Consider the following 72,089-nt stretch of genomic DNA (forward strand, 5'->3'; position numbering starts at 1 on the left):
GTCGGTGTGCTGCTGTACCAAAATTTTGCTGTCGGGACCAGGCCCTGCTTACAACGCTCTGGCTGACGTTTAGTGCATTGGCAACGTCACGTTGTGAATAGCCAGCATCAAGCATTCCAATACATCTGCCCAGTTGTTCTGTCGTCAGGCGACGCCTTACACGTTGAGGGGGCATTGCGTAGATAAACGTAGTGTAAACACTCAATTGAGTTTAAAGTTTCAGAATGAATCAGACACCGTTGCCTGATTGGAAATCGTGCAATGGTAGCAAAAGCATGAACTGTGATGTGAAATGCATTTCCCATGGCATGGAATGCACGTGCAAGTGTGTTGGAGACGTTTTTGATTTCACTTGAACACAATATTGCCAGTTATGCAGTTATTTTGTTTTTTTATTAAGAAAAATATCTACGATCCTTATCAAATTTTGAGTAGTATATATATATATGTATATATTATTTCAAAAATAATATTCAACAAAGGAAAATAGACTGAACATACATGGAAAGTTTGAAAAATAATATTGACGTCCTAGTGTTTATTACTCACTTGTCAATTTTGCCCTTGATTATTGGAATCGTGTCATCACTCAGTTTTGATAGAAACAAATAACTCCATGAATATTGAACAGGAGCCTCAGTGTGATGGAAGATTCAGACACTAATAACATGTTCATAGGGGATACACTTGCAGGGCTAGTTATCAATAAATACCACATTAATAACAATCAGATTAAAGTTAAAATAACCAATATTTGTTGGCCCTCCAAGGTCCTAGTCCAGCCCTCTCATACCCTTATAGTATTTTCTTACAAACATATTTTGAAACTTAATTTTCACAATGCTGTTTGGTAGTTGGATGGCTAAATTGCAAACATTGTCTGGAACACCAATAAAATCATCTTGGAATTTGATTTTGTCTCTAAATTCAAAAGTATCTATTTGTATAATATGTGTAGATTTAATCGATAAACTTCTTAACATACAACTGTTCAAAAGAAGAGAAAGATCGGCGTCTGTCTCATACTTCAAGATGTCATGAACGTTTCTATTGTGACAGAATGCTGCACAGACATTATGTGTAAAATCTGCAACATCAATCAGCTGAGGTCGTCCATTAAAAACCAACATCATGTGTGTTGTACCAAACACGTTTAGTAAACGACTAATGTCTGGAGCTTCAAATATTTGACACTAACAGGTCAGTCAAAAGAAATAAGCCGTACGTTTTACAATAAAACCTTAATCATAGTCACAAAGGAACATAGGCTGCCGTGAGTGTATGAATAAATTAAGATCCCAGGCAGACCATGCTTTAAGGAATGGAATACTTATCTTTAAGTTAATTCTCAAGGAGCCTTTCTTAATGTGGTGCCTTAAAGATAGGTATAGCGAAACTTGCCTTGTGACGATAACAGACTATGTACATGAGTTCATTCGTAATTCTCCCATAAGGTGCAGGACTAGGTGCAGGACAAGATCCTAGCCTCACAAGCTTATTGCATCACCATGTGCTTGATAAGTAAGAGCTGCCAATGCAAATCGTAGCATAGATTCCCGAGCACTGGCCAAGATGTTTGTCCAGCCAGCCATGGCAGTTTGATATGTTTACTCGGCAACCCGACCCCTTAAGTGAGATAGTTTTCTTACATATGACCCTTAACATGGGGAAAAATCGAGACTCACTTCATTCAGAGCGTTTGTGTTACCGAAAGGTCTGGATGGAAGAGAAAATAATAAGGTTCAAGGACTGTGAGACTACAACACTGTGTATCTAATCTGTGGATGGCTCTGAAAGGATTTGGTCAACAACAGTGCCTATTCAATATAGGCAGTGCTATTTAATATATTCTATGATTGTCAATCATTATATTTTTTGGAACAGTTCCAGGGTTGCGGTACACCACCGACTTTGACCAATGGCACGAGAGTGTAAGATGGTGTGTACCAGAGAGCTGTGGCAACGTACACATGTTTGCCTAACTTTATCATGTGTGGCAACCGTAATACTGTTTGCAGACAAAATGGACAGTGGGGAGGTTCCATCGGTCCTTGTGATAGATACAGATGGGACGACCCTGTAAGACAGCTTTGAGTTACAATGTTTGAAAGTATTAATGAAAACAACGCTAGGGAAGAGAATTTAAGGATGTCAACTTCTTTATTATGAGAGAGACAAGTTTCGGAGTATAAGCTTACGCCTTCATTCACCTGATGAAGGAGTAAGCATATACACCTAAACAATGTGTTCCTAGTGGCAAGTAACCAGTGGGGTCTGTGAAGGGCAGACCAGGCGTGCATAACATTTGGCTTGATCTATGCCATCGCCTGGCATTAACATGACAAGAGAGGGCCTTTTGTCAAAGATAATCCTCTCTGGTTTACCGACGGTGTTACTGCAGTGTAAAGCACTATTGAACAAGCGCGATTGCATAGAATAAGCGAGTTTGGACAAGGCAAACAAATGACTCAAATCACAAGTAATATCCTATCCACATCATTGTTAAACTCTGTCATGCTGTCATGATCTGACGCTGACACAGTATTTCAGTTTGACGTGTCATTGAAAGCCAAAAGTGATGCAGGTCTTACACTGAAGATCCACGATCCCAGATTTATGTTATGCATAAGCCGCAAACAGCAAACTCATGAGCCTTACACGACTTGGTCATCAATGTCAGCTCATAAATGAACATTTTGATTGGTATATTATATGAATGATTTTGTTTCATACCTGTAGGATGAGACAAGATTCGATCTGCCATGTGGAGCTGTGAACAGATTCAAATTCACCCTGTACATTACACCAACGACTGCTACAAGGTAATAGTAACACAAAACATGACAGGGACGTTATTGCCATCAACCTATTAAGAAAGGGACCAACTATACTGAACAACAAAAGTTCCTGTGACATTGAATAAGATTTAATGCAAAGTTATGTTTTTCACGAAATCTGGAACAATTTCGGCTTGCAACAGATAAAAAGACTCCTGTTAGTGTTCAAATGGTTTAATTTGCCATAATGATTTCAGAAATTGCGTGATTTCATAAAAAAAATGCCAATTTACAAATCAATAGCGTGTGTGTCCACTTCTCGTTGCGATGCAAGCAACACATCTTCGTCTCATCGAATGGACCAGGCATCGCACAGAGTCCTGTGGGATATCTGTCCATATCTGCTGGAGCATGTTTCGAAGTTCCCGGAGAGTCTGTGGAACACGTAGGTGACGTCGAAGGTGCCGATCCATCTTATCCCACATGTGCTCATTTGGTGAGAGATCAGGGGAGCGAGCCGGCCAGGGGATGACATTCAGGTTGTTTTGTTGAAGAGATACCTGAACAAGTCGAGCAATATGAGGCCGGGCATTGTCATGTTGAAAGGTAATGCCTGGCCCATGACGACGCAAAAACGGTAGAACAACAGGGCCGATGATGTCGTTGCAGCAGCGCTGTCCATTGAGATTTCCTTCTACCACTATCAAACGGGTCCTCTGTCTTGCTGTAATCCCACCCCATACCATAACGCCGCCGCCCCCAAACCGATCTTTTTCCATGACACAATGATTGACGTAACGTTCACCTCGACGTCGGTACACTCGAATCCGTCCATCGCTGTGGCTGAGGTGAAAACGAGACTCGTCAGTGAAAAGAACCCACTGCATAGACGCTTTCTGCACCAATGTAGACTTACTTGTCGGTGGTTTCCTCTCAAACTCGGACGTCTGGTGGATCTTCTGGCGACAATCCCTGCACATCTGAGGCGACGACGTACGGTTTGTGAAGGTATTCGTTGAAGGCCAGGAATGCTTCATGCAGTCACTGTTGCAGGCTGGAATCAATTTCGTAGGTGTGTTGTCTTGTCGATTATTGGTTACGCATGGCCTGCCACTCCGAGGATGGTCTCTGACTGCATTCGTCTGTTGCCAACGTTGCCATAACTGTGGACGTTAAATTTTCTTGCAACATCACGTTGATTCGATTCTACTTCAAGCATACCAATGGCTCACAGACGCTCATTTTCGGACAGGCGTGTTGAATAATTACGTAATGTTTGGTTTTTTTTCTGAGTGGTTGTTGTCAGCACGATACATATGGAATACCGTTAACACACATGTTATTATAACAATGCTTAGGTAGTGAAATGCATGGAGCTTGCATAAAAGTGAACTTTTGCATGGAATGCATGCTTTTCTGTAGCAGTTGCGTTTTTGTGACTTGATTCCATACATGCACTACAATATTCAAAACTTTTCTTTTTGAGTATATATCATATTCAGGTCTGGGAGGATTAAACTAATGTAGGCAAAAATAATGACATGTCCTGAAAATCAAATAGCCAGCTTATTTATGAGGATTTTTTTTCTGGAAGATGCTTTAAAGTTATCATGGTGACAAAGAACAATATTGAGTGAGCATAATTAATGCAATATTGTCTACAGCATCGAACATGTATATAAAACGTCTGCATCAAGTGCAAACGCTGCACTTTGTCATTGTGGTAATATTACCTCATGATAATCTGTGGTGCATATCTTTTACACGCACGCACGCACGAACTAACGCACGCACACACGCGCATGTTTATCGCTGTATAAATGCAATAGGCTTGGACGCGAGGGATCCATGTCAATAATTCACGGGTATGTCTACTATACGTTCCTCCTCCTCGACGGTCTGTGAATAATCGTGTCTGGACCAAACAACCAAGTGACTGGCATCATAAACATCGATCCATGCATTTGGGAAACGATGACATTAATCAACCAAGTAAGTGAGCCTGACCACACGATCCCTTGGTCGCATTTTACGTCAAACTTTTGTTGCTGAAGACCTATTCTACCCCCTATTCTTCACTAGTCTTGATTGTTCCATCTGTGAAATATTCATGACTCTAAATCAAGCGCTCAGCGTGTTCTGTACATTAGCAACAGGGTGATCTATTGGGTGTTTGTTGATCAATGCCACAAGCAGCAGTATCCCAGCTATGTTCGAGGATGCAACAACTGCAGAACCTGTTTGTGAAACGACACTATTTTTTGTGAACTACTACGTGCCATGGACAAACATATATATATATCAGTTAGTTCCTTACTCTGGAATTTACTATATGTTGAGTCTCTGGAAAGAAGGGTTTTGAAATATATAAAGAAGACTTGTTTCACAATTTGCAGCTCAATTCATGATTTCAGAATTTTCCTGTAATTGGCCATTTCAAATACTTCCTAATGCTTCAAAATAGTAACTTTAGTGTTAGACTTCCAAACTTCTGGAGGAATACCACGCTCTCCATGCAATATTGGGGCCGAACTACAAAGTCAGTGCTGAAGTCAGTGTTGAAGTCAGTGAAGAAGTCAGTGATGTTTGAGCAGAGAGAAGAGACTTGGAATCGTAGTATGGGAAAGAACTTCAGTGTCTGTGACTAAATCTCTACATGTAATTCCAAGGATGTACCTCAGGCAGCACGTGCAATACTGAGGAGCCAGTCGGAAACTTTTGTGAGGTCAATGAATGTGGCAGCATTCTGCCCTCAGCATATTTCCTGCAGCTGTTGCATAGAGAAAATCATGTTGGTCATGTATCGTTCTGCACTGAATCTCTTTTGCGATTCAGGATACAGCCAACCACCAAGTTTATGTAGTCTGTTTAGGACCAGCATAGAGCTTTCCTGCAATGTTTGGTAAAGACATCCAGAGATAGTTCTTACAAATGCATATGTCGCCCTTGTTCTTGTACAAGGTGATGATGTTGCAGTCTTACACGTCCACCTCTTACAAACATAGACCAATAAGTTCATACTGGAGCCCCTTTCCGCATTTGATGGCAAAGGAGGGAGGGATTCCATCCGTTTTAGTGCCTCCTCGCACAGACCCGTTAAGATTCCAGGGTAGAATAATCCCCTCATTGGCCTTGCTCAGCTTCTCCACCGAACATGTCTTGTCCAGTTCCTTCGATTGCAGATTCCATTATACTGTTTTCTCTAGTGTATAGCTGAGTAGTTGATGATTGAATGCAGCGTTTAGTCGTTAGAACATGTCATTGATGTTCCGGAATTTGTCTCTGTCCCTTCTGAGAGCTTGCGGGGTATTCTGGATGGGATAACATGTGTATTCTAAGTGACAGGCTTAAGCTTGCAGGAATGGACTTTGTGCCAGGCAGGAACGTTCCAATACTTCTTCCCAAAGAGTATGAAGCGGCGGGTATGTTGTGTCAAATGGCCTCATCTTTGCTCGGCTTCTCCCTGTGAAGGATCTGTAACTAGATAATCATCCAGGGCAATAGTAAAAGACTCCACTCTCTTCAGGCATGAGGGTTGCAGGATATATGGGAAGTCTTACCCTCTAGCTTAGTGTGGTAAATCTTCTTCGGATTAAATCTTATCCCTGCAATAGACCAATAAATGGCCAGTGTCACAGTCAGGCCAATAAATGGCAAGTGAGTGAGTGAGTGAGTGAGTATGGTTTTATGCCACTTTTAGCAATATTCCAGCAATATTACGGCGGGCGACACCTGAAATGGGCTTCAAACATTGTACCCATGTCGGGAATCGAACCTTGGTGTTCGGCGTGACGAGCGAATGCTTTAACCACCAGGCTACCCGACCAATGGCCAGTGTCACAGTCAGGCCAATAAATGGCAACGTGATAAGCGTTCTACAGAGGTGGCACCGTCTTTTGATGATCAGGTCCAGCTGGTCAGGATGCTTGGACTAGGTGTCTTCATGACACTTTGTGCTTAGGCTTTGTCTGGAATAAGGAATCGCTGCTGCATAGGTAGTGGTGTATGCACAGTTTGAGAAGCCGATTCCAATATTACACCAGAACCAGGATTAACGGTCAGTACCCACTTTTATGTTGAAATCGCCAAGCAGTGGCATCTGTTCATGACTTTGATCCTCTTAATGATGGTCTGGAGCTAGTTGTAGAACTGGAACTCGTGGAGGCAGAGGATAGGAATATGCATGCGATTCGCTGTGCAGAGTTGCGTCCCTTGGGCACGCCAGAAACCTATGATTGTGGGTTCGAGTCCCGGTTCGCCCCGATCAGGTTTCTAGGTTTGTCAGCACCATACCCGTGTTCGTGGATTTCACCGCAGTGGTAAACGTCTGAGACCTGCATCACTTCGGGCTTTCCTCCCACAATAAGCTGACACACTGTGATATAACTGGAATGATGTTAAAAGCTCACTCCTTTCAGGAACTCTGTACTAATAGGTTGAAGCCTGATGGGTTCAGGAGTGTTACTGATCCTCTTCAACTGTTTTCTCATATTTTAAATGAAATTGCCGATATAACCATTCCAAAGTCATCTGCAAATCCACACATTCGAAAACCATGGTTTGATAATGAGTGCAAACAGGCTAGGAAGTGCAGGAAACAGGCTGAGAAATATTTTCGCCGACATCCAGCTGTACATAATTTGAATCATATTAAAATTACAAGTACCAAGGCACCCCGTACCTTCAAGCAAAATAAGCATAAGTCTTGGAGGAATTATGTCTCTAAAATTAATTCGCGCACGCCTATATCCAAGGTGTGGAACATGATTGCCAAAAGGCAAAGGTACAAAATTGAGTGTGCAACACCTCAAGGAAGGTGACCATCTGTTTACTGATAAATTAGATATTGCAAATAAATTGGGTGAAACACTTGCCAAACACTCTTCATCATCAAACTATGATCCTAAGTTTCAAATATATCAGAAACAACAAGGATTTTACTTCTCTAAATGGAGAAGATTACAATGAGGCATTTTCACTCTATGAGCTAAATACTGCTTTAGGTCAAGCACACGAAACTGCTATGGGAGCTGATAATATTCACTATCAGCTGATAAAGCATTTACTGATTCATGTTTGGAGACACTACTCACTATATTTTTAACAGATAGACAATTTCAAGTTCGTGTTGGATCAACGCTTATAATCAGGATCAGAGGGTTCCACAGGACAGTATTTTTTCTGTCACATTGTTGAGCATAAAAATAAATAGTTTAGTATTAAATGACTCAATTGATTGGTCATTATTTGTGGATGATTTTAATATATTTCAGGTCGTGGTAAAAATATGCATACCACTGAAAGACAGTCACAGTTGTGTCTTAATAAAATTCATAAATGGTGTCTTGAGAATGGATTTAAGTTTTCACAGCTAAATTGTATACATGTACGTTTCTGTCGGAAATATGAACCCCATAAAGACCCAGAGCTCTCTTTAGATGGCACTCCAAGGAAGTAAAAGAAACCAAATCTTTGGGATTTATTGTCGACCACCATTTGACGTTTTTGCCACATATTATATATTCAATGACTAAATGTCTGAAGCCCCGAGATTTATTGAAAGTTGTCTCAAATTCAAAGTGGGAAGGGGATCAGAAAACCCTTTTTCACTTAAATACATCTCTATCGCTCTAAGCTGGACTATGGCTCCATTTTATATGCTGAGTCTCGAGCTTGCAATAGTAATTAAAAAAAGAACTGGATTCAATCCATCATCAAGGATTAAGACTTTGGCTTGGTGCTTTTCGAACTTCCCCAGTTGACAACCTGTATGTCGAGGCAGATGAACCCTCATTAAAACATTGCTGTATTGAATTGTCTCTCCAGTATACTACTAAATTAAGTTCAAATCCATCCAATCCTGCTTATGACTCCGTTTTGAATCCTCTCTTTGACGAACTGTTTTAGAAGAAACCAAAGCTGGTTCCTCCACTTGGAATTCGGCTCAAACAATTAATGCTGCAAATAAAGATCTGGATATTATCTCTCCTTCCTGACTGAGGAAGGCCTACCTTTGGTTGCTGGTGATCTAAAGCCCATTTTTATATTGTATTGTTGATTGAAAACGTATTTTTTTAAATGTTCTCAACTAGTTTTAAAATCGAAACTGTGATACTCTAGTTATTCCAATGTCCTTCCCCGACAGGTTTTTATTCTCTAGTAATCTGTGTGTGTTATGTCAGTTCTCGTCACGATATGGCATTAAATTTTAACTCACTCACTCACTCTTGCTTCAATGGGGGCGGCCGGAATGCCTAGTGGTTAAAGCGTTCACTCGTCACGCCGAAGAGTTTCATATTGCTGAAATAGTGCCAAACCCATACTCATTCACTCACTACTTCAATGAGATAAACATCTGAAACAGAAGAGACTTTCCACAGCCAGTACAAAGTACTGCCATCAATCTTGACCGTCTTTTTTGACATGTTCCTTTGATGTAACATTGATAAGATGGATAACGAAGAACATTTGATCGTCATGCCGTCGAACACGAGGATAATGTCATACCCTCATAAAAGGAGGAAAAGTTACACAGCAAATACCACAAGTTCTAAAATGGTTGCATCCATTTTGGATTCGATAAATACTCTCTGGAAGTTATTAAAGCAAATGGTTGCAATGGTTACATTGTGTCATAAACATAAGAAACGATGGATCGCATTTTATGCTTTTTGTTTGTTTGTTTGTTGTTTTACGCCGCACTCAGGACTATTCCAGCTATATGATCTGTAAATGATCGAGACTTGACAAGACAATCCAGTGATTGACATCATGAGCATCGATCCACGCGATTGGGATACGATGACATGCATCAACCAAGTCAGCGAGCCTGACCAACCAATATTCTGGCAATATTCCACCAATACGTCTTTGAAATCGCCACTTACCAAGGAAGAGAACAACTCAAGCCGAGAGACCACCATGTTTAATTGCAATTGAAACATATGTCACCCATTGTATCAGGACGTTAAATATCTATGAAAAAACAATGTCTTATACTCCGCTGACTGTGCACAATGATTCAATGTTCCCATAGCTTTGTATGTCCAGAAACAGTTTTTAGCTTTGCTGTGAGATGTTTTCGTGTTGCAGAGTTTGTTACCGAGAGTCATCACATCATATGGTGATGTGCGCCGAGGTGACGTTGGCGTCACCACTGATACGGACGTCTTCTCGGATCTCATTCGGGTATCTGTCTGTGAAGTTGTGTATACTTGATCCATCTACAGCTAGCTGCAACGAATCAAATGGAACATCTTAGATTATCTAGTGTATTACGTTTCCATTGTGTTCTATTGGAACCACAGCTTCTATTGGAGACGCTAACAACTGTCTTAGGACATTTCTCGCATTATCAAAAGACATTCTGTGCAATGTTTCTGATAGGAGGATATGGTGACGACAAGTACGAAACAAGGCTAACATGGCGAAATGGCTCAAGGATGGCTCAAGGATATTCATCATGGGGGATGTAAGATAACAGAATGAAAAAAGTTGCATCTTGATTTTACAATGAAAATTCACATTCTTCTGATTGAGGACAAAGACGAAAAAAAATAAATTTATAAATATTTCATTCCCCAAAATGAAGTATACATTAAAATTCATATGTATTTTTTTAAAGTAAAATACTATTTTTTTTTATTTTGCATTCTGAAATTAGGCAGAAAAATAACAAATATAACATTTAGAATTGTTGTTGCATCAAATGACGGGGGAATAAAAAAATGCCCTGACTGATTTGTATTGCTTTTAACACTATATGCCTGCTGGTTGGTTTCTCCAAAGAGGTAAACGTTTGTGCCTGGGCACAGTGAGGGTGACATGCCCTGACATGACTTAAATACACATTCTTGTGGCCTACACCTACGCTCCTATGGCATACGATCCCAAAGAAAACAAAACTGGTTTATTGCCTTCACTGCTTTAGAAACATATTTTGTCTGTAAATGTTGATCAGACAGATGCCCACCCAGACGTAGTAATTACTGCCAATTTGTGATTTCGACAAAGCTCAAGTAGAGGATGTGCGAAGAAACAACAACATACCATGTACATGCCTTGATCCAGTCTTATCTCCACCAGAGCCTCCGTTCCCACTGCCAATGGGACCGGCGATAGAGCAATTGGTGTTCCCCACACTCCGGAAAAGCGTGTGTTCAATACAAGAGTGTTTTGATCCAGTCGGAAGGCGATATGATACAGAAGATTTCCTCCTCCGTTAACATCCATGTATACTCTAAAAAAACGGGAACAAATTGTTGGTGTAAACTTTGAAATATGTTTCCAGATCGTATTAAAAACAGATACGAATTTTGGAAAACACGATAATGGTCCTACAGTGTCTCTTTCAATCTGGAATCCTCATTCGAAATTTGCTTTCCATGAACAAAAGAATATGTATTTGGAACAAAGTGATTCAGTTCCTGAAGAGATTGGAAGAAAGACTTATTTACTATTATAGCCAATCAAATTGTGAACATTGACAGACTTTCTAACAAATCAATCTGTGTATCCCATCAGTGACAACTGTGAACAACTGCCCTGTTAAAAGATGGACGGATGATGAGATACGATAACAAATGCTAGTGGCCCAATATTAGACGTTTGAAATACTAGTCTAAACGTCTTCATATGCATGAACGACGTCTCCATAAATTAGCTTACAACATGATTAAACATTTATATAACTTGCAAAAGAATACTTTGACATCGCATATAACAAGTATTTTATCTTCTCATGGTTTTGGTTTTAAACGACTGTATAGTGTGTGAGTGAGTGAGTGAATTTAATTTTAAGTCACGTTGGCAATATTTCAGCAATAGCGTGACCTGAATAATTTACCCCATATTTATAAAAATCTGTCAACGGAGAACAGTATAATAACTTGCAATATATCACATTTTGACTTAATGACTTTGACTTTGACTAAAAAAACGATTAATGGGCAATGAGACGATATAAGAATGGGGCTATAGGTCGCAAGCAACAAAGGTAAGGTCATCATACTAGGGACCAAGGAGACTTATGATAGCTCTGCTACCTGCATGGTTCCCCAGCGGGATCCGTTAGTTTCTGGCAATTGATGCAAGTTTATCCGGAGCTAAAAAGTGAATGAATATTCTGCTGTAAAAATGGGGTAGAAAAAGATATTCTGTGAATGAGGTGGTCTTACATACCCTCTCAATGGGACAATAAATTTACGGTACTTTAACCGCCGTAGAGGGCACAGCCACAAACAATCTCAGTTAATAATCTTACACTACCGATTTATGAAATTCATAACTTTTTCAGTCAAAATTTGTGAATCTGTTCAATATCGTTAAAAAGGTTAATGATTAAACGGGAATTTACATTGCCTTCACTATTTTGACACTAAAATATTTATCCCCTGTAATTGAATAATCAATACATTCAAGCAAGTAATTTTCATCACAGGGGATACAAAACGGAGGTTCTACATATTCATGCGTATATTGCTGCTATATCCAATACGACATCGTCGCATTATGACCTCTTCAAATCTTGACTGACAATCCATGTAGTTTTACCGTAATTTATTATTACTTACTTGGGGGTCCCATTTCTTTTGCATAAGGAATACGGATGTAAGATCTAATTACGTGTTTGTAATCAGTGTATGGTATAAGAAGTGCTGTCACAGATTTGTTGAGGGCTGTTTTTGCTGCAGCATCGGCCATTGGGTTACCAATGATACCAACATGGCTTGGTAACCAACAAAAGACGAGGTTATATTGGCCAGTAGTAAGATCATTTATTAATTCAAGAATCTGGATTAAACGTGGATGTTCGGATGACATATTTTAATCGCCTGAAGGCACGAAATAAAATCTGAAAATATAATGAATTGTTTATGTTTTGATTGGTTATTGATATATGTTAGTGCTGTTAAAATGGCGTTTCCTTCTGCTGTGAATATGGAAGTTTCATCTGGTAATCGTGCAGATATTGCTCTGGATCCATTGACAGTGACAGTAGCACCTGCGCAACCAGCATTCGATCCATATGTAAATATAGATTTGTAAGTGTCTTTAGTGTTTCATAAATGATTGTATTCTTGTTGGTAAATGAGTTGGTTACGATCTGATTTCTTTAGTTTTGTTAATAGAAGGTCTACCCCTGGCTTACCATTTGCCAAAGAAGAAATGAAAAAAGTTTAGGAGCCGAAATGGCAAACTTTTTTCTGATTCCGAGTGGCTGAGTGAGTGTTGACTTCCCACTGCAATGATCCTCACAGAGAGGACTGAACACGCACTCAAAAGCCGGATTCGACCGACTAGAATACAATTTAGTGATGCATTGCAAAGACAATCCTAGACGGCGCCTCCCAAGAAAAAGGCCTTCCATCACAGACGACGGAGCCGCAATCAAGCTTTGTACGGATCAGCGACCTGTGCAGGTGTAAGAGGGCCGCCCAATCCCCTCCCCACCTCGAATTAGAAACGACTTTCAATAAATCCAGCGCCTCCAGGGATTCAGCGCAAAGGCACCTAACATGTGGAAGGAAAGCTAAGTGGTTATCAAAAACAAGTCCCAAGAACCTAGCACCCCAACCAACCCCGACAGGGGAGCCACCCCAAAAGAGCCCAGGGCCCAAAATAACATCGAAATCTGTCTATAAATAGGTTCTACCTAGAATGGCATTACACTTTGGAGGAAAGTCCACGTTATGAATATCGCAAAAATTCAAAACTTTGCTTCAGCCAGAAGTATATTTATCAGTACTCATGAATGATAATTTAAGAAAACATTTAATAAAATATATACTTGATTTAGTTGACCTATTTGTAAATGAAGTAAGAACATCGCCCATAATCAACTTGAAAAGCATTTGTTCATCATGTAATCTAGTGAGAGAAAATGAAATTCGTTTTCGTGTCCATTTTACAATGATTTTAGAAAGATATACATGTATTTCAAAGATTATCTAATAGCAATGTCACTGATTGATAAATGCTTTTGAAGTTAATCACATGACATTGCCCAAAATGAGTCATCTCTTGTCTGTCTTGATTCCAATGTGATATCGAAACTCTCATAAGTACAAACACAATATGTAAAGTGTGGCTTTAATGACTCGCCACACGTACGGTCTTGAGAGTCCGTATCTTCTAACATAGATGCCAGATTGTGTCACACCTAGGCTTGAAGTGCAGCAGATGCATGTCCTTCTGTTAGCAGAGAAACCATAAGCTGGGTGCAATTCAGGTGACCTATGTTACATCATAAAGCTTGACGATGTCTGACTGTAGCGTTAAATAACAACATAGAAATAAACAAGTGAGCATAAGTATTTGCTATTAAACTCCGCAGTCTGTCCCTTTTACATTAAGAGTATTTTGTAACATTCAGAGTTGTTACAAGGGTTAACCTGCAATAGTTAAATGTAAAATATGTTTACACAAAGAGTATTTTTACATTGAGGGTTGTATCTAGGGTTAACCTGCAACACTTAAATGTAAAAATCTTTTTACATTAAGAGTAATTATTACAGGAAGGTTTGTACCACCGCAGTCCGTCATATTCAATCAGTATGACTGCCTACCTGTAAATAATCGAGTCCGGGGCAGACCATCCAGTGTTTGATTTTATGAAACCGTCAGGGGGCTAGTCAGGGGACCACTCGAACCGTTGCGTCGCAAGCATATGTTACTGATGAACAACGCTAACCTTGAATTGCCACAGAGCCAAATACACACTCTGAGTAGTCACGCTTATTCTTTTGTTCTTCAAATTATGAATGCGAATATCTATTTTTTACCGTATAACGGTTGGGGTGATGTTCATTGCCACTTTGAAATTCGTTGCATTCCCACAAGGCACGACCATGACGAAGTTCATCACCTATGTAAATGAAGAAAAGGGTATTAAAATGTTTCACAAGCTGCATAATTTCTGAATTCTTTGCAAACATTTACATACATTATGGAAGGCTCTGTCCAGGGGGTTAAAGTATCGTAAACTAATTGTCCAACCACCAGTAGCTAAAGCGATGACTTAAATTCTCCTGGGGTATCATGCAGGAAGCACATGTACTGTAAGTCCCCACGATCCCCATCGAGGTGGCCCAGCTTTGGTTACTGGTGGCCTATAACCCGTGTTTTAGAACTTTATACATGATATTGTTATGCTCAAATATGTTTCACAACTTGTTTTTAAATAGAATATATGCTTTAACAAGTAAATTGTAAATTTATTAACTTGGTCTGGTCGCTATATGGCTGAAATAATGCCGATGCGACGTTGAACTCACTCAGTTACTTTGGCAGGAGTATACCTACTGGCATAAACACCTCAAATGAAGGTGACGTTTTTTATATTTGATTTCATTTTTAATTTGTAACGTCTTTCGGGATGTTTGGAAAACATTCTTGATTTCCTATTGCATCAAAAAAATTATTTGCAGATCCAAAAAATCTAGCATGGACGTTATTAATTGTAGAATAACATGTCTCTGTCTCAGCGGCATCCGTGTGATGTGATGTTCTTATATGCTGTTAATGGAACACGGTAGCAAACATTTGTATTGCCAACTCAAATGTTTTCAGTTTCATATGCATTTTATTGTACGACTGCCTTTGTTGTTTCTGACACATGATTTTGTCCAACTGATATCGAATCGAATTCCCATTACACATGTATTTCCACATACTGTTTGTTCACTCTTTTGCACAGTCATAAAAAATCGTTATATTTTACACAAGGGCAGACCAACCGGATCAAGTTCCAAAGACCAGTTCTACTAGTTCTGACATCGCCGATCTATGTGTGTAATGCCACGTACGCTCTGTGTCATTGCAGTCTTACTTCGGTTTTATTTGGTCTATATTATTGAGTCCATCTCACCTATACATCTTGTCACAATTATTGATGCTACCTTCATACTCAACGTTCATACTGTACCACATATCCATCTTACCGGGTTGTCCCAACTGTACTGTGCGCACGGGCCGACAGAACCGTTCCAATTTCCTGTCAACTGACAGACTTTGCTGTTTCTATCCGTGCACATTATGAAGTTGTCCTTGCAAGTGTATTCTGCAACTGCTCCTTCATACAAACCGTCATAATGAATTTCAGCATTGGTAACAGAAGGTGGTGCGCCACAACCCTGAAACTCTGTACATTAAAACGCAATCATACAACATATTGGTTTATTTTAAGCTTAAAGTGAGTACATGTATGTTTAACCAATCTGTCATTATTGGGATTTTAGAGCTGAACGCCGCCGATTGCAACAGATTAATGGGGCCGCCCAACTACTAATACATTTCAGAGGTCACTGACAGTTAAGAAATCATGCTCGGACGTTGAAACCCTATTTCTTTTCTCAGTTATTGTTCTTGGGTTAGGTCAGGTCGCTATCAACACGATCAATATACATCACATGATTATACTTGCACCAATTGTGTGTCTGTGTGTGTTCGTTCATGTGTGGGTGTGGCTGCGGTTACTAGTCATGACTAATAACTTATTCTTTGTTCGCCGACTGAAATGCCATCGCGCAGTTTAATATGTGTGGCCCACTCTGACAAGTCCTTGTTTTATTCCCTTAATGCCCGGCGCCAGGCAGGGAAACAACAAATACCAGGTTTTGATATACTTTGATGTGACATAGCCGGGGTGGAAACACCCATCACCGGGCAGGCGCTTTGTCCTGGAAAAAGTCATTCGTGACAAACACTTTCTCATATGGCATATCATGTCAGTCCAATCCATATGATTTCAATAAAAGATAACGTAAAATAGAATTACCTATTACCAGTAAAAGATTTACCTGTCTCACAAGATGCACGTCCGAGTCGATCTAATTGGCACCTGGACGTAGGACAAGGTGTCTTCGAACAGGCGCCAGCGAGTGACTATTTAAAAACAAAACATTCATATGGTGTTTAGTGCGCTTCCAATGCACATGATTCAGATATATATTTAGCACAGCCCAATCAGCTTATCTCAAATGTTTCAAAACGAGTTTCTCACAGCTGATGCTGTTAGGGAGTGATTTCCTTTTATCAAGTAAACGTCCCATATATGGCCAAATCCTGAAGAGACTCTGGAAAGTCTTTTCGTTATATAAGACAGCTGTGGGACTGTAAGCAGGCATCTTGTATGAATTCAAAACGCTAATGTCAACGTCAGAGAGTAATCACTCTCGATTATCTGCCGAAATAGATCCCATCAGGCATAAAAGGCAATGGCAGTTATGTGAAAGGATCACTAAAAATCAGTGATGACACCAGGTAAGCGTGTTGTTCTCATTGGTGTTGTTTACACATATTAAACACTTAAAACTAACCCAGATGTCATTAAGCCCAATCACCTTGGCACGAGATGTTCAGAGAGAGAAAGTGAATTAAAATTTAACATCACATCGACAATATTTCAGCCACGATTTTCGCGACGAGATTGGTAGGTTGGTTGGTTGGTTTGGTTGGTTGTTCTTGGCCGCACTCAGGAATCGTCCAGCTTTATGGCGGCGGTCTGTAAATAATCGTGTCTGGACCAGAAAATCCAGTGATCCTTGCAATTGGGATAGATAACATTGGTTCATACAAGTCAGCGAGCCTGACCACCCCATCCCATTACTCGCCTCTTAAGACAAGCATAGTTGCCTTTTACGGTAAGCATGGGTTGCTGAAAACCCATTCTACCCCGGATCATCACACGACTAGAGAAAGTTTTACATTAATAATAAATATACTAAGACTGCATAGATACCCCGATGACAGTAGAACTGTATTATCATAGATTATAAACAAAACTATTCTGAGGACAATTGAAATAATAAATGATTAGAGTGAGTGAGTTGGGTTTAACACCGCTTTTAACATTATTCCAGTTATATCACGGCGTGTCAGCTTAATGTGGGAGGAAAGTGATTCAGGTCTTAGACGTTTACCAATTCGGTGAAACCCACGAGCACGGGTATGGTGCCGACAAACCTAGAAAAATAATCGGGATGAACCCGGATTCGAACCCACAACCATAGGTTTGTCCAGGGGACGCAACTCTGCACAGCGAATCACGGCGCCTTATACGACTGGGCCACCTGTGCCCCCATAAATGATTAGACAAAAATACATTAAAATAATCGGGCTATAGATAACAGAAGTTAGGCCACACACTTGGTTTAATGGTTTAATGTGTCCAGACCACAAGGTGTACGGTTGACCTCAGGGATTTGATGGTGTAAGATCTTTGAGTTATTGTAGACTGATGACAACGGTCATTTTTCGCAAATATAAACATAATCCAGTATGTTTATACAACAAACAAATAAACATAAATATCACAGTTTCTTCTTAACATAAAGTAAATATAAAAAGGTATACCAATGTGTAAAGAATGTAAAGAAAGTTACATGACATGGTTTTGACATTTTGACCTCACAACGAAAAATAGGATTAATAAGTGAATGATAATATAACTACCTCAGGCCAGTGGTTGATGTCACTGTAAAGAAATCCTGGCCGCGGTGTGACGGTCACAAGATCACTTCTGTTGCTGTTGAGTTCACAGATGCGGGTCTTGGTCTCAAAGTTGAAGGACATGCAGACTGAAGACATCAGACATTCCGATGCACAGGAATAGAGAGACGGTGACCTTACTTTCCTAAACACGTAATGTTCCATATGCGCATCTTCCTCCACAACAGAAGATGCGTTGAAGCAAGTGCCACAACTACCTAATCCTCCCCCAATCAGGACAAGGACTACGGTAAAAAGACAAAATTGCATTTTCCTCTTTTGTGAGAAATGAAATAAGTAAGGGAAAGGTATCAGTAATGAATGTTGAATCTCATACTTCACATCTAAAGTTGGACTCCCCTACTACAGTTGCTGACACAGACATTTTTAAACAGATACAAATCCATCCATCTACCAATCCCCAGTGAAGTAAAGCCATGTAAATTTTCTCAGTGGGTTTTCTTTGTTTTCTGACTGTCTTTGCTTTCAACTGAAGCAACGCCCATGTGAGAAACAGGAATGAATGTAACTGCGTCTTTTCTTTGCAATGAGTGGAAAAATACCAGACCAGATTTGAAAATCTTTGATCTCAACCTCGAAAGCAAGTAACTAAGAATTGATTGAGGTCGGAATGCAGTCGGCGAAGCCACATGCTTCATTGTTGAAAGATCAATATAACTCAGACTGCCTTGGATGTTCAATCAAAGACTACGATTGAGCGTTTGAGAGAAAAAAGTCAATTTCGCCAAACAAACAAGTGTGCAAATCGATCGCAACTCTATGGAACTGCTTTTATGTACAGTGATACAGTGCTTAATGTTTTTCCCACAATCATGGGATCCTGACACATCGGGCACAGTAGATGATGCCCCTTTGAATAGTTCAGAAATAACACCGAAGACGTTTTCTTTCACATTGATTTGGCTCCAAGATCGATGAAAATGTGATATTTAGCACATCCCTGCACTACTAAGGGACTCGTAGCTCAAATAAATTTGATGTGCTTTAAGTCCACTGGGTCACAGTTGACGGAGTTTCAGCCAAAACTACTCATGAATGTACTTATATATTTGATTTTGTTGTTTAATGTCGCATTCACCAATATTCAAGCTATTGCGATTTGTACATAATAGGATCTGGCCGAGACAATCCAGTGATTCACATCATGAGCATCGATCTACGCAATTGGGATACGATTACACGCATCAACCAAGTCAGCGAGCCTGACCAACCGATCCCGTCAGTCACCTCTTACGACAAGCAGAGCTGCCTTTAACCGGAAGTTTTGGTTGCTGAAGACCTATTCTGACTTTTTATATTTTAAATTAATAATGACCAAAGAGAGCTGAACAAAATAAAGTACTTGCTCGGGCGGTAGGGTAGCCTAGGAATCAGAGTGTTCGTGCTGAAGACCCAGGTTCGATTCTATTGCTTGAATATTTATAAAAGCGGCGGATAAACTCAATCACTTTCTCTAATAGGACTCATAGCTTTGCGTGAACGCTGTATGCAACAGAGAACACATTATTTTAAAAGAAATAGAAATGTATAATACATTTGGGAAACCAAGCTATTTTATGAATTGGTAGTATATAATTATCAAGATGTGCCATCGATTGAAGTGAAACTATAGAAGCGTTTCCTTGTAGCGGTATTGATCATCCAATCGATTATTGATCAGCATATCAAACACTGATCTACGTCCCTGTGTCGAAACACCCCGCTGTCAACCAAGTTATCCATTGTGACCATCCGATCAATTAAAGCAAAACACTTGTTAGTTGTCAATGGCGCAGGTCAATCCAGTGTTTGAAAACGTGAGCATCGATTCACAAAATTGAGATATGATGAACCAAGTCTTCAACCCTGACAACACAATCCCTTAAGTGGCCTCTTTGGATAGGCTGAGCGCGGCATTATACAAGCCCTCTCATGTTAGGAGATTATGTTTGCTACGTCTTTCGAAGTGAATAAAAAGTATGTTGGAGGTGATATGGTACTTAGTAAACTGTGGAGTAAATATTTGCTGATAAAGGAGATCTTAGAAAAAGAGACGTTAAGGACATGTTAATGACTCTTACAATGTACATATTTACATAAAAAAAGAGTCCCTGGTGATTTCTTTGTTATCTAAAAAGCAACACAGAACTGCCCTGATACCACAATCATCACAAATTCAGGTTGTAACGTCTTTGCGGAGAGACGTCCGCCATATTGTCTTCTTAACTGTATATAAATCTACATCACAATGAAGTGATTTTCTGTTATTCTCGGCATATTGAAGACGCAAACTTAGATATTGTGTGGTCGTGGGGGTGTACTAGTTCATCAAACAAAAGTACCAAATGCGAGGTCTTGTAATTGCCAAGCAAAAAGATCTATGTAGCGAGGAGGGAATTGAAAACCAAATGGACCAGCCGTTTTGTGTTCGTTGAATCCACACAAACTAAACAAACTTGGTTAAGTAAATACAAATATATTACATTGTTACATATAGTCCATGACAGACTACCCTCGACAACAATTACAAAGGACCATGCACTTTTAATCAGATTACATGCTAAGATTATGTATTTGGCACAATTTTGGTGTACATAAATTCAGATATTCAGTTCATGGTCTGGCGTACATGAAACCCTTTTCTGATTCTGCAAGTAAAGGTCTCTCTTACTATATTCACAAAACATGCAGGATGAAGTTTGCTACATTTTTGAGGATACCAACCCCCTCTTTCCCTGAATACCTTATACCATCTCATCTTTCATTTACTCCACCCTGAAACCAGAATACTACTCAACACAAATCACAAAAGCATTGTGAAAAGGGTTTCGATTTCAAGTCAATTACTGAAAACATATGGAAAAAGAATACATATATAAAGGAAACTTTGGTGTACACCATTACAATTTTATATAAATATTGCATCTGCATAACAAATACGATTGTATATGAGTCCTGCGTACCACATCGCTGAGTACTGAATACCCTCTAAATAGACCCCTGAAATCTTGTGTACCAAAAGGGGCCTCGCAGCCTCATTTGTGGTTACATTATTTTGATACGAAAACAGGATAGAAACGAAGATATCTTCGTCTTGAAAAATGAAAAATAAAAAAAAAATATCCAGAGCATGAAATTGCCTGATTTGTGATGATGTCAATGTGAAAGAAGTATTTGTGTGTCAATTTTATTGGATATATTATTTTGACAAAAAACTGTTTTAGGTCCAATTTATTTGTATGAATTTGGTGTACATTTTGCGAGGAATTATAATTAAGTGTACTTTTAGTCTGATATCAGTTTGAGTTCATGTATTTGTTGTTAAACAGATGGAGTTCATTCTTTATTTGTGTTACTCTCTAATAATTGGTAGTCAATGTTGTGATGATTGACGTTTTTTGACAAGACGAGTAGAGTCACTGTGCATGTAGTACATGAATACATAATACACATTGAAGAATGCCTGATACTGTGTGGTTAAAAAAAGGTTTCCTTTTTGCTACTGAACCCTTTTAGAATATATTAAGCCTTTTCACACAATAAAACGTGCATATGAATACGAGACGTTAAGATTCCAGGGTAGAATAGGTCTTAAGCAACCCATACTTGTCATAAAAGGTGACTATGCTTGTAGTAAAAGGCGACTAACGGGATCAGGTGGTCAGGGTCGCTGACTTGGTTTGATACATGTCATCAATCCCAATTATGTGGATCGATGCTTATGATGTCAATCAGTGGATTGTCTGGTCCAGACTAGATTATGATACAGACCGCCGTCATATAGCAACAAACAAACAAACAAACAAATATATGAATACATACCGATTTTTTAGAAAAATGGCTGCCGATCGATCACCCATAGCAATTGTAAAATGTTTCAATATTTTCACTATTACACGCTGGGTCTCCAATACATAAAGGTTCTTTTTCATAATATTGGTAATATTATAATTATATTATTGTTTTTTTTCAAAGAAATAGAATTGATTAAAAAATAGAGATGTAAATAGGTAGTTTTATGAATTTGTAGTAGGATTATTGGCAGAGACTTAGCACGTGAGTTGCTTTACTGCCCTTTTTCTCATCATTTGGTCGAGATTAAGATACAGCTGCCGCTTTATATTGATATGGTGTGTTGCTTATTGACGATAGCATGTTTAAAGAACATTACCAGTCAAACCAAATGTCGTGTACAGAAAGGTCCTGATGAGGTCATTCATGGGTGCCTGAACATCCTTATGGACCTGTGCTCCTTCATACCCCTCAGCGCCAAATGAATACCAACACAATACTTAAAATGAAGATGAACAATTAAAATTAACCCTGGGCGAAAATGTATCGTTCCCACAACACGGAAAAGATAAAAATATATTAAACTTTTCCGCCTTTTCTTTCGTGTCAGCTTTCAGTCTGTCTGAACATCATCTGTCACATTTTGTGCGTTTCACACTTTCATTACAAATATTAATAGACGTTAAGAGGTAATATTTCAGTAAACAAATGTCTAATCAATTACCTGAAAGACAAATATACACAAAGGCAACTAACATGTCAGGTACAAACTTGTGTCCAACAGTTGTCTTGGAAAATAAAAAAAATAGTTATCCACCAATTATACAAAATCTCTGTTACAAGCAGAGTTGACGATTCTGATTTTATGTTGAACATTGTGTATGAATCACTATAAAAAAGTATGATGCCATGCTCGATTTAATCTCAAATGGTCTAACACCACCAAACGCTGGAGCTGCTGGAATATTGCAGGAAATAAAAAGAAAGTTGACTATTGGAAAGTTAAATTCATCCTCTTGTCATGCTGTTCTGGGGCAGTCCGAATGACAGTTATGTAGGACTGATTCTGAATACTAGACATTGCCTTCCCCATCCATCTACAATCGGTTAAACGTTTTAAACACAAGAGACTATGTAAAGCCTATGTCATACAATCTCAGCCATCTGTTAGACATTGCAGAATCTTCTTTTGTTCAGTTTTCAAATTTTGAGCTGAGAACAGTGTCAAATATATTTATCGAATCGTCGTCTGAAATGAAAGTCTGAAATGTTTTGCAACGATCGAGAAATGATTCTTTCTGATTAGCTAATATATATTTCATCGGTCAGTCACAGTTTGACAGAGGCCGTTCCTAACCTGATGTGTTCCCAGGCCGATTATGTCGCGGGAGCGAACACAAAGATCTGATTTTCATGCCATAAACGCGGGTTCGTATCTCAGAATGGCGCCGTTTATGTTTCAAGGTTTTGATTGTATGTTTCAACAACGTGGTAAACGTCCAATATGTGTATCATTTAGACGTTCCCCGCACATTCGTCTGACACGCCTTGTAAGAACTGAAAAACTGTTCGATGTTCTTTCTTTGAAGTTGTGGTCCAGGGGGAGACAGCTCCATGTGTAAGAGGAAATGCAATTGTGCCTCAACATATATACTTATAACAGTATTTATTTCCAGTGCTCATGATAGGATCTTTAGGTTATGATGCATACTTAAAAATACAACAAAAGTCTTGCTGATGCTAACGGAAGATATATTTATTTGAATACACAAATAATACATGTTTCATTGACAAAACAAATTGACAAAGGAAGTTATATTTCTTTGACGGGGAACTGAAAAAAAGTTTTTTATGTTGGCATTTAAGCGCAAAATATATACTGAAATGCAAAAGAAACGTCACCCCAATTAACATTGCATGAAAAGTTGTCAGTTAATGTCTGTAAAAATCCATCCAAAAGGGATAACATTAATTCGTTACTGAATTGCTACCTTATGTCAAGATTGACAAGAAATCAGCGACACCAAGCCCTTGGACGATTGCAAGCTGGAAAAACTGCCTGGCAAGTAGCCAATGCATTTCAAGTCCGTGTAAGGACCATATACAAGCTCCAGCAACGGTACCAGACCACCAACACTACAGATGACCGACCACGTAGTGGAAGACCAAGGGTCACCACCCGACGAGAGGATCGTCAGATTGTGCGACAGGATCTTCAAGATCGCTTTGTTTCTGCTGCGGAAACTGCTTGACAGACCATAGGGACACACCAGCAACACATAAGAGTAGACACCATGCATCGACGATTGACGAGCAGACACCTCTACTGTCACAGGCCACACCGAGGACCCATTCTGACACCATGTCATCGCCGGGACCGTCTTCAGTGGGCAACACAGCACCAGCATTGGCGCCACCAGCAGTGGAGAAGAGTCTTCTTCTCAAACGAGAGCCGTTACCGTATCTCAACAGCAGATGGCAGAGAGTCTGGCGACGCCGTGGGGAACGTTATTCGGATGTTTGTGTTGTTGAGAGAGACTCGTTGGGTGGTCCGAGCATCATGGTGTGAGGAATTTGTCTTGCACCCTCTGTCAGTCCAGAACATCAGTCCAGGGAGAGACAATGGTGTCACTGCAGCTCGGAACATTGATCAAGTTTTGAGACCACACACCATACCTAATTTGGCATGTCGCCGCAACCACAAGTTTCAGCATGATAATGCCTGTGCCCACACTGCAAGTGCAACAAAAGACTTCCTCCAGCAGAATGGCATCAGAACCATGCACTGGCCTGCCCTCAGTCCCGATATAAATCCCATTGAGCACCTGTGGGACGAGATGCAAAGACGGCTGAATGACGTCCGACCAAGGCCGACAACTGCAGCTGAACTGCGTCTGGCGTTCCTCAGAGCGTGTGCTCAATTGCCTATGGCCTTCATCACTCACCTCAGTTATTCCATGTATAGACGTTGCACAGCAGTCATCAACGCACATGGCGGACACACGAGATACTGACTTGTGATGCCATTTTCTCAAAAACTTGTGTTGTGTTTCACTGTAAGAACATTTGACACTTTAATTTCAACCTTTATGATCAGTTGTACCAAGTGTCATCCTTTTAATATGTCTCAAAGTGTTTGGACAAATACGGTTTCTCATATATCTATCCATGGTGGGGTTTATTTTGCAGTTCAGTATATATATTTTCAAAATAATGGCAGTTGTAGTGAATCAAATTGGTTGAAATGTTTGCTAATCAAAGTACATTGTGATTTCTACATGCGTAATGTCACTTTTAATTACCACTGACTGTATTTTTTTCGGTTCATTGAGGCATGAATAAAAAAAAACGATGTGCAAACTGTATTAGATCCTTCGGTCTCAAGGGTTGTATAGACAGGGAATATGCATGAATTTCACTAAATGCCCAGTGCATGGCAATACACGTGAGCAGAAAGGGAATTCCCTCGCATGTAATACTAGGATTCCACGACGTTCTGTAGTAATAAAAGTAGTCGGCTTCAGTGAGCATGGCTTACTTTTTTACATTCAATGGATGCAAAAACACGTGACCAATTCAGTTAATCAGAATGCAGGAATTCAATGAACAGAAGGAAAATTTAATTATTTAGTCTTGTAATTAATTTCCATTCTTGTAAACGAATGTAATAAATATATCCATTGTTCACAACTACAGCTATTGTAGTCCTGATATCAAAACACAATAGTCTGCACAACATGTCGTTGCTTCTGGTATTAAAACTATATTAATGTTTTAATCTTTGCATTCAACCAAATGATATCGATTACATATATTAGTGGTTGAACAACAAAGAGCACTTTCGGTAATCCAATGTATCATACATCCATTCTATTAAATAAATACCCTAGACCATGTTGCCATGATGTCTGGCATCGCATGTCTCTTGCTTCAGTGGGATAAACATTTGAAACGGAAGAGACTTTCCACAGCCAGTAGGAAGTACTGCTATGAATATTGACCGTCCTGTTCCTTTCATGTGGCATTGATAAGGTGGATGAACAAGAACATGAGATCGTCATGACGTCGAACACGAGGATAATGTCATACCCTCATAAAGGAGGAAAGGTTACATAGCAAATACCTCAAGTTTTCAAATGGCTGCATCCCTTTTGGAATCGATAAATACTATCCGGAAGTTATCAAAGCAAATGGTGTTCGCTATGGTTAAATTGTGTCATAAACATAAAAAAACGATGGATAGCATTTTGCGCAATATTCTGGCAATATTCCAGCTATACGTCTTTGAAAACCGCAACTTAACCAGAATGAGTTCTACACAAGCCCAGTGATTGCCATATTCAGTTGTATTTGAAACACGTCACCAATTGTATCACGACTTATACCTGTACAAAAAACAATATCTGATACTCCACTGACTGCGCACAATGTTCCCATAGCTTTGAATGTCCAGAAACAGTATTTAGCTCTGCTGTGGGATGCAGGGGTTGTTAACGAGAGTCAGTTGATACCGACAACAACATCATATGGTGATGTGCGCCGCCGTGAGGATGGCGTCACCACGGATGAAGACGTCTTCTCGGATCTCATTCGGGTATCTGTCTGTGAAGTTGTTTATGCTTGATCCATCTACAGCTAGCTGCAATGAGTCAAATGGAACATCTTAGAATATCCAGGGTATTACATTTCCATTGTGTTCTATTGGAACCACAGCTTCTATTGGACACGATTACAACTGTCTTACCACATTTCTCTCTTTAGCAAAAGACATTCTGTGCAATGTTTTTGATAGGAGACATGGATATGGTGACGACAAGTACGAAACAAGGCTAACATGGCGAAATGGTTACAGGGAATTCATCATAGTTGTAATGGAGGATGTAACGTAAACAGAATGAAAAAAGTTGCATCTTGATTTTACAATGAAAAGTCACATTCTTCTGATTGAGGTGACTCAATTAATAGCCATTCAAAGTTAAGGACAAACGCATTAATTTACTAATAATATTTTTTTTCCTAAGAATGACATATGTATTTATTATTTAAGTAATTCATTTTCGAAAATAGTACGTTTTTTTTTATTTTCAATTCTTAAATAAGGCCGAAAAATCACAAAATATATCATTGAGAATTGTTACATCCAATGACGGGGGGAATCCTAAAATGTCCTGACTGATTTGTATTCTTTCTCTGCAACCCTTGAAAGTTGCAAAAAACCCGGTACAGTAAGGGTGACATGCCCAGACATGACTTAAATGCACATCCAAGAGGCCTAAAACTACTTTACACACTCCTATGGGAAACGATACCAAATAAAAGAAAACTGCCGCTCAACAGGACAATGATTTACTTCACTGATAGGACCGCTACAATTAAGCATGCAATATATATTTTTTCATTTCCACTTATCACAGCCGGTAGCACCTACAAATCTGCTGGACACTTTGGATGTTATAGAGTGGGTAATTGCTTTCACTGCTTCAGAAACATTTATGTCTTATTTAACTGTTGATCAGACAGATGCCAACCCAGATGCAGTAATTAGTACTAGGTTTGTGATCGTGACAAGGCTCAAGTAGAGGACATGCGAAGAAACAACAACGTACCATGTACATGCCTTGGTCCAGTCGTATCTCCACCAGAGACTCGGTAACTATTGCCAAAGGGACCGGCGATAGTATAATCTCTTTTCCCCACACTCCGGAGAAGAGTGAGTTGAATACTAGTTTGTTTTGATCCAGTCGGAAGCCAATTTGATACAGACGATTTCCTCCTCCACGAACATCAATAGATACTCTAAAAAATCGGGAACAAATTGTTGATGTAAACTTTGAAATATGTTTTCAGATCGAATAAAAAACAGGTACGAATTATGGAAATGACGATGGTGGTCCTCTAGTGTCTCTTTTAATCTGGAATGTTCATTCGACGTTTGCTTTCAATGAACAAAAATATATGCATTTGGAACAAAGTGATTCATTTCCTGAAGAGATTGGAAGAAAGACTGTTGTTTTTATTTATAGCCAATCAAATTGTGAACATTGACTGACTTTCTGACAAATCGATCTGTATATTCCATCAGTGGCCACTGTGAAAAAATGCCCTGTTAAACAACACATGCTTTAATACTGGTCTAAACTTCTTCATATGCATGAACGACGACTCCCTACATTAGCTTATAATATGCTTTTATATTCAGATAGCATGTGATAACTTGGAGATCGCATGGGGGATAAAGTCCGGGTGGGGGGAAAAGTCACTGTGCCTGACCACTCGAAAAGTTGCGTCGCAAGCATGTTGCTGGGGAACAACTCTAACCTGGAATTCCCACGGAGCCAATTACGCACTTAATACATGTGACAACATTCTCTAAGTAGTCACGCTTATTCTTTTCTAAACAATAATTATGAATGCGAATGTCTATCCTTTACTGATTAACAGTCGTTGGAGTGATGTTTATTGCCACTTTGAAACTTGTTGAACTCCCACAAGGCACGACCATGAGGAAGTTCATCACCTATGTAAACAAAGAAAGGGTACTAAAAATGTTTCACATGCTCGATAATTTCTGAATCCTTTGCAAACACTTACAAACACTTTTTAGGTGATGTTTCTTTAGCAGGAATACACATACTAGTATCAACTCAAATGGATGTTTTTTATTTTGCTTTTAATTTTGTCTTATGTAATGTTTGAAAAACATTCTTGATTTTTTTTGCCATCAAACATTTTTATTTGCGGATCAAAACAAGAGTCATCCAAAGATGACCTATTCCCGCGACGTGGCATGTCGGTAAACTGTGTACCTTCAAATGTATTAAGATTGGCAAGGAAACCTTTTTCCTTGATGCCAAAACCAGAAATATAATGAAGGTTATTAGATATTGGTTCATGTAGCTCACTTTCTGATGATCTCATGAAATTGTAATAACAATTACTTCGCAGAATCGTATATGAATAGCTCTGTAGTAGCCTCATGACAAAGGCATAAAGAAAATGTACTAGGGATTGAAAAAAAAAAAACCTAAACATCTTGTTTCAACATATGTCAGGGGCTACAAATTTAAAAGATCTAAAATCTATAAATAACAAACTGCACTACCAGTGAACATGATTGATATGTGCATAAGGTTTGGTGAATCTCTGTCACGTGGTTTAGAAGATATGCTCCAGACTAGGACATTACCCTAAGTTCATCAATTTTCAATTTAAATTGAAAAAAATAATAAATAAATAAATCTGTTAATAGCATAACCTGCTTGATACTTGTGTAAACGTTTGAGAAGCTAAGTTGTATGGTTCGGGAGATATGGTCATCATATTTCCATGGAAACGACAAAAAAACAAAAACAATTAAATCTGTAAGTGTACCAAGTTTTGGGAAGCTAGATTGTACGGTTTAGGAAATATGCTCCGGGCAAGAGCACTGCCCTCAAATTTCCTAAGTTGATGATATTTCCATGGAAACGACAAAAATATAAAATTCTAAAAATCTCTAAATAACTAAAGGCACTTCTACTGAGCCTGACTGGTAAGTGTACCAAGTTGTAGGAGGTTAGGTTGTACGGTTTAGGTAATATGCTCCGGACAAGAGCACTACCTTCAAATTTCCTAAGTTTATCATCTTTCCATGGAAATGACAAAAATATAAAATTCTGAAAATCTCTAAATAGCAAAAGGCACTTCTACTGAGCCTGATTGGTAAGTGTACCAAGGTTTGGGACGCTAGGTTGTACGGTTTAGGAAATATGCTCCGGACAAACAATGATTACAGACGGACAGATGGACGGACAGACAGACGGACGGACATACTGATGGCTATATCCCCTCCGTCATTATATGTCGGAGGGATAAAAATCTGGCTAAGACTTTATCAATTGTAGAATAACATGTCTCTGTCTCAGCTGTGTAATGTGATGTTCTTATATGCTGTTTATGGAACACAGTAGCAAACATTTGTATTGCCAACACAAATGCTTTCAGTTTCAAATGCATTTTATTGTATGACTGCCTTTGTTGTTTCTGACACGTTCTTTCGTTGGAAGCATATCGAATTCCCATTACACATACACTACCCACATACTGTTCGTTCCCTCTCTTGCATGGTCACAAGAATCGTGAAATTTTACACAAGGGCAGACTGAACTGGATCAAGTTGCAAAGTTCTGCTAGCTCTGACATTGCCTATCTAAGTGTGTGATCCCATGTACACAACATGTCATTGTGGTCTTTTTTATACTTATAGGAATTTTATTTGGTCGATATGATTGAGGCCATCTCATCTCACCTATACATCTTGTCACAATTATTAATGATACCTTCATACCAAACGTTCATCCTGTACCACATAACCATCTTACCGGGTTGTCCCAACTCTACTGTGTGCACGGACCGACAGAACCGTTCCAATTTCCTGTCAACTGTCAAACTCTGTGGTTTCTATCTGTGCACATCATGAAGTGTCCTTGCAAGTGTATTCTGCAACTGCTCTTTCGTACACACCGTCATAATGAATCTCAGCATTGGCAACAGAAGGTGGTGCGTCACAACCCTGAAACTCTGTACATTAAAACTTAGTCATATAACATATTGGTTGATTTTAATCTCAAAGTAAGAACATGTATGTTTAACCAATCTGTCATTATTGGGATCTTGGAGTTGGATCTTTCCACCGATTGCAACAGATTAATGGGGCCGCTCAACTAATGATATATTTCAGAGATCACTGTCAGTTACGAAATCATACACGTACATTGAAACCCTACTTCTTGTTTCAGTTATTGTTCTTGGGTTAGGTCGGGCGATATCAACACGATCAATATACATCACACGATTATTATTGTACTAATTGAAAGTGTGCGTGTGTGTGCGTGCTTGCGTGCGTCCGGCTGTGGGTGCTTTATCCTCTGAATACCCAGCGCCAGACAGGGAAACAACAAATACCAGGTTTTGACATCTTTTGATGTTACACAGCCGGGATCGAAACACCGACCTCCAGGCAGATGCTTTGTCATGGAAAAAGTCATCTGTGAGAAACACTTTCTCTTGTGGCATATCATGTCAGTCCAAGCCAAATGATTTCAATAAAAGATAACGTTCAATAGAATTAACTTTCTTTTACCAGTAAAGATTTACCTGTCTCACCTGATGCCCGTCCGAGTCGATCTAATTGGCACCTGGACGTAGGACAAGGTGTCTCCGAACAGGCGCCAGCGAGGGATTATTTATAAACAATACATTCATTTGGTGTTTAGTGTGCTTCCAATACTCATGATTCAGATAGATATTTAGCACAGCCCAATCAGCTGATCTCAAATGTTTCAAAACGAGTATTTCTCAGCTGAGGCTGTTCGCTTTTATGCAGACAACATCCCACATAAGGCCAAATCCTGAAGAGACTCTGGAAAGTCTTTTCGTTATATAAGACAGCTGTGGGACTGTAAGCGGGCATCTTGTATGAACTCGAAACGCTAATGTCAACGTCAGAGAATAATCACTCTCGATTATCTGTCGAAATAGATCCCATTAGACATAAAAGGCAATGACAGTTATGTGAACGGATCACTAAAAATCAGTGATGACACCAGGTAAGCGTGTTTTTCTCATTGCTGGTGTTTATACATATTAAACACTTAAAACTAACCCACATGTCATTAAGCCCAATCACTTTGGCCCGAGATGTTCAGAGTGAGTGATTAAAATTTAACATCACATCAGCAATATTTCAGCCATATCGTGACGAAATTGGTAGGTTGGTCCGTTCCTCTGGTGAATAATTCTGCAGTTAGCAATACGAAGGCGGTCTGTAAATAATCAAGTCTGGACCTTAAGGTTTCAGTGACGAAAGTTATTGTCGACCAATGACAACAGTCATTTTTCGCAAATACAAGACCAATGTGGAATGAATTTAAAGAAAATTCCATCTAATGTGGTTTTGACATTTTGAGCTCAAAACGAAAAATAAGATAAAATAATGATTTACAATATAACTACCTTAGGCCAGTTGTTGATGTCACTGTAAAGAAATCCTGGCCGCGTTGTGATGGCCACTAGATCACTTCTGTTGCTGTTGAGTTCACAGATGCGGGTCTTGGTCTCAAAGTTGAAGGACATACAGACTGAAGACATCAGACATTCTGATGCACAGGAATAGAGAGACGGTGACCTTACTTTCCTAAATATGTAAAGTTCCATATGCGCATCTACCTCCACAACAGAAGTTGCGTTAGAGCAAAAGCTGCAACTGCCTAATCCTTCCCCAGTCAGGACTAAGACTACGGTAAAAAGACAAAGTTGCATTTTCCTCTTTTGTGAGAAAAGAAATAAGTAAGGGAAGGGTATTATAAGCGACAGTTGAATCTCATGCTTCACCTGTAAAGTTGGATCCACCTACTACAGTTGCTGACACAGACATTATTAAACAGATACATATCCATCCATCTATCCTTCCTCAGTGAAGTAAAGCCATGTAAACTTCCTCAGTGGATTTGGGGGCACGGGTGGCCCAGTCATCTAAGGCGCCGCGATTCGCTGTGCAGAGTTGCTTCCCTTGGGCTCGCCAGAAACCTATGATTATGGGTTCGAATCCCGGTCCGCCCCGATTATGATTCTAGGTTTGTCAGCACCATACCCGTGCTCGTGGGTTTCACCGAAGTGGTAAACGTCTGAGACCTGCATCACTTCGGGCTTTCCTCCCACATTAAGCTGACACGCCGTGATATGACTGGAATACTGTTAAAAACGGCGTTAAACCCAACTCACTCACTCACTCACTCCTCAGTGGATTTTCTTTATGATCTAACTGTCTTTGCTTTCAACTGATGAAACGCCCATATTAGTAACAGGAATTAATGTAACTGCGTCATTCCTTTGAAATAAATCGAAACATACTTGGCCGCATTTGAAAATCTTTGATCTCAACCTCGAATGTAAGTAACTAAGAGTTGATTGAGGTCGGAATGCAGTCGGGAGAACCACTCACACCCTGTGCCAGCTACATGCTTTATTGATCAATATAACTAAATTTGTTTTGGATGTACAATAAGAGGCTGAACGGTTGAACGTTTGAGAGGAAAAAGCTAATTTCACATAATGAAGAAGAGTGCAAAATCAGTCGTAAGTCTATTATGTGTACAATGATACAGTGCTAAAGGTTTTCAGTTCGAATTGAGAACTTATGGCATATGAAGTTTGCCATCACTAAAATTGACCTGACTTCCTGATTCTGTCAGTCGCGTTTTACGACAAGCATAGTGGCCATTAACGGTAAGCATTTGTTGCAGAAGATCTACTCTAACGATTTATGTTTAAAAAAAATAATGACCAATGAGAGCTCAACAAATTATAATACTTGCTCGGGGGGGTAGGGTGGCCTAGTGGTCAGAGTGTTTGTGCTGAAGACACAGCTTCAATTCCCTTTCTAGAATATTTGTAAAAGCGGCGGATCAACTCTATCACTCTCTATTACTACTAATACAATGTTTCATGAGATAAACGTATAATATTGCGAGAACTCTGTATGTCACAGAGAACACATTAATATTTTAAAGAAATCTCGTCACGCTGAAGACCCGGGTTCAATTCCCGACATGGCTACAATGTGTGAAGCCCATTTATGGTGTCCCCTGCCGTGATATTGCTGGAATATTGCTAAAAGCGGCGTAAAACCATACTCACTCACTCACTTTTACAGAAATAGAAAATATGATACATTTGATAAACAAAGCTATTTTAGAAGTTGGTAGTACATAATTATTAAAACTTTTGAAGTATTTCTTGTTGTACGGGTAGCACCTACCATATTAAAAAAAATAAGTTGTCTGACAACTGCACCAAGCAGTACTCCTGCCATACAACAAAGAGCATGTAAACATTCGAGTATGAACCATCAAATTGATTATTGATCAGTATGTCAAACAGTGTTTTACTTCGTTGTGTCGAAACACCCCGCTGTCAACCAAGTCATCCAGCGCGACCATCCGATCAATTAAAGCAAAACACTTGTTAGTTGCCAATGGCCCAGGTCTCTCCAGTGTTTGACAACATGGGCATTTATTAACACAATTATGATACGCTGAACCATGTCATCAAACCTGACTACAAGATCCCTTGGGTGGTCTCTTAGGACAAGCGGAGCGTGGCATTAAACAACCCCTTTCATGTTAGGAGATTATGTTTGCTACGCCTTTCGAAGTGAATGAAAAGTATGTTGGAGGGGATATGGTACTAAGTCTTAGTAAACTTGGAAATATTGGCTGATATAAAGTTTCACGAATTGCATTAAAGGAGATATTTCAAAAACAGACATTAAACACAAAAAAGTGTCCCAGGTGATATCTTTGTTATCTAAAAAGCAACAAACAACTGCCCTGATCCCGTAATCAGCGCGAATTCAGATTGAAATCCCATCTAGATGCTACAGGCTGTACCTGTAATGTCATAGTGGGGAGACAATCTATAATTCTACCTGACAATGAATTGATTTTCCGTTATTCTCGGCATATTGAAGACGCAAACTTGGGTATTGTGTGGACGTGGGGGTGTACTAGTTCATCAAACAAAAGTTTAAATCAAATAATTGGGAAGATTACCATGAAGCTTTTTCAATACCTGAACTCCATACTGCCCTTTAGCAAGCACATGACAATGCTTCAGGACCTGATAACATCCACTATCAGCTTCTGAAGCACCTACCTGAACCATGTTAAGAAACCCTTCATCTGATTTTTTATGAAATATGGATATCCGATACATTTCCTTAATTTGTGGCGTGATGCCATACAATTATCTTGTGAAGGGTGACGCGATATAACTGGAAAACTGTTAAAAGAGAAGTCTATTTGTTGGCACTGAAGTGTGAAATGTATATATTTCAATTTAATGGTGGTTGTTGTGAATCAAAATAGTTGAGATTGTGCATTGTGAGTACTATGTCAGTAGTCTCTTTTACCTAGTCTTAATATTAATTCCTGCGAAAAAAATGCCATTTGTGTAAACAAATGTAATATATCCATTGTTCACACTAAAAGCTATTGTTGTCCTGATTTCAAACAGTAGCCTGCACAACATGTCTTTGGGTCGGGTATTAAAATTGTATATGTCAATCTTTGGATTTATCCAAACGAAATATATATTAGTGGTTGAACATCAAAGAGCAATTTCGGTAATCGAAATGTAATATACACCCATTCTATAACAAAAAATACCCTAGACCATGTTGCCATGATGTTTGTCTCTTGCTTCAGTGTGATAAACATTTGAAACAGAAGAGACTTTCCATAGCCAGTAGGAAGTACTGCCATAAATATTGGCTGTCTCCTGTGACATGTTCCTTTGATGTGACATTTGATAAGATGGATGAACAAGAACATTTGATCGTCAGGACGTCGAACACGAGGATAATGTCATACCCTCATAAAGGAGGAAAGGTTACACAGCAAATACCTCAAGTTCTAAAATGGTTGCATCCCTTTTGAATTCGATAAATACTCTCCGGAAGTAATTAAAGCAAATGGTGTTCGCTATGGTTAAATTGTGTCATAAACATAAACAAATGATGGATCGCATTTTGCGCAATATTCTGGCAATATTACAGCTATATGTTTGAAACCACCACTTAACCAGAATGAGTACTATATACAAGCCTAGAGACGGCCGGATTCAGTTGTAATTGAAACATGTCACCAATTGTATCACGATGTTATACCTGTATAAAAAAACAAAACAATATCTGATACTCCACTGACTGCGCACAATGTTCCCATTGCTCTGTATGTTTAGAAACAGTATTTAGCTCTGCTGTGGGATGTTTTCGTTTCGCAGTGTTTGTTACCGAGAGTCATCACATCATATGGTGATGTGCGCCGAGGTGACGTTGGCTTCACCACTTATACGGACGTCTTCTCGGATCTCATTCGGGTATCTGTCTGTGAAGTTGTTTATGCTTGATCCATCTACAGCTAGCTGCAACGAATCAAATGGAACATCTTAGATTATCCAGTGTATTACGTTTCCATTGTGTTCTATTGGAACCACAGCTTCTATTGGACACGATTACAACTGTCTTACCACATTTCTCTCTTTAGCAATAGACATTCTGTGCAATGTTTTTGATAGGAGACATGGGCATGGTGACGACAAGTACGAAACAAGGCTAACATGGCGAAATGGTTACAGGGGATTCATCATAGTTGCAACGGAGGATGTAAGATAACAGAATAAAAAAAGCTGCATCATGATTTTACAATGAAAAGTCACATTCTTCTGATTGAGGTGACTAAATCAATATCCATTTATTGTAAAGGACAAACGCATTGATTTACTAATAATATTGTATTCCCCCAGAATGACATATATACTGAGTCAAATTAAAAACTTCACATTTTAAAAAGTAATCCCATATCTGATATACAACGGACAAATGTATCAGAGAAGGTAATTTTTAATCATAAATGTCAAAAGAAGGATTTTAATTACCGGTGGTAACCTTAATTTGTTACACGCACCTACAGTATTCGGTAATAACATCAACAGTTTAAATCATAAGTCCCAAGCACGAGAATCTGATGACACACAAGTTCAGTAGCGTGTATGGCCACCATGTGCGTTGACAATTGCCACACATGGACCTTGTGATGCTTGTGAACACATGATTGGGAAGACGACGCCATTGGTGCTGCAAAATGGTGCCAAGACCTTGCAAATTCTGTGGTTGGTCCTGGAGAGTGCGCAAACTTCTGCAAAGAGTATCCCAGACTTGTTCGATGGGATTGAGGTCGGGAGACCTTGACGGCCAGTCCATGACGTTGACTTCTGCATTCCTTGTCAAAATTGGTGTGTGGGGTCTGGCATTGTCGTGTTGGAAGATCAAACCGTGTCCATTGTGCTGCCATAAAAGGCAGAAGTTCTGGTGCCAGTATCTGGTCGCAGTAAGCAGCAGCGTTGAGGTTGCCACGGATGACAAGAAGCCTGGAACATGCATTGCCACTGGAAGCACCCCACACCATGACACTTCCGCCTCGAAATCTGTCAACTTCTTGTACACAACACTGGGCGTAACGTTCATGACGGCGCCTCCACACCCTCGCCCTACCATTAGCAAATGGAGATTAAATCGGGATTCATCACTGAGGACGACTTGATTCCAATTCCTCTGAGTCCATCGTAAGTGTCGCTGTGCCCACAATTGACGTTGACGTCTGTGTAATCGGCCCAGAATACTGATTTGTATTCATTCTTTGTCAACCCTTGAGAGTTGCATAAACTCGGTACAGTGAGAATGACATGCCCTGACATGACTTATATACACATCCAAGAGGCCTAAACCTACTTTACACACCCCTATGGGAAACGATACCAAATAAATGAAAGCTGCCGCTCAACAGGACAATGATTTACTACATTGATAGGACCGTTACAATTAAGCATGCGATGTACCTTTTTTTATTTCCGCCTATCACGGCCGGTAGCACCTACAAATCTGCTGGACACTTTGGATGTTATAGAGTGGGTAATTGCCTTCACTGCTTCAGAAACATTTATGTCTTATTTAACTGTTGATCAGACAGATGCCAACCCAGATGCAGTAATTACTACTAGGTTTGTGATCGTGACAAGGCTCAAGTAGAGGACGTGCGAAGAAACAACAACGTACCATGTACATGCCCTGGTCCAGTTGTATCTCCACCAGAGACTCGGAACCCACTGCCAATGGGACCGGCGATAGCATAATCTCTGTTTCCCACACTCCGGAGAAGTGTGAGTTGAATACTAGCTTGTTTTGATCCAGTCGGAAGGCGATATGATACAGAAGATTTCCTCCTCCGCGAACATCCATAGTTACTCTAAAAAATTGGCAACAAATTGTTAATATAAATTTTGAAATATGTTTCCAGATCAAATATATACCAGGTACGAATTTTGGAAAAGACTATGGGGGTCCTACACTGTCTCTTTTGATCTGGAATCCTCATACTAAGTTTGCTTTCAATGAACTAAAATATATGTATTTGTATTAGTTCCTGAAGAGATTGGAAGAAAGACTCAGTGTTTTTATTTTTAGCCAATCAAAATGTGAACTTTGACAGACTTTCTGACAAATCGATTTGTATATTCCATCAGTGGCCACTGATGGATGGATGGATGGATGATGAGATTCGATAACAAATGCTAGTGGCCCAATATTAGATGCTTTAAATACTGGTATAAGTTTCTTCATATTCATAAACGACGACTCCCTAAATTAGCTTATAACATCCTTTTACATTCAGATACGTTATGAATATTACAAAAACATTGCTTCAGCCAGAAATATTTTTCAGTACTAACTGATGAAAACATTTAATACAATATCTACTTGATTTACCAGACCTATTTGTAAGTGAATAAGAAAACCATCCGTGAACAACTTGAAAAGCATTTGTCCATCATGTAATCTAGAGAGAGAAAATGAAATTCGTTTCCTGATTGTTTATTTTACTATGATCTTCGAAAGATGTACATGTATTTCAAAAATTTTCTAATAGCAATATTGTGGTCACGGATTGACCAGTCGTCGAAGGCGCGACGATTCGCTATGCAGAGTTGCCAGAAATCCATGATTGTTGGTAAGAATCCCGGTTTGCCTCAAGTATGTTTCTAGGTTTCTCAGCACCATACCCGTGCTCGTGGGTTTCACCAAAGTGATAAACGTCTGAGACCTGCATCACTTCGGGCTTTCATCCCACATTAAGTTGACACAACATGATATAACTGGAATAATGTTAAAAGCGGCTTTAAACTCAACTCATTCACTAATGACTCGCAATATGTATGGTCTTGAGACTCTTTTAACACAGATGCCAGATTATGTCACATCTAGGCCTGAAGTGAAGCAGGTGTGTGTCCTACTGTTAGCAGAGAAACCTTCATTTAGAGAGTGAGTGAGTGAGTGAGTGAGTTAAAATGTTCTCACATCGGCAATATTTCAGCCATATCGTGTCTATCAAGGGGTAAAGATATAAATATATTGGGACTTACATAAAAAAAACTGCCAACGAAGGAAGTAAAATAACTATACTTATCCGAGAAATATATTTAAAACTAGTATGTAATCGTAAAATCAATAGCACTTTACATAACATTACATTATAAAAACGGGCTATAGATCGCCAGCAACTGAAGGTAGATCACCATACTAGGGACTATGTGGTCTTACAGTACTTTAGCTTCCTGCATGGACCCCAGCCGGATTTACATCACCCCTCCATCCCCTATTCAAGTGTTGTCGATTGTTGGCAAATTAAGCCAAATTAAAAGAACACATATTCTACGATTAAAACTGTTGTTGGAATAACATACTTGAATGATATGGACTAAGGATAGCCTCTAAGGGTGACAATTTTACACTACTTTAACCCCCTTTGAGGATACAGTCACGATCAATCACAGATATTGATTTATTCCACTGATGCTAAAAAGTCATTTACTTAATACAAAGCAAATTAACAAAATTTACTAAACAACTCTATTTCTTTAAAAAAACAAAAAGTAAATGAGAACTGATAGTGCTAAAAAGATCTTTCATAGATTTAACCTTGAAATATTTCTCCCTTGTGATGGAAAAATCAACACAGTCAAGCAGGACAAGCGTGTGGGGGGATAAAGTCATCATGTGTAACAGAATATTGTATATATAGTTTTTAGGAATATAGTTTTAGCTCTTTTCATTCCAAGTAGTTGTATACATCTTCATTAGTTGTAGTACAAAATGTATATGCTTGGGTTAAGAGTCCAAGCGGTTGGTCCAATTTTATTGAAGGGTGGACAGGTTAGTCTATTCCTGTCCCTTTGTCACCAACTCTCTAGCTTGTCAATACAATAGCTTTCAGCTTCCTAGCTAATTAACATTATCTAAGTCCCTAACATTTGCACACTTTTTATTCACTCTGCTTATACCTCTGCACAGACAGGACATGGACTCCATATAGTTCAGGTTAGTTATTTACATTATCTTTCCTAAATAGAATTCTAACTTATCATTTAAATATGTTATCAATAATGTAAAATATTGTTAATGCTTACCTATGATATCAAATAATCAAGACATCTTCTATTTTATCAGTATAAAGTGTTTAACATGTAAGTATGTGTGAGAGCATGATTTGATTGGGAGTTTTGAATGTAAGGATTGAATTGGAAGTTGGTTTTCTATAATTTAAGGAAATAGTTGTCATGATGTATCTACGTATGTATGTATGTATATATTCAGGCATGATAGTTATGTTATTTACTTTTTATAGGAATGCCATAATCCTATTTGATGTGGGTTTATAGACACACCCCGGTGTCACCCACAGGGTGTGTATAAATCCTTTATTTCATCACTCACTTATGAATGAATGTATATGTATCAACTATGTGTTATAATTTAACACAACATGGTAGCATTTATTTTATATATATTCCTACTCTTAGAGATAATAAGTATATATTTATGACGCCACACGGCTACTAGTATTCTTCTAACTATATGGTGTGTAACGGATATATTCAGTTATGATAAGAGACATTTAATATATGTATTACTATTTGAAAGTTCGGTAAATTGTTATCTACAACGAACTAGTGGTGTGTAACTGTATGCGTTGCATGTATGGATTAATGTGACTGCTCAAACTAGGAAATAATTAATATGCAGCCGTATCTTTGAATGCTGTTCTATGTACAGTATATAATGTTATATATTTTATTACAGGGTGATTGATCATTTGAAGTGATTGATAATGGAATAAATGCCACCTAAAACAAACACAACCGCAGCTTGTCATTTTTCATAATGAACCACCCCTGCTACACATGCCTGACACTCGAACAGTTGCGTCGCAAGCATGTTGCTGGGGAACAACTCTAACCTGGAATTCCCACGGACCCAATTACGCACTTAATACATGTGACAACATTCTCTAAGTCGTCACGCTTATTGTTTTCTAAACCATAATTATGTATATGAATATCTATCATTTACCGATTAACGGCCGTTGGAGTGATGTTCATTGCCACTTTGAAACTCATTGAATTCCCACAAGGCACGACCATGAGGAAGTTCATCACCTATGTAATCAAAGAAAGGGTACTAAAAATGTCTCACAAGCTCGATAATTTCTGAATCCTTTGCAAACACTTACACCTCTTTTTAGCTGGAGTTTCTTTAGCAGGAGTATACATACTGGTATCAACAACGGAAATGGATGGGTTGTTTTTTTAATGTTTGATTTTGCATTTAATTTTGTAACGTCTTTCGGAATGTTTGGAAAACATTCTTGATTTCTAATGCCATCAAACATTTATATTTGCGGATCACAAAACTCTGGCAAGGACATTATTAATTCTAGACCGCCTCCGTGGTCTTGTGGTAGAGCGTCCGCCCGGAGAGTGGTAGGTCCGGGGTTCGATCCCCGGCCGCGTCATACCAAAAGAAGTTAAAAGATGGTACTTGTTGCTACCTTGTCTTGCGCTCGGCATTAAAGGGCTAAAACAAGGACTGGTCGGCTAGGAGTTATTTTACTGTGTCTGAGTGGGATATTCATTTTCAACTGCGGCATGATATCTCAGTGTGCTAGCACTATAAATCGGCATCAGTCCGGACTAGTACAAGCAGCCACACACACACACGCACGTGCAAGCACGTCACTATATAAGTGCAATAATCTTGGACGCGACGTTAAACCCAATTTCACCTCACCTCATTAATTCTAGAATAACATGTCTCTGTCTCAGCAGCATCCGTGTAATGTGATGTTCTTATATGCTGTTTATGGAAAACAGTAGCACACATTTGTATTGCCAACGCAAATGTTTTCAGTTTCATATGCATTTTATTATACGACTGCCTTCGTTGTTTCTGACACATGCTTTTGTTCGGTGCATATCGAAAGCCCATTACACATTCACTTCCACATACTGTTCGTTCCCTCTCTTGCACAGTCACAAGAATCGTTAAATTTTACACAAGGGCAGACCGAACCGGATCAAGTTGCAAAGACCAGTTCTGCTGGTACTGACATTGCCTATCTAAGTGTGTAATGCCATGTACACAACATGTCATTGTGGTCTCTTTTTATACTTACAGGGGTTTTATTTGGTTGATATCATTGAGTCCATCTCACCTATACATCTTGTCACAATTATTAATAATACCTTCATACCAAACAGTCATCCTGTACCACATAACCATCTTACCGGGTTGTCCCAACTGTACTGTGCACACGGGCCGACAGAACCGTTCCAATTTCCTGTCAGCTGACAAACTCTGTGGTTTCTATCTGTGCACATCATGAAGTTGTCCTTGCATGTGTATTCTGCAACTGCTCCTTCGTACACACCTTTATAATGCATCTCAGCATTGGCAACAGAAGGTGGTGCGTCACAACCCTGAAACTCTGTACATTAAAACCCAATCATATAACATATTGGTTTATTTTAATCTCAAAGTAAATAAATGTATGTTTAACCAATCTGTCATTATTGGGATCTTGGAGTTGGATCTTGCCATTGATTGCAACAGATAAGTGGGTCCGCTCAACTACTGATATATTTCAGAGGTCACTGTCAGTTACGAAATCATACACGTACGTTGAATCCCTATTTCTTGTTTCAGTTATTGTTCTTGGGTTAGGTCTGGTTGCTATCAACATGATGAATAAACATCACACGATTATTATTGTACTAATTGCAAGTGTGCGTCTGCGTGTGTGTGTGTGTGTGTGTGTGTGTGTGTGTGTGTGTGTGTGTGTGCGTGCGTGAGGCTGCGGCACTAGTCATGATTAATAACTTATTCTTTGCTGGGCGACTGAAATGCCTTTACGCAGTTTAACATGTGTGCCACACTCTGACTAGTCCTTGCTTTATCCCCTGAATACCCAGCGCCAGACAGGGAAACAACAAATACCAGGTTTTGACATCTTTTGATGTTACACAGCCGGGATCGAAACACCGACCTCCAGGCAGATGCTTTGTCCTGGAAAAAGTCATTCGTGACAAACACTTTCTCTTATGTCATATCATGTCAGTCCAAGCCAAATGATTTCAATAAAATATAACATACAATAGAATTAACTTTCTTTTACCAGTAAAAGATTTACCTGTCTCACATGATGTCCGTCCGAGTCGATCTAATTGGCACCTGGACGTAGGACACCGTGTCTTCGAACAGGCGCCAGCGAGGGACTATTCATAAACAATACATTCATATGGTGTTTAGTGCGCTTCCAATACTCATGATTCAGATAGATATTTAGCACAGCCAAATCAGCTTATCTCAAATTGTCAAAACGAGTATCTCTCAGATGATGCTGTTCGGGAGTGTTTGGCTTTTACGCAGACAACATCCCACATAAGGCCAAATCCTGAAGAGACTCTGGAAAGTCTTTTCGTTATATAAGACAGATGTGGGACTGTAAGCAGGCATCTTGCATGAATTCAAAACTCTAATGTCAGCGTCAGAGACTAATTACTGTCGATTATCTCTCGAAATAGATCCCATCAGGCATAAAAGGCAATGACAGTTATGTAAACGGATCACTAAAAATCAGTGATCACACCAGGTTAGCGTGTTTTTCGCATTGCTTGTGTTTACACATATCAAACACTTAAAACTAACCCACATGTCATTAAGCCCAATCACTTTGGCCCGATATGTTCAGAGTCAGTGAGTTAACATTTAACATCACATCAGCAATATTTCAGCCATATCATGACGAGATTGGTAGGTTGGTCCGTTGCTCAGTTGTATAACGCTGCAATATTCCAGCTATATGAAGGCGGTCTGTAAATAATCGGACCCTAGAAGATCCGGGGTAGATTAGGTCTTCAACAACCCATGCTTGCTGTAAAAGGCAACTATGCTTGTCGTAAAAGGCAACTAACGGGATCGAGTGGTCAGGCTCGCTGACTTGGTTGATGCATGTCATCGATCCTAATTGCATGGATCGATGCTCATGATATTAATCACTGGATTGTCTGGTCCAGACTCGATTGTTTACAGACCGCCGTCATAAAGCTGGAATATTGCTGAGTGCGGCGTTAAACAAAAAAACAACCAACCAACCAACTTTAAACAATCGAGTCTGGACTTAAGGTTTCAGTGGCGAAAGTTATTGTAGGCTAATGACAACGGTCATTTTTCGCAAATACAAGACCAATGTATTATGAATGTAAAGAAAATTACATCTACAGTGGTTTTGACATTTTGAGCTCAAAAGGAAAATGGGATAAATTAGTAAATTATAATATAACTACCTCAGGCCAGTGGTTGATGTCACTGTAGAGAAATCCTGGCCGCGGTGTGATGGCCACTAGATCACTTCTGTTGCTGTTGAGTTCACATATGCGGGTCTTGGTCTCAAAGTTGAAGGACATGCAGACTGAAGACATTAGACAGTCCGATGCACAGGAATAGAGAGATGGTGACCTTACTTTCCTAAACACGTAATGTTTCATATGCGCATCTACCTCCACAACAGAAGTTGCGTTGAAGCAAGTGCCGCAACTGCCCAATCCTCCCCCAATCAGGACTAGGACTACGGTAAAAAGACAAATTTGCATTTTCCTCTTTTGTGAGAAAAGAAATAAGTAAGGGAAAGGTGTCAGTAATGAATGTTGAATCCCATACTTCACCTCTAAAGTTGGATCCCCCTAGTACAGTTGCCGACACAAACATTATTAAACAGATACATATCCATCCATCGACCCGTCCTCACTGAAGTAAAGCCATGTGAACTCCCTCATTGGATTTTCTTTGTGATCTAACTGTCTTTGCTTTCAACTGAAGAAACGCCCATATTAGAAACAGGAATGAATGTAACTGCGTGATTCCTTTCAAATACATGGAAACATACTTGGCCGTATTTGAAAATCTTTTAATCTCAACTGCGAATGTAAGTAACTCAGAGTTGATTGAGGTCGGAATGCAGTCGTGAAAACCACTCACACCCTGTGCCAGCTACATGCTTTATTGTTGAAAGATCAATATAACTAAATTTGATTTGGATGTTTCAGAGGAAACAGCTAATTTCACATAATGAACAAGAGTGCAAAATCGATCTTAACTCGATTGAACTGCATATGTGTACAGTGATACAGTGCTAAAGGTTTTCAGTTCGAATTGAGAACTTATGGCATAAGAAATTTGCCATCACTAAAATTAACCTGACTTCCTGATTCTGTCAGTCGCGTCTTACGACAAGGATAGTCGCCATTAACGGTAAGCATTGGTTGCTGAAGATCTACTCTAACGAATTATGTTTAAAAAAAATAATGAACAATGAGAGCTCAACAAATTATAATACTTGCTCAGGCGGTAGGGTGGCCTAGTGGTCAGACTGTTTGTGCTGAGGACACAGCTTCAATTCCCTTTCTAGAATATTTGTAAAAGCGGCGTATCAACTCAATCACTCTCTATTACTACTAATACAATGTTTCATGAGAGAAACGTATAATATTGCGAGAACTCTGTATGTAACAGAGAACACATTAATATTTTAAAGAAATCTCGTCATGCTGAAGAACCGGGTTCGATTCCCGACATGGGTGCAATGTGTGAAGACCATTTCTGGTGTCCCCCGTGATACATTTGATAAACAAAGCTATTTTATAAGTTGGTAGTACATAATTATTAAGATGTGCCATCGATGGGGGTTGATGTAAAACTTTTGAAGCATTTCTTGTTGTACCGGTATCACCTGCCATATTTTAAAAAAGTAAGTTGTCTGACAACCGCACCCAGCAGTACTCCTACCATACAACAAAGAGCATGTAAACATTCGAGTATGAACCATCAAATCGATTATTGATCAGTATGTCAAACAATAATTTACTTCGTTGTTGAAACACCACGCTGCCAACCAAGTCATCCAGCGCGACCATCCGATCAATTAAAACAAAACACTTGTTAGTTGCCAATGGCCCAGATCTCTCCAATGTTTGACAACATGAGCATTGATTAACACAATTGAGATACGTGGAACCAAGTCATCAAACCTCACTACACGATCTCTTGGGTGGCCTCTAAGGACAAGCGGAGCATGGCATTAAACAACCCCTTTCATGTTAGGAGATTATGTTTGCTACACCTTTCGAAGTGAATGAAAAGTATGTTGGAGGGGATATGGTAAAAAGTCTTAGTAAACTTGGAAATATTGGCTGATGTAAATTTTCACGAATTGTATTAAAGGAGATCTTTCAAAAACAGACGTTAAAGACAAAAAAGTGTTCCGGATGATTACTTTGTTATCTAAAAAGCAACAAACAACAGCCCGTATACCCGTAATCATCACGAATTCAGATTGAAATCCCCCCTTAAGGCTACAGGCTGTACCTGTAACGTCACAGTGGAGTGACGATCGCCATTTTGTCTCGTTAACAGTATATAATTCTACCTGACAATGAAGTGATTTTCCGTTATTCTCGGCATATTGAAGACGCAAACTTGGGTATTGTGTCCAAGGGTGTACGTTTCGGCCCTCGGATGGTAGATCAGGGTGATGACGGAAGACAAAACTCAGGGGTGAAGTTTAGACGACAGCATCCATATTTATTGTTGATGGTTGAAATGAGTCGAAAAGGTACATGTTGATAATAACGTGATAGAACGCACACCGGGACCGAGTGGCCAATCTTCCCGGGTGGGAGAACCGTTCTGTCACTTACCTTCTGGCTGTTCTCTAGGCTGTCCCTCTGACTGACCATGTCAGTCGGGTTTTGTAGAGCGAGGTATTACATAACGTGTGGCAAGGTCATTGTCCCACGTGTATGTATATACGTAAGATCCGGCGACGTTAGGAGGTGTTAATTAAAATTTATAGATAGCGCTGGAGATTAAGGGTCCTGCCCGGAGGGGCTTATGATAAGAGGGGAACGCCGAATGTTTGCTGAATATATCAAACAGACAAAGGGCATAGAATTTCGGTGCACTTGGAAACATATTGAACCAGTTAGGTATTTAGATAAATGAAATGTAATATAAAAGTATTGAAATGGTTTGCACTATTTAAGTAAAAGTATTGAAATGGTTTGCACTATAACAATACCCCTGAACGTCGTGGAGCTTTTGTCCTCAAAAGCTTTTTAAAAGTAATGACAATATGGCGTACAAGTACAAGAACAGATCAATGCAAATGACATCGACAGGTTGACAAGTGGTTGCTTCATGCAGTACACTTGACTGAGATGAATGAAATGACATTAGATAAGATATACAGGCGTGTTAAAGTAAATAAGTGAATAACAACATTGTCAATATCGGTGAAACAACTATACATAACATTAACAAGTTGAGCGGAGGTGCCGGCTCGTGCACACAAAATACAGGTGAGCGGAGATTCCGGCTCATACACAAAAGAACCTTGGACGAGATTCCACCGAGCGGCACATCTTGCTCGAGGTCGCCCTTGCAGTCGGAATACCAGACTGCTAGATTACAGGTATCACATTGAAACAGACAATAAACATTGTTGAAGTAAAGTAGACCGATGACGTAGGGACAAAAACATAATGTGCGTAAAGCGTTGTCGTTTGCATATGAAAGTAATATTTTCAAGATAACAGTAAGATCTTTGAAATTGGGAGTCTAGACTCGACAAGGCTAGCAGATGTGAAGTGTGATCTGCTCTAAAAAGTAGAATGTGTATGCAAAACCTAACCAACTTCAAAAGTCTAAACTGGAATGTAATGAAAAATTCAATCATGTGAAATTGTCTCGGAGATATTTGAACGAATCTTATTTTGTGTGCCTGAGACCATTTACAGTTGATCGCAGGAATATACATAATTTTCGCCGGTATCATAATTCAGCACAAAATCACGTTGGCAAAACAAAGAAGTAGGATATAGACTGTATGACAATCTCCACTGAATAAGCTTGGTAAGCAACGAGGCTCCCTAACTTATTATACTTCTACAATCGCTGCTACTACCTCGATTTTAACAGTTTTCACAAAGAGTACAAATAATTTCAGTGGTTACATACTCAAAAAGGAATAAATGAAGATATAAGCAGGAAATTGTAGGGTATTGGATAACTTTTTGAAAGCTATTGTCTATAGTAATGGTTATAGGGCCACAAATTAAAAGAAAAATCCTTGAAACCGGGAGTCTGATTTGTATGGGACGACTCGGAACCCGCAGATATTGTGGATCTGCACTAAAATGCGTATAAGCCTAGGGTGTAGGACATGAATAGAGTAAGAGCCTAACCAATTTCAAAAACTTAATCTGATAAGGATGTACCTCTGATAACAAATACATAGATTGCTATACATACTCATTATAGAGAAACATGACAAAATTTAAAGACAACAAAACAAAAATGACTTGATTACATAACATACCTTATATGAACAAGAATGTCCGTGAGAATACGTTTTAGCACAGTACACGTTGAGAGTTTTGCCCTTTAGCAAGCACATGACAATGCTTCAGGATCCACTATCAGCTTCTGAAGCACCTACCTGAACCATGTTAAGAAACCCTTCTTCCGATTTTTGATGAAATATGCATATCCGACAAATGCCCTTAATTTGTGGCCTAATGCCATACAATTATCTTGTGAAGGGTGACACGGTAGACACAATTTTATGGATAACAACTTCTTTAATACTGTGAGTGAGTGAGTGAGTTGGGTTTAACGCCGCTTTTAACAGTATTCCAGTTATATCAAGGATTGTCAACCTAATGTGAGAGGAAAGCCCGAAGTGATGCAGGTCTAAGACGTTTACCACTTCGGTGAAACCCACGAGCACGGGTATGGTGCTGACAACCCTAGAAACATAATTGGGGAGAACCCGGTATTCGAACCCACAATCATACGTTTCCGGCGTGTCCAAAGGACGCAATTCTGCACAGCAAATCAGGGCTCCTCAGACGACTGGGCCACCCGTGCCACACTTTAATACTGTGAAAGCAACGTTTCAGTATAGATCCTTATACCGTTATATATGACCTATTTCCTTAACCAGCTGCGTTTGCAAAACCGCATATATCAATAATCTATTAATATTGTACTTAGAAACCAATAATTTAATTACAAATATACAATGTGGTTTCCATAAAAACAGGAGTACTATCGATCATCTAGTTCGATTAGAATCATTCGTGAAGAATGCAATAATAACTAAACAACATGCTGTGTCTATATTTTATGATCTCGAAAAAGCATATGACACAACATGGAAGTACGGTGTTTTAAAAGATATACATGACTTTGGATTGAGAGGCCGCTTGTCAAAATTTGTATCCTTTGAGCACGACAGAAACCTATGATCGTAGGTTCGAATCCCGGTCGCCCGATTATGTTTCTAGGTTTGTCAGCACCATACCCGTGCCCGTTGGTTTCGCAGAAATGGTAAACGTCTCAGACCTGCATCACTTCAGGCTTTGCTACCACATTAAGCTGACATGCCGCCGTATAACTGGAATACTGTTAAAAGAGAAGTCCTTATGTTTGCACTGAAGTGTTAAATATGTATGTATTTCAATTTAATGGTGGTTGTTGTGAATCAAATTAGTTGAGATTGTACATGGTGAGTACAATGTGCCTAGTTTCTCTTTTACTCAGTCTAATTATTAATTTCCGCGAAAAAAATGTCATTTTTTTAAACAATTAATGTTCACAATTAAAGCTATTGTTGTCCTGATATCAAACAGTAGCCTGCACAACATGTCGTTGCTTCGGGTATTAACATTTTATATGTCAATCATTGGATTTATCCAAACGAAATTATTAGTGGTTGAACAACAAAGAGCAATTTCGGTAATCCAATGTCTTATACACCCATTCTATAACAAAAAGTACCCTAGACCATGTTGCCATGATGTTTGGTCTTTATGTCTCTTGCTTCAGTGGGATAAACATTTGAAACGGAAGAGACTTTCCACAGCCAGTAGGAAGTACTGCCATGAATATTGGCCGTCCTGTTCCTTTCATGTGACATTTGATAAGGTGGATGAACAGGAACATGTGATCGTCATGACGTCGAACACGAGGATAATATCATACCCTTATAAAGGAGGAAAGGTTACATAGCAAATACCACAAGTTTTCAAATGGCTGCATCCCTTTTGGAATCGATAAATACTCTGCGGTAATCCAATGTCTTATACACCCATTCTATAACAAAAAGTACCCTAGACCATGTTGCCATGAAGTTTGGCGTCGTAAGTCTCTTGCTTCAGTGGGATAAACATTTGAAACGGAAGAGACTTTCCATAGCCAGTAGGAAGTACTGCCATCAATCTTGAGCGTCTCTTGTGACATGTTCCTTTGATGTGACATTTGATAAGATGGATGAACAAGAACATTTGATCGTCATGACGTCGAACATGAGGATAATGTCATACCCTCATAAAGGGGGAAGGTTACACAGCAAATACCTCAAGTTCACAAATGACTGCATCCTTTTTGAATTTGATAAATACTATCTGGAAGTTATTAAAGCAAATGGTGTTCTCTTTTGTTACATTGTGTCATAAACATAAAAGACGGTGGATCGCATTTTGCGCAATATTCTCACAATATTACAGCTATATGTCTGAAACCGCAACTTAACCAGAAAGAGTACTACACAAGCCTAGTGATCACCACATTCAGTTGGAATTGAAACATATGTCACTCATTGTATAACGATGTTATACCTGTACAAAAAAACAATATGTGATACTTCGCAGACTGCGCACTATGTTCCCATAGCTTTGCACGTCCAGAAACAGTATTTAGCTGTGGGATCTTTTCTTTTTGCAGGGTTTGTTACCGTGAGTCAGTTGATACTGACAACAACATCATATGGAGATATGCGCCGCTGTGACGTTGGCGTCACCACTGATATGGACGTTTTCTAGGATCTCATTCGGGTATCTGTCTGTGAAGTTGTTTATGCTTGATCCATCTACAGCTAGCTGCAATGAATCAAATGGAACATCTTAGATTATCCAGTGAAATTACGTATCCATAGGCCTCTTTTATTATTAATGCATGACCCCAAGGTCAAACTCCAAAACGAGTTTTTTCTCGCATGGCGGCAGAGCAAACACCCTGGATGGATTTATCGCTCGTCTCGCATGTCTGGTTCAGCTTCGTCGATAATTTTGTTCCAAGTCAATCTAAGAGTGCGGGGAGTTCCCCGTTCCATTATTACAGAGATGGTATTACAACAGTATTAAAAGTAGGTATATTGTGACTTTACACAAAATAACAATGACCACTTTGGCAGATCACGATACCTTTCATGTCATATGCTATTGTTTTGAACTGATTTTGATGGGCGTAACATGAATGGGCTAAGACAACCATAATGACTGATAACCAGCCCTTTCAGTGTGTGTAAGCGCTATATTTGATTTATTTTAATTCTTGTGTTTTTTGGTATTACGGTAGTCTATTGATCTGATTAAATACGATTATTATTTAGTTTATACTGTGTCACGCAACCATCATAAATGCAAATGTTTTTGTTAAAACCATAATCATCCACGATTATCCACAATTCTTCCATTAAATTCAGTTCTGTTTCATAGTTGAATGTGTGTATGTGGTAATTTTTATATTTCCAACATCGTGCAATGGATTCCTCTGTCCTGACTCGATCAATGGGGAAGAATAAAATCCCTTATAACTTAGAGGTAAGGACTATGAAATGAATATGTCGTATGCATGTTCAATTAATCAAATTAATTTGAATCAATGGGTATGGAATTGACATTAAACTACAACAATAATTATGGGTAACTGACCATGCAGATTATCCTGTTAATGTAAATTATATAAAACTTATTTTAAGAAAAGTCAAAGTTACTCTGCACAATGTTTGAAGTGTTTAATAGTAGAACTATTGGAGACGCTATTAAATTGCATTCATACAATTGACATCTGCATGTATTTCTTCACAACTTCAATGTATTTTCAGATTTTTCTGAAACAAACTGTTTGTGTGCCATCAGACATCAGTTTAAATACAATGTATGTACATTGTGAAATAAAAAATCTCTCACAGGCAATTTTAGCACAATTCTATAAGAGTGTGCAAGGGAAACCAACTGTCCACAGCTGATTGATAGTTTTGAAAATTCTGCAACATGGACTCTCAAGGATGTTATGGTTTGTATTTCACCTATTTATTCAGCTGAAAACTGACCACAGTTAAATAGGAAAGGGGGGATATTGAGACTATTTCTTGTGTGCAAAGTAGTGGATACAGTAAGGCCTTGGTCTGCCCCAACACTATCACCAGGTTGAACAAGACCAAGAAAAATACCAAATACCTAACAGCTTTGTCATCTCAACATCAGACATACCACCGTTAGAAAAACATGATACAAAGTTCTCAGTATTATGAGGGGTTATACCAATCAGGCCTCAGAGTAGACAGCTAGTTTTGTAAAGTGTATAAAACTTTTGAGTTGAGGACAAAGGACGATGGGATTTTATTTTTTATTTCAGTGCAGTCAACAGTAATGTCCTGGGTCTTCCACCCAATGAAACAATGTCAGAACAAACATAATACATGTTACACATTTTTCTGGCACTGGGTTGATCAAATTAAAAACTTTACTTGAAGGTATCACAATTAGTAAAGAAATACAGTTCTAGTTCTTGAAACTCCAAACTTCTCAAGAGCCAGGTGGTTATTGTTTAGATGGTTCTCCCTCTCAAGTTGTTCAACATGGACCTGCATCTCATTTATTTCAAATTCTGCCTCACACCCCTCATTCTGTGTGGAATGATAATTCCCTTCAACCTCATGTTCATCACACCTCCTCCTGGTACCAGGTTCTACTCCCACTACGAACACAATAATTCCGATTTAATAATATGTTTCATAAATAAAGTTAAAAAACAATTGACTTGATTTATGACATTTATTAGTACACATATTAATATAGTGGATAAATGTAAATTCTTACACTATGACGTTCTGGCCTATAGGATCAGTGGGGGATTGCTTTGTGTTGTGGCCACGGTCAATGCAAATAAGGATGGGATTGTTTCTGATTTCAGTATGCTTTGCACGGGGGTGTACTTGTTTACAAGAAAAATATCTAGGCGTGAATTATTAAACATTCAATTCATTTAAGTCCCCCAATTAATTTTCAAATTGTGTATAAATATAAATTGTAAACAAGAATCCAAGAAAGTGTAAATTAAAACAACTGTAACTGTTTTATGCATTATTTGTATATTCATTTATATTAGCTTTTTATGTGTAGTCCATTTCCAATCTAGAAATACGTATATATTCTGACCAGAATAAATGTATTTGTTTGAAAGTTGATATTTAATCATCATATGACTTACATAAGTATAAATATAAGCTCCCGGGTGCCATTGTACAAAACAATCTTAGACCTAAGACTGACGTAAGTCTATCTATAACTTAAGGTATGGGAGTTATGATCACCTATACGCTAATATCGCTTTGAACAATATATGTGAATAGAATAAAAATCAACATTGTATTCAGAAAAAGCATTTCGTACTGAAACGTCATATAAGCTGCCATAAAATCAATAGTTGATAAGCGATATTCGCTCATCAGTTTTGCAAGGACATCAATGAAAATTATGACTTACGTTGAACAACTTTCCTTTAACATGTCGGATGGCTGCCAGTCATCGTTTCCGCAAAGATAAATCGACCGGAACAACAATGAAAACTCATAGATTTATCGCAGCTTTCATCGGAAACGCATTCGAGGACACAGCGATGCTACGATGCCATTTTGACGGCTTGCGGGGATAGCCTCGTTTTGGAGTTCGACCTCAGGGTCACGCATGAATATTTAAAGACGGCTATTCTGTTCTATTGGAACCACATCTTCTATTGGAGACGCTAACAACTATCTAAGCACATTTCTCTTATTATCAAAAGACATTCTGAGCTATACGGTGACTTCATGTAAGAAACATGACTACCATGGCGAAATGGTTCAAGGGTATTCATCATAGTAGAATGGTTGGTTGGTTTGTTGTTTAACACCGCACTCAGCAATATTCCAACTATATGACGGCGGTCTGTAAATAATCGAGTCTGGACCAGACATTCCAGTGATTGATATCATGAGCATTGATCCACGCAATTGGGATCGATGACATGCATCAACCAAGTCAACGAGCCTGACCACCCGATCCCGTTAGTCGCCTTTTACGACAAGCATAGTCACCATAGTAGAATGGAAATAAAATACAATGCGTAGTGGAGGATGCAAGTTAAACAGAATGAAAAAAGTTGGATCTTGATTTTACAATGAAAAGTCACACTCATCTGATTGAAGTGACTCAAATAATACCCATTCAAAGTTAAGAACAAACGCATTCATTTATTAATAATATTTTATTCCCAATGAATGACATATATATTAAAATTCATTATTCATTATTATTTAAAAAACATATTTCTGAAAATAGTATATATTTTTTTATTTTGCATTCTTAAATTAGGCAGAAAAAAAAAAATATCATTGAGAATAGTTGCTGTGTAAAGTTACGTCCAATGACGGGGGAAATCCTAAAATGCCCCGACTGATTTTTATTCTGGCTTTGGTTGGTTTCTCCAAAGTAGTAAACGTTTGAGAGTTGCAATAGCCTGGGCACAGTGAGGTGGACATGCCCTGACACGACTTAAATACATATTTTGATTTCTTAAATTAAGCAGAAAATATAATTGAGAATCGTTGCTGTGTAAAGTTACGTCCAATGGCTTTGGCAACTCAAATTTGTCCGCATTATTATTCTTCACTTGTCAACCATATCCCCCTGCTGGTAGATTTCTTCAAAGTGGTAAACCTTTTGGACGTGCCCTGATATGCCTTAAATACACTTCCAAGAGGCCTAAACCTACTTCACACACTCCTATGTCTATGGGATACCAAAGACAACAAACCTGCTGCTCAACAGGACAATGATTTACTACATTGTATTGGACCGTTACAATTAAGTGTGTGCTGTATTTGTAGTTCCGCCTATCACGTGAACACCAACAAATTTGCTGAACATTTTGGATGGTGTAGAGAGGATAATTGCCTTCACTGCTTCAGAAACATATTCTGTCATATACTACTGTTGATCAGACAGGTGCCCACCCAGACGCAGTAATTAATACCTGTTTGTGACCGTGTCAAAGCTCAAGTAGAGGATGTGTGAGGAAACAACAACATACCATGTACATGCCTTGGTCCAGTCGTATCTCCACCAGAGACTCGGTACCTACTGCCAATGGGACCGGCGATAGAGCAATCGGCGTTCCCCACACACCGGAGATGCGTGAGTTGAATACTAGCTTGTTTTGATCCAGTCGGAAGGAAATATGATACAGAAGATTTCCTCCTCCGCGAAAATCCATAGATACTCTAAAAAATCGGGAAAACATTGTTGATGTAAACTCTGAAAAATGTTTCCTGATCGAATAAAAAACGGGTACGAATTTTTGAAAACACGATGGTGGTCGTACAGTGTCTCTTTCGATCTGGAATCCTCATTCAAAGTTCGCTTTCAATTAACAAAAAATATATGTATTTGGAACAAAGAGATTCAGTTCCTGAAGGGATTGGACTTATTGTTACTATTATAGTCAATTAAATTGTAAACATTGACAGACTTTCTAACAAACCAATCTGCTGTATATCCCACCAGGGACAACTGTGAAAAACTGTCCTGATAAAAGATGGACAGATGATGAGATACGATATCAAATGCTAGTGGCCCAATATTAGATGTTTTAAATACTGGTCTAAACTTCTTCATATGCATGAACGACGTCTCCCAAAAAGAGCTTACAAATGCTTTTACATTTCGATAACATGCGAAATAATACTTGGACCTTGTATAGAAGGATTCTTTTATTTTCTCATGGTTTTGGGTTTTATATGACTGTATACGACAGTTGGGTGAGTGAATGGGTTTGGTTTAACGCCGCTTTCAACAGTATTCCATTCCCGTTATACCACGGCGTATACGTCAGTTGGAAATGTTAGCATGTTTAAAAAAACCATCAAAATCATTCTATAAATACGTTCTACCAAAAGTGTTTACATTAAGAGTAATGTTTACAGGAAGATTTGTAACACCGCAGTCTGTCATATTCAACCAGTATGACTGCCTCCTGTCCCTAATGGAGTCCGGGGCAGACCATCCAGGGATTGATTTTATGAGCAATCAAGTCACCGTGCCTGACTACTTGAACAGTTGCGTCGCAATCATATGTTGCTGGGGAATACCTCTAACCTGGAATCTGGAGCCAAATACATGTAACAACATTCTCTGAATGGTCAAATATGGGTGAGATACTGCCCATGTGACGTCAAATATTAACTCACTCACTCACTCACTCACTGAGTGGTCTCGCTTCTTTACCATAATTATGTATGCGAATATCTAAACTTTACCGTGTAATGGTCTTTGGAGTGATGTTCATTGCCACTTTGAAACTCGTATAATTCCCACAAGGCACGACCATGTTGAAGTTCTTCACCTATGTAAGTGAAGAAAGGGTACTAAAAATGTTTTACATGCTCGATGATTTCTGTATCCCTTTGCAAACACTTACAAACACTTTTTTAGCTGGTGTTTTTTAGCAGGAGTATACATAACGGTATCAATAACACAAATGCATGTATCGTTTTTCATGTTTGAATTCGCTTTTAATTTTGTAGCGTCTTGCAGGATGTTTGGAAAACATTCCTGTTTATTTATTGCATCAAACATTTTATTTTCGGAACAAAAAAATCTGACGTTTTTAATTGTAAATTAACAAGTCTCTGTCTCAGCAGCTTCATGTTCATGTTCTTATATGCTGCTTATGGAACACATGAGGACTTATTTGCATTGCCAACGAAATATTTTCAGTTTGATATGAAATGTATTGTACCATTGCCTTCGTTGTTTCTGACACATGCATTTGTGCGATGGATGTCGAATCGAATTCCCATTACACATTCATTTCCACATACTTTTCGTTCCCTCTCTTGCACGATCACAAGAATCGTTAAATTTTACACAAGGGCAGACTGAACCGGATCAAGTTGCAAAGACCAGTTCTGCTTTTGTGCGATGGATGTCGAATCGAAATCCAATCACTTTGTGTGAGTTCATTGGAGTATAAACCTTTATAGAGTGAAGGCCAAACTGTATGGACGTCAGAGCTTGCGACTCACACAAAGTGTCAATTCTTATAATTTTTGTATCATTATTTTTTACCTCATACGATCTAAAGAGCTTTACACAATATTTAGTACGTGTGACTTCATGTTTACACTGACAGCCATACAACTTTCAGGTGTATCGTGGAATAAAAAAGTTCCTCAAAACGAGAGGTGACATATCTTTAGAACAAATGTATTCAAATAATAACCTCAAAAGATGAGAAATGTCTGATATGAACCACCTCAGAAAGTCAATCACAATGACAGCGCATCGTAATACATTTACATCAAGTACTACTATAAGACGTCAAAATTGCAGATACAATAAACGTGTCGGGAGAGATTTCGGAAGTTGATACTGAACCTGTGCCAGTTACATGTTTTAGTCATCATTGATCAACTGGTCGATCATTGAAATGTGATTGAAGATGTGTTAAATTCATTGATTGTTGTTGACTATCACTGTCAGCCTAGACACGGAACGAGTCGATGCTTCGATAGTGTGGATGTGCATTTCTTCATTTTCTTCACTAAGGTTCGTTCGTAGTGAGGATATTCGTAAACGATCATGCAGTCAAACTCTCTGACGTTGCTCAATGTATACTGAAACACTAAGTCTAAATGATGAGAAAGAACGCTTCTGTATGTATTCGTGCAAGGAAATTCCCAGGCGTTTCCCAAGGAATGTGGAAGTAGTCCTTCAGTGTTTACGTCATTTCAAGAACATGGTCTCTTGAAAAACGCATGAACGTCAAATTGTGTCGTTCATACACTTATGAACGTCAATTTCACGGTCATGTGACCGATCTCTCTTCCAATGGAAAAGCCGTATATCGTGTAAACTTCAAATTAAAAAAAATTACTTCCACATACTGTTTCTTCCCTCTCTTGACAGTCACAAGAACCGTTATATTTTACACATGAGCACACCGAATCGGATTAAGTTCAAAAGACCAGTTCTGCTAGTTCTGTCATTGCCTATCTAAGTGTATCATGACACATACACTACATGTCATTGTTGTTACTTTTTTAAATCTTACAGCGGTTTTATTTGGCCGACATTATTGAGTGCATCTCACTTATCCATCCTGTCACAATTATTAATGATACCTTCATACTCAACGTTCATTTTAACACATAACCATCTTACCGGGTTGTCCCAACTATACTTTGCGCATGGGCCGACAGAACCACTCCAATTTCCTGTCAACAGACAGACTCTGCTGTTTCTATCCGTGCACATCATGAAGTTGTTCTTGCAAGTATATTCTGCAACTGCTCCTTCGTACACTCCGTCATAATGCATTTCAGCATTGGCAACAGAAGGTGGTGCGTCACAACCCTGAAACTCTGTACATTAAAACTCAATCATATAACATATTGATTGATTTTAATCTCACAGTAAGTACATGTACGTTTAACCAAACTGTCATTATTGAGATCTTGGAGGTGAACACTGCCGAATGCAACAAATTAATGGGGACGCTCAACTACTAATATATTTCAGAGGTCACTGTCAGTACGGAAATCATACACATACGTTGAAATCCTATTTCTTTTCTCGGTTATTGTTCTTAGGTTAGGTTACGTAACGACTGCGCGTGCGCCTGTGCGGGCGTTTAAAATGTGTGCCACACTCAGACTAGTCCTTGCTTTATCCCCTTAATGCCCAACGCCAGACAGGGAAACAACAAATACCAGGTTTTGACATCTTTTGATGTTACCCAGCCGGGATCGAAACACCGATCCCCGGGCAGACGCTTTGTCGTGGAAAAAGTCATTCGTGACAAACACTTTCTCATACGGCATATCATGTTAGTCCATCCAAATGATTTCAATAAATGATAACGTACAATAGAATTGCCTTTTTTTACCAGTCAAACACTTACCTGTTACACATGATGCACGTCCGAGTCGATCTGAATAGCATCTGGACATAGGACAAGTTGTCTCCGAACAGGCGCCAGCGAGGGACTATTTATAAACAACACATTCTGGTGGTGTTTAGTGTGCTCATGATTCAGATATATATTCAGCACAGCCGAATCAGGTAATCTCATTTGTTTTAAATGACGCTTGCTTCTGCTGTGAATATGGAACTGTTATCTGGCAAACGTGAAGAGGGACTATGTTTAAACAATACATTCATATGGTGTTTAGTGCGCTTCCAATACTCATGATACAGATAGATATTTACCACAGTCTAATCAGCTAATCTCAAATGTTTGAAAACGAGTATCTCCCAGCTGAGGCTGTTAGGGGGTGTTTCGCTTTTATCCAGACAACGTCCCACATAAGGCCAAATTCTGAAGAGACTCTGGATAGTCTTTTCGTTATATAAGACAGCTGTTGGACTGTAAGTGGGTATCTTGTATGAATGCAAAACGCTAAAGTCAACGTCAACGCCAGAGAATAATCACCCTCGTTTATCTGCCGAAATAGATCCTATTATGCATAAACGGCAATGGCAATTATGCAAATGTAATACAGTGATGACACCAGGCAAGCGTGTTTTGCTCATTGGTTCAGTTTAAACTCCTTAAACTAGCCCACATGTCATTAAACCCAATACCTTCTACCAGAGATGCTTAGAGTAAGTGAGCGAATTAAAATTTAACATCACACAGCACAAAAAATGTGGTTTCTGTTTTCCGGATCGCTTCCAGATACCTCCGGACACTTATCCAAAACACATCCGGGTATCCGGTGGCAGATACCTTGCCGGATACCAGATCCGTGGTATCCGGTGGCAGACACCTCAAAGTATCCCTGCACAGCAAAAAAGTGTAGGTTTCCAAACCAATATCAAAATTTGGAGGAGGGCTCGGGGTATATCTTGGTTCAATAAAGTGTGAAACACCTAAAAGTATAATTGAAACTAACCAAGAAATTTGAAGATTGCTGAAGGTATCCGGAAGGTATCCAGATGCATTTTTTCTAAATGTCTTGTTTCTAGTAATTAATGTTAGCCTGGGCATGTCAGATAGCTGTAGCAACATTCTGTGTTATTTCAGTTGTAAATATCCTCTTAAAGCTGAGATCTCTGGTCATGGACTTTTTGAGAAGACAATTTTTCAATTTCATATATATTTGCTTTTAGATGTTAAGCTGTTTAATGAACAAACATCAGTTCTAATACAGGTATGATCATATCCTTAAATTTCATGTTCAGACTTTCAGTTTGTTCTGAGTAAAGTATTAAGTCATCGACTGTGTGTTCATTTGGGCCTTTGGTCCTGGTGAGATGATGTTAGGATTGTAGAGGCATACCAGCTTCAATGAAGTTTGAAACACAATATGACCCACTCTGAGGGTCACATGTACCAGATTTCATTGCGCTACTGTGAGCTCTTCCTCAGTCACTGTACACAGTTTTACTAAAAGACATTGAGAGTTGCATAATACTACACAAACGTCTCCAGAAATTGGCATTTTAGTGATAATGGAAAACAATATTTTATGATTGCCTCATTTCCTTCTCATTTGGATCCACATTTAAAGACAATAAGTCCCATTCTTCATTCCTTTCAAGTGTTTACCACATGGCCCAAGACAAGGATTTCTTGAATGTCCTTGAAGGGTCCCACTCCGGCTTGGCATTGGTTGGTCTTCTCACATCAACCAAGACTAGCCTTTGTGAGTGTGTCCCAGTGCCACTTGGCATGCAACTTCTCGATCGGCCTCCATTGAAATAATAGGACCCTCTTCATCACTGTCAGCCTATCACCTCTGATATCTGGAGGGGTCCTTCCAGGGATCTCAAAGACCCGTGAAGATCCGGGCTAGGATAGTTCTTCAGCAACCGATGCTTGTCGTAAAAGGTGACTATGCTTGTCGTAAAAGGCGACTAACGTGATCGGGTGGTCAGGCTCGCTGACTTGTTTGGTGCATGTCATCAATCCCAATTGCGTGGATCGATGCTCCTGATATTAATCACTGGACTGTCGGGTCTCGACTCGATTATTTACAGACCGACGTCATATAGCTGGAATACAGTGCGGCGTTAGACAACAAACCACAAACCACAAACCACCAGGGATCTCAAGCTGGACTTCAGTTTCTGCAGAATTATGTATCAAGATTGTAGCAATAAAAATGAATTGTTGCAACATGGTCCTAGATGTTTACCACTTTGATGAATCCCACAGACAAGTATATGATGCTGACAAACCTAGAGATAACTGGTCGCCAGCCAGAACATCTTTTGGTGGGAGGATACGAGTGGAAGTCTTTCCCTCAGTGATTTACCATCTCCAAATGTTGTTGCACAGTGATGTTGAGAGTTTTGAATATTTGTTTGTGATTGGGTCACATGATCAATTTCATGGTGGTTTCATTCTGCCGTGGAAACAAGTTTCATACCATCAAAAGACGCGGACCTCTAGATACATCTCGTTACTCCTTGTCACCAGATATCTGGTTCACTTATTTTAAAGATCTACTTAACCCCGCATTTAATAACTTGGAAGCAAAACCCTTTGATTGTTACGTAACTCAGTTTTTAAATTATGTAAATTCTCATTCATTTGAAAGCTGGTAAACCTGCCGGCGAAGATGGAATACCGGCTGAATTTTATAGGTTATCAGGCAATATTCTGATACCATATTTAAAATTATTATTTAATAAAATTATGAATGCTGGAATATTTACGGAGTCGTGGAACGTTTGTATGATATTACTATTGTGTTAGAGATTTAATGTTACTACTATTTGCTGATGATATTATAATGTTTTCATACTCTGTTAATCGAAATGATTACACCGCTACATCTTTTTCCAGATTTTTTAAAATTTAATCGATCATATATTCAATTAATTAACCAAGCATATGTACACGTCAGTTCTCAAAAAGGGCAAAAATCTGTCCCAAATACTGATTTGTGATTAATTCATTAAGAGTTTCAGTCTGATGTACACGTACAAAAAGCATACAAGAACGAGGAGAAAGAAAAGCTTTTGACTCATATTCTGATGAAGAGAATTTTTTACAAACAAAATCGCTGCTAGCTTCTTACTCTCGATAAATTAGCCATCCAACAAGTAATCAACTTGACATAGCCCTAACGAACTTTAATTGAAGGAGACAAGTTAGGTTTTCAATTATGCCATCAACTTGATCAGCATAAAAATTATAATGATCTTAAACGATCAATGTTCATTTTTAATATACTTAATCGTTGATTAATCCACAAGGATAGCACTGACAACAAAATCCAACATTTTCAAATTCGTTGTCCATAAGTCATCCTATTTATTATTAAGTCAACTTCGAATGACAAAATATTGGTTAAATTACGATGGATGGAGCCGCAAAGATATCCTTAACAATGTTATAAACTACTGAAAGCTCTTGACGACAAAGGCAAAACGAATTGGGTTGTCCAGTATCAGATATTTATTATTTTCATGTGTCTATTCCTTTGTGTGGATATCCCAAGATGTAGGGATACAAATTTGTTCTTATACTCTTTTAAACAAAGGTTACAGGATATGTATTGTCAAAACTGGCATGAGAGTGTATCTTCTAGTTTCCTCAGCCATTACAAGGATATCAAGTCTGCTATAGAACCAGAGAAGTAAATAAGTATGTTACATGATAATTCGCTTGTTAGGGCATTATGTAAATTCAGAGTGTCGTTACACAATTTCAGTGTAAATTTTAAACGTAGATATGAAAATGGGACGTTGAAATTGGTATCTGTAAAACCTGCCAATAAGGAGAAATTGAGGAGGAATTTCATGTTTTATTAGTATGTTATAAGTATGAACATCTCAGAGAAAAGTATATTCCAATATTTAACATTAGGCATAAAATCAAGATGTTAATGATCAGTCTTATAAAATCCAACAACTCTGCTGTTATACATTCATTACACTTATTGTTAAAACATATATTCTCTGTCAGATAGTTTTAATATATCATGTATATCACTTGACTAAACAAATGAAACTGAAAATGTCAACTGAACAATGGGCCATGTAGCCTAAAATACCGAATAAAATATTTATCTATCTAATATTTGTTTGCTAAATATAGCCTTATATATAAAATCAAGTGCAAGTTTATGAAAGCACTATTTTCAAAATGTGTTTTATTTCGTTTTATTCTTAATTCAAGTATCTAAAATGACAATAAATGGGAACTAATCACGATCATTAGTGTTATGAGTAAATACGTCTTCATCAACCCATGCTTGCTATAACAGATGGCTATGCTTGTCGTAAGAGGCGACTAATGGGATCGCTGACGTGGTTGATGCATGTCATCATTTCCCACTTGCGTCGATCGATGCTCATGATGTCAATCAGTGGATTGTGTCGTCCATGCTCTATTATTTACACACCGCCGTCATAAAGCTGGATTATTGCTGAGTGCGGCATCAAACAACAAATATACCAACAAACAAACATTAGGGTTAGGTATCCGTTTAGTGGCTATGATAGATTCTATAGCGGCTCCTAGTATCATTCACACAAAAAATCGAGAAAGCAGGATGAAATATTGAGCGTCGAATATTTTGGCTACTTGAAACTGTCCTGGAACATTTATACAAGCCACTTTCACCCGCTACGTTTATTCAGTAATAATTCAAAAGCGGACTCACCCTTGTGGCATCAATGTCCATGCTTATTCCTCCGCCGTTCCTTACTATGATCCATAGTATCCTAACAGTATTGTTCGCTACCACATTTCTGTCAGAAAATCACCTTCAGCAACCCATGCTTGTCGTAAAAGGCGACTAACAGGATCGGGTGGTCAGGCTCGCTGACTGGGTCGATGCATGTCATCGTATCCCAATTGTTTGGATTGATGCTCATGATCTCAATCACTGGATTGTCTGGTCGATTATTTACAGACCGCCGTCATATAGCTGGAATATTGCTGAGTGCAGTGTTGAACACCAAACCCGAACATGATTCTACTACATGCTCTTGTGGATACCATTTTGAGGATCCTACACATTACTCCTTTTCGCGTCGTAACTATTGCATTCTTCGTAATAATATGTTCCACATCATGTGTATTAGACTTATTTATTTCATAATGAACTGGATTTGCAAACAGGCCGATGGTTTATCTAAATGCTGCTCAAATACAAAATAAGTATTAATTACGATAAAATACTAATTCAATAATATCAGTTGAGCAATAATGTAATCATCAGATTATAAGTAGATAATTGAAGTAGAAGTCAATATTGATTAAAGAAAATCTACCAGATGCTAAGATAAATGCATCTATAGATTGAATTTTTTCAATGTTTTCCTGTACATAATTTTCAACCATATACAGCTGTTTTTATGTCATATCCATGTGTACAATAATACATATTATTTCTAATAATGGCATAATTAGGACACACAAATAAGAAATGAGTGGTATTTTTTATTATAAAAGGTGCCACAAGATGGGTCATTTGACATGAATCAGTTTTATGTGAATTTAAATCAATATAACCTAATCTGAGTCATGAAAGGATTTGACCTCGGTTCAGTGAAAATGGAAATGCTAAACCGATATTAGCCATGCTTTTATAGAATATGTTCACTTGTGATTGTATGTAAAAGATGGTTGTACAATTCCGTCTTTCTAATGATTGTTTGTACGTGTGATCGATATGCCGGTATGTAGAGGTATATGTGTACATGGATGGACTGGTTTGGCCAGTGCATGTGTTTTTATGTGTATATTTGCATCATGATAGTTTCTACAGTACATGTAGGTACAATTTATCTCAACTCATAGTTTTGTAAACAGTTGATGAATATTAATTGTGAAATGCATTTGTAGGGAGAAATGCTTATCACAACTGTCCTTATTTCATATCTGATGAGTAGAACTGTTGAAGTAGAAAAAACTATAATGCAGCAAGATACATTTCCTGGGCCCCAGAAACATGTTACATGATAAACTGACTTGATGAATAGAATAGCAACCAGTGTGGTTGGAAATTGACTAAGCGTCACTACTCAATTAGATAATTAACAGACAAGTGCTCATACCCACCTGACACTTATTGCCCTGTTATTCCCCAGTCAACAATGAATTGACATTGAGTTCATCTTGCTAATGATCTGCTGTGCAAAGGTGGGGCAGGCTTTCATCATGTGTTCTGTAGAGATGATGTCACTGTTTAATGATTATTTAGGATTAGCTACATACCTTGATGCTACCAAGACCGCCCTTGACATTATCAGACAGTTTGTCTGGACACAACCTGATGTCTCAACTGTACTTATTGGATTCTCCCTCGCAGCAAACTATGTGTCAGACAAAGATTTTGACCACTCTTAGCAGATGTATAACAATGCATAAAGAACTTGGGGTATGATTCAGTAAATCATGCGAGTCAAAGTTTGGTTTCACTGTACTTAGAAACAGACGATAGATCCAATACCGTTTAACTTTATAACATTGAGATGGGTATTCGAATAGGAAAATTTAATATACACATAAATTTACAATTACCATTGAAAAGTTCCAAAACCGAAAACAACTACTTTAATTAAGATACCACTTTGCCAGACCAATATATTTGGCAGTTTTTCTTGTTATTATTAATCTTCATTCAATTCATTTTCAGAAATGATAGGATAAATGCTAAAAATATGAAGACGATTTCATTCATGAATATTGCCAGTTGCCGAATTTAGATCAGAACAAACAGGGAGGGTCACCCAAAAATATTACACTCTCTAGATTTTAGTTGATGGTTCAGGTTGTGCTTTACAGGTGAATTTCTTATCAGTGTTTATTTTGGCCTACCAATTAATGGTAGATATTAAATATCCACAATAAGTAAGATAATTATTTCCAATGTGACTCCCATTGCAACTAAAGCAAAGAACGATTCAAAACAGCCTGAATCAGCTGCTACATTGAAATGTTTTTGCTCCTCTAATCAGTAATTCAATCAGTTGTATAATGATTTGATATTTTGGTGAAAATATCCGTTGTGTAAAATCCTAATATTACTCACTTTTGTATTTGGGATGGTTGGGTTGCCTTGTGGGTAAAGTGTTCACCGAGGCCCCGGGTTCTATTCCCCACACGGGTACTGTGTGTGAAGCCCATTTCTGGTGTCCCCGCGGCAAAATTGCTGGAATATTGCTAACAGCCGTGTGAATCTATACTAACTTGCTAACTTATTATATAGTATTTTGAGATCACTTACATGACTTAGTTGCTTGAAAGTTTTGATAATTTTGAATAGTTCTGTTTTTTTTAATAGATGCAATGCAAACATTTGAGTAAAAACTCAGGTGAGCCTTGTGCCACTGCAGGTATTGTCTTTGAAGATCACAAAAACATATTGTATTTTCTGTACACTTTACCGTTTGCTTTGGCTTGTTTACTTGTTCTAAGATTGGTAATCATGGCTAAATATCAGTTGCTTGATAAATTGTCATTACCTTACTGTTCGACAAAACAACTTTTTACCCTTTGGCAATATATGTGCTTTTTTAATTTTTGAATAACACGTTTCTCAATATGTTATCAATTGTTACCTGGATTGTTATCCAGGTACCTGGATTTCACAGTGACACCAGCTACATTTAAGGAGATCCAGCTCAGATATGTCAAACAAAGGACTCACCAGATGATGACTAATCCTTTCCAGATCAACCAACATATTCACCTCAGAAAGTGATGATAATGAATAATGCCACATCAGTGTGATTCTTTTGGTGGTTTTAAGACGACACTAATCAAGTCTGAAGGAATTAATGCCACATCAGTGTGACTATGTTTATGTGGTGTACACTGACGCTGACTACCCAAATCTGAATGACTTTTGTGGTTTACTACACAATCATAATTGACTTTAGATATTCTTCTTCCTTGACGTTCTTCTCAGAATTGACTAAATTGACTAAATTGTTTATTTAGAAAATGGCATCGAAGCGTCTGTTTCTGCAAATTCTTACAAACACCTCTGGTTACTGTACCAATGAAATTTCACAAAATCAATAAATATGATTCTTTGTTTTGTTTCATAAGCATAACGAAATATAATATTGATCAGCCATAACATAGGTGCTGAACATATATCAAATATACTAATGTTTTCCTACAATAAATACAGCTCACTGAACAATGTGTTTAGTTCCATTTCAGTAGGAAAATGATATTGGTGTTTTTATATACTGGTACTTTATTAAGGTGTTTTCTGTGGATGCCATTAGTCTTATGCACCTATTTGGGGCAATTATTTTCTGTTTCGAACTTCAATGAAACTTGATGTAAAAACTACTTTTAATCTCACCATGGCCCAAGTGAGCACATAGTCAATGACTTTCAATTTTTTGTCAGAGTGAGTATGGTGTCATGACGCTTTTAGCAATATTCCAACAATACCAATGTGGCTAATCGAATGCTTCAACCACTAGGCAAGAACAAACTGGGAAAATGAAGATGAAATTGAGGGATATCATCATACCAGGACTGATATTTATTCATTTAATACACTTAACATCTAAAAAAAAATATAAATGAAATTGAAAAATATTTTCTCAAAAAGTACAGGACCAGAGATTTCATCTTTTAGAGTATGTTTACAACTAAAATAACACAGAATATTACAGCTACAGCTACAGCTATCTGATATGACCAGGCTAACACTATTTACTAGAAACAAGGCATGAAGAAAAATTGCATCCTGATGCCTCCAGCAATCTTCAATTGTCTTGGTAAGTTACAAATGTTTTTTTATTTGCTTCACACTTAATTGAACAAAATGCACCCCCCCCCCCCCCCCCCCCAAATATTTTTTGACATTTTTTAAAAACGGATACTTAGACACCCAGAATTAGGTATCCGATACCAGGATTCCAGGAAGCTTGCTTTCTGCTGAGGCGTCCAGTCCCGGATTCCACGGATCTTATTATAACAGTTTACACATAAAACTAGTCTGAGAACAAATACAAGAATAAATGATTAGTAAACAATACATTTTATGAACGGGCTATAGATAACGGGATTAACACCAGAGTTGGTGTTATTTGTCCAGACCACAAGGTGTACGGTTGACCTTAGGGATTTGATGGTGAAAATTATTGTAGACCAATAAACAAGTTCATTTTTCGAAAATACAAGACCAGTGTGTAAGGAATGTAAAGAAAGTGACCTGTACTGTAGTTTTGACATGTTTAGCTCAAACGAAAAATAGGAATACTTAATGATTGATAATATAACTACCTTTGGCCAGTGGTTGATGTCACTGTAAAGAGATCCTGGCCGCGTTGTGACGGCCACTAGGTCACTACTGTTGCTGTTGAGTTCACAGATGCGGGTCTTGGTCTCAAAGTTGAAGGACATGCAGACTGAAGACATCAGACATTCTGATGCACAGGAATAGAGAGACGGTGACCTTACTTTCCTAAATATGTAACGTTCCATATGCGCATCTACCTCCACAACAGAAGTTGTGTTGAAGCAAGTGCCACATCTACCTAATCCTCCCCCAGTCAGGACAAGGACTACGGTAAAAAGACTCAAATGCATTTTCCTGTTTTCTGAGAAAAGAAATAAGTAAGGGAAAGGTATCAGTAATGAATGTTGAATCTCATACTTCACCTCTAAAGTTGGATCCCCCTACTACAGTTGCTGACACAGACATTTTAAAACAGATACATATCCATCCATCTACCCGTACTCAGTGAAGTAAAGCCCTGTGAACTTCCTCAGTGGTATTTTTGTTTCTTTGTGATCTGACTGTCTTTGCTTTCAACTAAAGCAACGCCCACAGGGTTGACTGTAACTGCGTCATTACTTTGAAATGAATGGGAAGTTATTTGACATCAACCTCGAAAGTAAGTAACTAAGAATTGATTGAGATCGGAATACAGTCGGGCAAACCACTCACATCCTGTGCCAACCACATGCTTCATTGTTGAAAGATCAATATAACTCTGATTGAACGTCTTAGAGGAGAAAGCTAATTTCGCGAAACAAACAAGTGTGCAAATCGATCGAAACTATTGAACTGCTCTCATGTGAAGTGTTTGTTAAGGTTTTCAGTTCGAAGTGAGAACTTATGGCATTAAGAAATTTGCCATCACTAAAACTTGTTATTGAAACTGACTAACATTAAGCTGCTAAACCAAGATTAATAAAGGGTATTTAACCCACAATCATGGGATCCTGACACACCGGGCACAGTAGATGATGCCCCTTTGAATAGTTCGGTAATAACACCGAAGATGTTTGTTTTCACATTGATATGTTGATGCCTTACCACGGATCAAAATTGATGAAAATTTTGATATTTAGCAAATTCTCTCACTATTTAGGGAGGCGTAGCTCAAATAAAATTAATGTGCTTAAGTCCACTGGGTCACCAGATAACCGAGTTTCAGTCAAACCTACTCATAAATGTACTAATATATTCATATGTTTGTTTTTGTTGTTTAACGTCGCACTCAGCAATATTCCAGCTATATATGATTGCTATTTGTAAATAATTGGGTCTGGACGAGACAATCCAGTGTTTCACATCATGAGCATCGATCTACGCAACTGGGATACAATTACATGCATCAACCCGATCCCGTCAGTCGCCTCTTACAAAAAGCAAAGTCGCCTTTAACCGTAAACATTGGTTGCTGAAGACATATTCTAACTATATATATTTGAAATGAACAATGACCAATGAAAGCTTAACAAATTGTTATACTTGTTCGGGTGGTAGGGTAGCCTTATGGGCAGAGTGCTCGTGCTGAAGACCCAGGTTCGATTCCATTGCTTGAATATTTAGAAAACGGCGGATCGATTCAATCACTCTCTCTCTCTAATACTTCTAATACAATGTTTCATGAGAGAAAACTTCTAAAATAACATTGCGTGAATTCTCTGTATGCAGCAGGGAACACATTATCTTAAAAGAAATATAAATTTATGATACATTTCATAAACAAAGCTATTTATAAATTGCTGGTATATAATTATTAAGATGTGACATCGCTGGGGGATGAAGTAGAAGTTTAGAAGCGTTTCATGGTGTACCGGTGGCACGTGCATTACTTTTGCTTTAAAAAGTAAGTTGTCTGACAATCACACCCAGCAGTAATTCTGCCACACAATGACAGCATGTAAACAATTAACCATCCAATTGATTATTGATCAGTATGTCAAACAGGGATATACGTCGTTGTGGGCAAACACCCAGTCAATCAGCGCGACCATCCGATCAATTAAAGCAAAACACTTGTTGCCAATGGCGCAGGTCAATCCAGTGTTTGACAACATGAACATCGATTCAAACAATTGAGATACGATGAACCAAGTCATCAACACGAACTCTTAAGTGGCCTCTTAGGACAACCTGAGCTCGGCGTTAAACAAGCCTTCTCATGTTAGGAGATTATGTTTGCTACGTCTTTGAAGTGAATGAAAAATTTGTTGGAGGAGATATTGTACTTGGTAAACTTTGGGGTAAATATTGGCTGATATAAAGTTTCACGAATTGTATCAAATTGTATTGGATATTTTTTAAGAAGAGACGTAAACGACATGTTAACATCTCCTAAAATGTACATATTTACACCGAAAAAGACCCTGATGATTTCTTTCATATATAAAAGCAACTGAGAACGCGCGTGTGCTGTGCGATCTCACTTATATATAGGGGACCTTAGAACATAAAGTTGAGAATATAAATCACAGAGTTGATGGCGACAGTTCCAGTATTTATTCTTGAGCAGATGTGATCAAGATACATTCAATACACAATTTCAAGTCATTACAATAATAAAGATGTACATAAGATATTATATGATATTACAATTTTACTTTTATTTAACATAGAGATGATAATTGATTGTTGGGGGAATTAGCATGGTAGAGTTGACAATGGCGGGAAGATGACTGGCTATAGTTGATCATTTACATATCACAATTAACAGGATACTGAAAATAGAAAGGACACAGTTAAACTCGAGACGAAACACATACACATAAGATTACACAGATATACAGACTACCACCTTTGCATCTATCAAGATAATGAAGATTTATGTATATTAATAATATGGCTGAGATATGTACACATACAAACAGCTGGAGGCTTACGATAGGTATTGCCCTTGGCATTTCCTTAACTAGCCTATCTACAATATTATCAATAATATTAACATTAACGATAAATGTGCGGTAACTCAACAATGTTGAGATCTGTATAATACACTTAAAATACAACTATTCACAACAACGTATGACATACAATTAATGATAATTGTTAGCAGTATAATAGAAATATGAACTGCATTTTATAATTAATTGCAACAACACTGAACAGAACATTATAAACACAAACATTCCAAATGATTACTTACCTTGTACAACGACAACATAAATACATTACCTGTACTCAGTTCAAGTGAGATAACTTCACTGCATATTTAACCAGAGTTATTTGGTCTAACTTCAAAACAAAAAGTACACATGTAAATAATTTGAACAAGGGAAACCAGCTTACCTTAGAACATAAAGTTGAGAATATAAATCACAGAGTTGATGGCGACAGTTCCAGTATTTATTCTTGAGCAGATGTGATACCAAAGGGGCATCTGCATGGTTTTATATAGTTGGAGCTGGAACTACGCCTTTACTGTTATTGGTCCAAAGTATGTAACGCCACTTTTGATTGGATAAGAATTTCTGACCTAAGGCTTGTAATGACTGACTGATTTCCCAAGTTTACTAATCTACTGTTGACATTAACAATAAGGGGATTACTTCTAAAAACAATGCATTCGGTATAATGTTTGCTTTGCGGTAATCCTTTGCCTAAGGGGGATAATTAGAGGTGACGGGTAGGTAGACACTGACAGTGATTGAGCTTCGCTCACTAGCAGACGTTGACGGGT

The 72,089-nt window shown here is 38.5% G+C and overlaps 4 protein-coding genes across 4 annotated transcripts; all 4 read right to left on the reverse strand.

Annotated features, from left to right (window-relative positions):
• Nucleotides 1-9,783: 9,783 nt before the first annotated feature.
• Nucleotides 9,784-18,703, reverse strand: LOC139472880 (uncharacterized). Its single transcript, XM_071255347.1, has 6 exons — nt 18,231-18,703; nt 16,577-16,661; nt 15,719-15,918; nt 14,561-14,643; nt 10,827-11,016; nt 9,784-10,010 (listed from the first exon to the last, which is right to left on the reverse strand). Exons 1-6 carry the CDS (start codon nt 18,534-18,536, stop codon nt 9,894-9,896), a joined length of 981 nt encoding a protein of 326 aa, XP_071111448.1. The 5' UTR covers nt 18,537-18,703; the 3' UTR covers nt 9,784-9,893.
• A 7,877-nt stretch (nt 18,704-26,580) lies between these two features.
• Nucleotides 26,581-32,357, reverse strand: LOC139472897 (uncharacterized). Its single transcript, XM_071255360.1, has 4 exons — nt 32,052-32,357; nt 28,490-28,575; nt 27,665-27,854; nt 26,581-26,697 (listed from the first exon to the last, which is right to left on the reverse strand). Exons 1-4 carry the CDS (start codon nt 32,355-32,357, stop codon nt 26,581-26,583), a joined length of 699 nt encoding a protein of 232 aa, XP_071111461.1.
• Nucleotides 32,358-35,903: 3,546 nt separating this feature from the next.
• LOC139472894 (uncharacterized) lies at nt 35,904-44,639 on the reverse strand. Its single transcript, XM_071255358.1, has 6 exons — nt 44,334-44,639; nt 43,178-43,262; nt 42,276-42,475; nt 41,062-41,147; nt 37,711-37,900; nt 35,904-36,020 (listed from the first exon to the last, which is right to left on the reverse strand). Exons 1-6 carry the CDS (start codon nt 44,637-44,639, stop codon nt 35,904-35,906), a joined length of 984 nt encoding a protein of 327 aa, XP_071111459.1.
• Nucleotides 44,640-50,867: 6,228 nt separating this feature from the next.
• LOC139472895 (uncharacterized) lies at nt 50,868-68,727 on the reverse strand. The gene is made up of 6 exons (XM_071255359.1): nt 68,422-68,727; nt 59,110-59,194; nt 58,371-58,570; nt 56,465-56,550; nt 55,240-55,429; nt 50,868-50,984 (listed from the first exon to the last, which is right to left on the reverse strand). The coding sequence occupies exons 1-6, from the start codon at nt 68,725-68,727 to the stop codon at nt 50,868-50,870; spliced, it is 984 nt and encodes a 327-aa protein (XP_071111460.1).
• Between the last annotated feature and the right edge of the window lie 3,362 nt (nt 68,728-72,089).

This window comes from Haliotis cracherodii, unplaced genomic scaffold, assembly GCF_022045235.1.
Source record: "Haliotis cracherodii isolate W230 unplaced genomic scaffold, xgHalCrac1.p SCAF_25, whole genome shotgun sequence".
Classification (NCBI taxonomy): Eukaryota; Metazoa; Mollusca; class Gastropoda; order Lepetellida; family Haliotidae; genus Haliotis; species Haliotis cracherodii.

Coding starts and splice junctions, on each gene's coding strand:
- LOC139472880 (XM_071255347.1), bottom strand. CDS start 18,536: ATGCAATTTTGTCTTTTTACCGTAGTCCTTGTCCTGATTGGGGGAGGA. Junction 14,644..15,718: donor AGTACAGTTGGGACAACCCG/GTAAGATGGATA, acceptor TCATTTACATAG/GTGATGAACTTCGTCATGGT. Junction 10,011..10,826: donor TGGATCAAGGCATGTACATG/GTATGTTGTTGT, acceptor GATTCGTTGCAG/CTAGCTGTAGATGGATCAAG.
- LOC139472897 (XM_071255360.1), bottom strand. CDS start 32,357: ATGCAACTTTGTCTTTTTACCGTAGTCTTAGTCCTGACTGGGGAAGGA. Junction 28,576..32,051: donor ACATCAACAACTGGCCTAAG/GTAGTTATATTG, acceptor TTGTTTACATAG/GTGATGAACTTCCTCATGGT. Junction 26,698..27,664: donor TGGACCAAGGCATGTACATG/GTACGTTGTTGT, acceptor GACTCATTGCAG/CTAGCTGTAGATGGATCAAG.
- LOC139472894 (XM_071255358.1), bottom strand. CDS start 44,639: ATGCAAATTTGTCTTTTTACCGTAGTCCTAGTCCTGATTGGGGGAGGA. Junction 43,263..44,333: donor ACATCAACCACTGGCCTGAG/GTAGTTATATTA, acceptor GTTTATGAATAG/TCCCTCGCTGGCGCCTGTTC. Junction 41,148..42,275: donor AGTACAGTTGGGACAACCCG/GTAAGATGGTTA, acceptor TTGATTACATAG/GTGATGAACTTCCTCATGGT.
- LOC139472895 (XM_071255359.1), bottom strand. CDS start 68,727: ATGCATTTGAGTCTTTTTACCGTAGTCCTTGTCCTGACTGGGGGAGGA. Junction 58,571..59,109: donor ACGTGCATCATGTGTAACAG/GTAAGTGTTTGA, acceptor TTTAATGTACAG/AGTTTCAGGGTTGTGACGCA. Junction 55,430..56,464: donor ACTCCAAAGACCATTACACG/GTAAAGTTTAGA, acceptor CCGATTTTTTAG/AGTATCTATGGATTTTCGCG.